At 49.2% G+C, this 66,475-nt stretch overlaps 5 protein-coding genes across 5 annotated transcripts; 3 read left to right on the forward strand and 2 right to left on the reverse strand.

Moving 5' to 3' along the window:
* The first annotated feature begins 2,421 nt into the window (after nt 1-2,421).
* LOC128727404 (uncharacterized) lies at nt 2,422-25,477 on the forward strand. Its single transcript, XM_053821313.1, has 2 exons — nt 2,422-2,459; nt 23,814-25,477. The coding sequence occupies exon 2, from the start codon at nt 23,865-23,867 to the stop codon at nt 25,299-25,301; it is 1,437 nt and encodes a 478-aa protein (XP_053677288.1). The 5' UTR covers nt 2,422-2,459; nt 23,814-23,864; the 3' UTR covers nt 25,302-25,477.
* A 2,651-nt stretch (nt 25,478-28,128) lies between these two features.
* On the reverse strand, nt 28,129-30,548 carry LOC128727405 (uncharacterized). The gene is made up of 4 exons (XM_053821314.1): nt 29,664-30,548; nt 28,412-28,483; nt 28,264-28,359; nt 28,129-28,194 (listed from the first exon to the last, which is right to left on the reverse strand). The coding sequence occupies exons 1-4, from the start codon at nt 30,546-30,548 to the stop codon at nt 28,129-28,131; spliced, it is 1,119 nt and encodes a 372-aa protein (XP_053677289.1).
* Nucleotides 30,549-34,128: 3,580 nt separating this feature from the next.
* Nucleotides 34,129-35,352, forward strand: LOC128726918 (hatching enzyme 1.2-like). The gene is made up of 3 exons (XM_053820764.1): nt 34,129-34,465; nt 34,649-35,085; nt 35,266-35,352. The coding sequence occupies exons 1-3, from the start codon at nt 34,129-34,131 to the stop codon at nt 35,350-35,352; spliced, it is 861 nt and encodes a 286-aa protein (XP_053676739.1).
* Nucleotides 35,353-40,615: 5,263 nt separating this feature from the next.
* Nucleotides 40,616-41,534, forward strand: LOC128725536 (cuticle protein-like). Its single transcript, XM_053819289.1, has 2 exons — nt 40,616-40,695; nt 40,805-41,534. The coding sequence occupies exons 1-2, from the start codon at nt 40,684-40,686 to the stop codon at nt 41,396-41,398; spliced, it is 606 nt and encodes a 201-aa protein (XP_053675264.1). The 5' UTR covers nt 40,616-40,683; the 3' UTR covers nt 41,399-41,534.
* Nucleotides 41,535-45,399: 3,865 nt separating this feature from the next.
* LOC128725537 (uncharacterized) lies at nt 45,400-46,290 on the reverse strand. Its single transcript, XM_053819290.1, has 2 exons — nt 46,207-46,290; nt 45,400-46,114 (listed from the first exon to the last, which is right to left on the reverse strand). The coding sequence occupies exons 1-2, from the start codon at nt 46,216-46,218 to the stop codon at nt 45,743-45,745; spliced, it is 384 nt and encodes a 127-aa protein (XP_053675265.1). The 5' UTR covers nt 46,219-46,290; the 3' UTR covers nt 45,400-45,742.
* Nucleotides 46,291-66,475: the final 20,185 nt, after the last annotated feature.

The following is a 66,475-nucleotide window of genomic DNA, read 5'->3' on the forward strand; positions in this document are numbered from 1 at the left end:
CAGCGCAGCCTCCGGAGCCGGCAGGAAAAGAGCGCATCTTAGCTTTGCGGTTCGATTCGGGCGTTCGTTGTTTGCAGTTCGTGATAGTTATTTCTAGTGATAGTTTCTAACTACAAAACCAATTCGCTTATCAAAAATCAAAGGATAATGCTGCTCGTGTTGCATGCTGGGTGCCATAGCGGTTATTCCCCGGACCTGGCTACCTGCTACAGTAGATAAAAAAGATAAGGGTAAAAGTGCGAGAGATATAGAGGGAGAGAGAAAGAGAGAGAGAGAGCGCGCTTTAACGCTGGAATGAGTTTGGAATAGTGTTTTGAAGTGCGGTTTTTCTGTGAATTTCTGTGTGCTTGCGCCCGTGGCGATTTGAAAAGCTTTAAAAGAAAGCAAGAAGAAAACGCGCGTTTGCTACACACTACACCGAATGCAGCAGTAATGTGCAAAGAAAGCAGCAATGAAGAAACCCCGTGCACAACAGTGTCTGATACTTTCTCACCCGTCTTTTGATGGTGGCTCAATTTCTGTCGGTCACACTTTGGCCCGGGGTATCCACAGATACGCACGCCGCAAGGAATGGCCGAAGATGGTGTTGGTGGTGGGCCGAATGGCGAATAACGGCAAAAAAACAACTACGTTGAAATGATTTCAATGCAAAAGGGATAAATATTAACACAAGTTAGAGAAGAGCGTTCGCTACTCTACGATGGAGGCTGCAGGGAAAACGACAAAACATCTTCGAATTAAAGCTGTGCTAATCCTAACTGTTAACATTTCACAATGTTACGTTGGAGTGGCCCCTTGATTTCTTGCCATATACACATGCCATAAGATCATCGAGCGAGTTCATCATTTAAGGTCTCTCAGCATGGTTGTTTTCCCCTGCAGGAGGCATGACCTTTCACCAAAAAGCGTAGACGAAGCGGCTCCGAAGGGGAAAAACATACTTTGAGTGAAGTGCATGTTGTAGATTTTTCTTCCTATGCCCGCTGGGAGTCTTAGAGCAGGATATTTTTATAATGCATAGCCATACGACGACCCAATGTCTCGACACTCTCGGGAGTTAGTTGCGCACAGTCGCTTTTAGGATAATTAAGGCCTTATCACTCTTATCAGCCAACCAAACTCATCCATCAAGTTGGCTGTTGTTCAATACCCGCCTCAATGCGACAGATAGAAGAGTGATGGACGAGAATGAGTTTTCGTTCGTATCGAGCGATGTTTTGGGCTGGAAACGGTACACATCATACTCTTTTTAAGTACATCCTTTGACAGCACCAGTCATGTGCATCCCGGGATGGGGTTTCTTAGCAATTAACATAAAATGGCCCTAGAAATAACATTGCGTCAGAGAATGGAATGGGGGAGCCCTTTAGGGAAAGGATTATGCTACCGTGGAAACGGGGTCATGGGTTGAGCAGAAGGAAACCTCCGTTTTCTGGACGTGCTTAGAATCTCCTTCCGGCTGCCGTGCTGCGGAAGAAAGAGAAAAAGAATGAGCGAGACTGAGACAGTGAGAGAGAGAGAGAGAGAGAGAGCAGGGACAAACGGCAAAGAGATTATCTAACAACAAGACTCTTTAAGTGGTGTAGCCCATCTTCCGCGGAAAGCATGCTAAATGGAAATTGGCATGTTGGCACAGCTGTTGGGCGCCGTTACAACCCGACTAATGGGCTCGCTGCCCTTCATTCCCTTTTTGCAGGATCTGCCCCCCATCCCTTCATCCCTTCATCCCCCGTCATCCAGCGAAAGCTCAGAGTGAAAGTGTTGAATTTTTAATGTAGTGCTTTACAGCGGAAGCACCCGCGCTCTCTATTGCTAAACTTCGAATTTTGTGCGTGTCCCGGCGCGTGTGTTTGTGTGCTCTGCTTTTCACAGTTCGGTTTGGCAAACAACAAACAGCCTCGTCACACCACCGCAACCCCGTTAGCTACCATTATCCTTCATCCGTTCAGCATCGCGGGAATGTTTGTTTGTTTACTGTCCATTACGGGAGAAGTGCGATATCCTGGAATCCGGTGAATTCCTGCTTTCCTTCGAGCGTGACTACGTGGGTTGGGGATTTGCGAAACCACCCCGTCTGTGTGCGTCAGAATTCCGGCCAGCGTTCCGGTCTGACCGAGTGACCGATAAACGCTAGGAAGTCATTATCGACGCCAAACCGCGTGGCGTGGAAGACTATTGCGAGACCATTGCGTGGAAAACTGCTGCTGCTGCTGCTGCTGCCGCTTCATTAAGTGTTTTCGGGGTCTTGGGGCACCGCACACCGTAATCATCATCGGCAAGAGCGTCATCATCGTCATCGTTATCTCACCTGCCGCGATAGCGAGCGGCCAATTACGGGGTGGAAAAGTAACGCAACAAACTAAACTTCAGTATCGAGCGAGTGGAACGAGCGGATGGATGAGTAAACCGTGCTGCCGGTCACCTTATCGGGCGCCAGCGGAACATTATCGATACAATTGGTAAGTCTTTCATATGTTGTACGACTAATCATAGATAAATCATAAATTTCGGGAATGGAAACTCGTTTCGTTCGGTTTCGGCAATAAGCCTTTGGTTGGGTGCGTTGCTCATAGGGGCAACTTTTAGTTTATTCTTTAGTAATATTAGCTCTAACTGTTAGTAATATTAACCATCTAGGCAGGCCTTGACCGTAAATAGGTAGTTAAATCATTTTAGAAGAAGAAACATATGAATATTTGCTTTAACTCTTAGTAATTTTAATCACTTATTTGTAATACTTAACCAATATGTATTATAGAACACGACGTGATATTTTTCTGTGAAATTCATAAACATTGATTTTCATAGTACCAATTTAGCAGTACCTACGGGGAGGTGGAAACGATTGCCGCCAAATCGAAACCGGTCGGTTTCTTTCCTCCCGACACATCCAAAGCAAGGCACATTGCGCGATGTAACAGCTGCAATGCAACAGGTTACTTCTGCCGCTTGCTGGAGAAAGAAAAAAAAAACACCTAAAACCCCATTTGCTCCCCGCCTTGACCACCATTCCATGGCTCAATCTCGGTGTTTTACGGGGGTGGAGGAGCGAGTCGGGGCCATTACGTTCTCTCCACTATTACATCCAATCGGCGAAGAACCCGCGGCACAGATAGGTGCTGGCGTTTTTTTTTTGCTCAAGCGAATCACCGGCGACAACCGGTTTTGGGGTTGCAACGACAACAAAAATGTCTCCATGTTCTCCTTGGGGTTATTACCGACGGTTTAAGGCCGACGCTTATCGTCTCCCACCTCATCGAACCTTAGAAAACTGGCGCACGTTACTCGCCTGGCTCTTTCGGCGGGTAGCATCCACGTGTTTGCTTAGGTGTTTGGTTGGAGAAACGTCTCTGTTGGCTCGATCATAGGATGCCTTGGTGATCTGCTGTCAGGGTTGGAGCGAAAGCTTCAGCGAATGTTTGCTGCACAATCAACCACACCGCAGCTTTCGCCACTCGTTTCGACGTAAACTAGGTGAAAGTGAAAGCGAACGAATCAATTAAATGAATGGTTCATGGTGTATTATTATTATTATTATTTGCTTCACAACCGGCGCTCATGAGTTGACTGTACTTTGAACCTTATTTGCTGCTTTAGGTGATAAGGTTTAGTTTGATATTTATGGTGTATATGTACAGATGATTTCGCGATCCGTATTTTATGGTGATTGATTTTCATGATTTAGTCCGTATTTTATGGTGTATTGTACACATGATTCCGCGATTTTAATCCTGGAATCATGGCGTAAAATCACACCCCTTTGCGTTTGATGGTGTGAACCATGAAACTAATCTTCTAGTCTCATAAAAATCGGTACAATAACCAAAGTGTCGTTTGCTGGCGCCCAATGCATTAATGTTGCGATAGATACTTTGTTAAAGTATATTTCTATTATGTGTCCGCACAAACTGGCAGTGTTCCGCGATGTGGGCAGTATAAAATGAGACGTAATGAGGGGCACTAGAATGGACAGCAGGGAATTTTTATCGGCTCGCTCGGACAGCGATTTTTTGTCATTAAGCGTGAAGCTTTTATGGCCCCAATGAAACGCCACCATGCGTTCTGCCTCCAACGCTCGATTCTGATGTGTACTATCGTTATCGTACTATTATCGATTGAACGCGGCTAGGTGGTTTCCTAACGCTTAGGTGCTTAACGGAAATAACGCGAACAATGCGCATATTGACGCAACTTGGTGGAATTTATATTTATAGCGCATTGACACATTCGATCGATTGTATCAGAAAATTCCATTCTTCCTGCCTGCGTGCACTATCTTGCTTCTTAGCAGTTTTACACCGCCATAAAACTATTGAAAATTAAACCGATTAGTGTTAGCAATGAGATGCTAGCCTCTTACTTCCCTACGGCGAGCAAACACTAATTAGCGGTTGATTATTAAACAGTCGTTCTTTATCGTGTGAAACGTGCGCTCATGCATGTCTGTTTTATATGACTCCATTTATTTTTGTCTCTGGTAGAATACCCTTTTTACAACAAGCGCTAGTTACGACAACGTTACCAGACGCGTTCACAAGGGATTGTAAAACGTTCGGCTAAGGGCTAGTTCCTCCTCCCTAGACACCTGATATGTGATAACCAGACACCTGATGTGTAAATATCCGAGAGAAACAGCACGTTTTCGTTGCCGTTATCGTTCAGAATCTCACCGCGCGAGTATGGGAATCTTCGCTTTATCATTTTATTGCCTTTGTTCACTCTGAGCTCGTACTCGTCCCTATAGAATGACACATCATCAATGAACAACGGCCAGAGGGAGGTTCAGCTCGATTACGAACTCTCACCCTGTGCTGGCGTCACGTGAAGGAGCGATATTAAGAGATAATGTGGCACTATTTCCATATAGTAATGATTGATTGCTGGCCGACCCCTGTTCTAGATCTCGGAGAGCCAAAAATCAACGTCTGGCTGTTGGCCCCATGAATGAGCGAGTCAATTACAACGAATTACAATGAACCATACCATACCCCGAAGGGGGCAACTCCTGTATGGTTGCAATCCCAACAGAGGGTTGGTATGATTCGTAGCCCTTTTCTCGGTGACGTGATAAGCATCCCGGGGGTGAATCAGGGACCGATCATTTTCAGAACCATGCTGGTTGGGGTAGTACTCACGTTACCGTGACGTGAATTCCGTGGCCATTACAACATGCCGCTTCTCGTAAGTGTCTGGGCCCGTGCTCGGAGGGTTGATTATGAATATTATCTTTTAATTTGTTTTTCGTGTTTTTTTTCCCCCCATTTTCCCACAATCAGCACGGGTTCTAAATGAGCCGAAAAGTTGTGTGATAATGCCCGAACGCTTTGTAACGGGTGGGCAAGATTAGGTCGATGTTCGATTATGTCACAGCAAGCATGCTTTAATTATCAAGAACAAAATCATTAGGTCATTATTTCGAACGCGAGCGTGAGTCGCCCGATTGAAGTCCACAGTCCGGTGGAATGATGGCTCACCATAAACCGCCACGAGCTGTAATTGTCTCTACGAAACTCATCAATGTTTTGTCCGTTATCATCCGCGCGCCGATTGTGCTGCGGAATTGGATTTTTATTCGGGAAGCTGGTGCAGGGCAAAAACTGACCCCACGGTAACCGGCGGCGGCCATATGCTCTTTTTTTCTGCTTTCATTTTTTGAATACATGCCCAGCTTTGTGGCGATGGTCAAATGAATTTCATTCTCAATCCACCCACAACGACATGCATGCGACCGGTGGTGCATCCGTGCACATCCGGTTGCGTCATGCATCCGGCCAAGGTGGGGATGGCATCCAACCTGTGAAGCCCTTTCCATGGCACCCGGTGACGTTGGTTGCCCGGAATTGACCTTTTCGCTATCGACCTTTGCGCTATCCGACGTAACTGGACGTTTGCTGGTCAGCTGGGTTGTGCTCTCGATTTTTGTTCCATCCATTTTTTCTTTTTCCTGTGGGAAGGTGCCTTCACTCGCAGTACATAATAAAGCATAACGCCGGCAGAACGAGACACCGTCCGCTATGTGCGTGCTAGCAACAAACCACTCCAGTGGGAGAGAAAGAGCTCAATTGAAAGACCGTCCCCAAATTGCAGCCCACGGACGGTTCAGCATAAGAATCCGGTCTATGTTTGCATCATTGGGCGCATTGGAGTGGATTGGGTCGTTGGAGGGTTATTTATAGCTGGCCTTTGGCCGGGTTGAGGTGTGTTTGCTTCCGGTGTTTTTCCGTGGTGCCCGTGGAAAAGTAAGGGTCCTTCTATGGGCAGCATTGGCTAGTATCCTTCACTCCGGCACACCGAAACACACAGGTACACTCGTCGTTGTTGACGTAGAGTAAAAAGCTTCGAATGTAACAACGCCCGGTTGTGTGCTTCAGGTGCATTCGGTAAATGCCACCGTCGGGAAATGGGGTCTCTAACGTGACGTTATCAGTCGAAAGCGATATGCCTGGTGCAGGTGAACCATTTGGGTCGGCAAACAGAGCCCTCTCAGCTTTACACCGGCACCCTTGGCTTTCGGTCGATGGGGTATTGATTTTGAAGCCAGCTCGCTGTTGGAGAAAGTCAGCTTTTGTGCTTCAGTTACACGCCGGCACGCTGGTAGACAGCTATCAGATAGCGACGCGGAAGATAACGAGGACAATTAATCCACCCCACCGCGGGAGCTGGCGTTTCGAAATGTCCACGATATGTGCGGTTCTACATTGCGAAATGTCGAGGACTAACGCGCCAACAAGTTTCCAAACCTTTTTCCGTAGGTGCATGGTTTTTTTTTCTCTATTTTGCCGGTCACCAATGATGGGGCGCTTTTGGTCACAGTTGTCTGCACATTGGGCAATCAGTGAGCCGTGGTGGCGTGTTTGTGATCGCGAACGCCACGACGGCGTGACGATAGGCATCGCTTTCGGTGACGATATAATTTATTCCGTAAACCCACCATTCGCACGTGTTACCCGTCATAACATCTCCACGAGCGGGCGACTTTACGATAATTGAACTTCCACGAACTTGCGCAAAATGGGACGAGAGGCGCTCACTGACCAAAAAAAAAATAAAGGCGCCCTGTTGATCGTGACTGTTGTTGTTGAGGTTTTTGTTGTTGAGTGTGTCAATTTTCGTTTGACCCCTGCAAAATGCCGTGAAAGAAGGGGGCAACCCTAAAAAAAGATGCAGGCTTTTGGAACAGGTAAACCGCGATACACAATGGTGGTTTGTCCGTTTTCCGACCTGAGCGGCTAAATTTTGGAGGATTTTTCTTTTATTGCAGACCTCCCAAAACCGGCCATGGACGCCGCCGTGCCGCAAAAGACGCACAAAGTTTGTTCTTTCTTCCCGCAACCATCCCAGATTATTCGCCTCACAGTTCGCGCGCAAAAAAAAAAACATTCCATAAAACGAGCGTGTGCTGCATTCGCGCGTTGAAGAAATCCCACCGAGGACGACGCTTTCTGCTGGCGGAGGAGGTCTCGTTAATGTCGCGCATTCCTGCGACTCGCTTGGTTGGATCGTTTCTGTTCCCTTTTTTTTGTTTTGGTTCGGTTTGGGTACCTTCTCACATCACGCGCGCCTTGTTGGGGCCAACAGTTTCGCGCCGTTCTCGTCAGCATTCCGTTTGGGCTGGTCCAAGAACGACAAGCACTCGAAGCAAGGAGCACAACGTTTGTTGAACGTGGCTGTGATTGGGTTAATGCCCCCTCATGGTAGGAGCGCAAAATTTCAACCGCTCGCGGATGGTTCCAAAAATCTCTCGCCAGTGTTAAGGAATCCATCGCGGATGGAACCGGTGGAACCACTTTACATATGAGGGAAGGGGATGAATTATTGTTCCGGCTATGCATTCGGGTTGGTGGTGCGTTTTTTGGTGTTGATGGACAAGATGGTGATCTTTTTATTTGCTCTCGAACGCCACCGGCGGGCCTCTGGCCAGTGTCAATTGCTTGTGTACACAGATCGTCGTGACAGCGTGCGAAGGGTTTGGGGGATGTTTTTTTTTTCGAACGGATTCGCTTTTTTGTTTGTAACGGCCGGCGAGAAACCGACGGATACGTTTGCTAACGCCCTGTTTGCGCGATATTTCTTGCGCCGGCACGCTTTTTCTTTGCTGTAAATCGTACGACGCGATTCCATAGCTGCTGGGCGCGCGTTCCTTTTGGCAGCTTGATTGATAACGATTTATCATTGCAACACACGGCCGGTGTGGATATTTATTGAAGCTTATCACGAAAGATAAGCAGGATTTTTGATTTCCTTTCCGATGTTCGTGCTGAACGGCGTATTATTCTGCGCAATACCGCCAAGCTTGGTTTTAAATGGTTCATGAATCAATTTTTACACAATGACTCTTATTTATGATGTTATCAGTAAACTTTAACAAATGTTTAAAATGAGGAAAACTTCAATGTTTGCCGAAGGTTCGTGTTAAGATCGTTAAGGCTACCCAGTTTCGAAACTTAGAATCACCTCGGTTTGCGGTCAATTACTCGCATATAACTAACGTCAGCCGTGGCGTGGAGGTTGTTGGCTTTTTACTGGCTTTAGTGCTTTTTTTTTGCATCCTGGTTTCACTTACCCAGATTGCAATCGCCGGGTCGGGCACTAACTAACTACCTCCCCACCGTTGAAGTGTCGCCTCTAAAGACATGCCACACGCACCGGTCGCATTAATAATAAAGGGGGCCAAACGCAACAACAGCAAACAAACAAAAAAAAACCACAGAAAATGTTTCTGTGCTGGCTTGGCTGGTGGCTGGTGGTTTCTGTCGCGGTTACCGTCTACAGCGGCAGAAGAAAAAAAAATAAAATAAAATGAAAGCCGGCGGCGGTTCCTGATGCGAATTTTTATGCGATTTTTCAACTCATCGTCGAAAAAACGTATGCGCCTTCGGTACGCGAGTGCTGTAGGCGCCATCGCCTCATTGCAATCCCAGGCTGGTTGCGCGACCAAAATGTGGAGCAAATGGGAAAAATGTGGCGCTTCCAAAAACGGGGGCCCTTCGACGAAAACCCCAGCACGAATGTTCGTTGTCATTTTCGTCTCGCGCGTGTGTGCCTTTTTTTTTGTTCGCCTTTGTTTGCATAAAATTTTATTATCCATCTGTGGTGGGTTAATTCCTTTCCGAGTGCGCCTCGGGTGACGCGTTGGAACGTTCCCATTTTTTTTGGTATGACAAGCGCCGCCAAAGGGTGTGCAAAAAAAAGTAGAAGAAGAAGCACAACTGGGACGAAAAAATGATTTCTAGAAGCGATATATTTTAGGGGTACGTTATGCAGCCAGCGCACGCCACGATGATTCACGAGATGAGCCCTCCAGGAGCTGTTTCGGGTGGGTCTATCTATAAAGTAACAGTCACACACAGAGACGTAATGGAGTTTGTGCGCGTGCTTTTGCAACTGGCAGTAGAAGTAGTCGACTGGCATGGGTGTGTGTGTGTGTATTGAAAATGCAATATTTGCCTCTCTCCCCAAAGGTATGTTTAAACTTAATTTACCACCGAACGGGTGGAAAATTATTCCATTTCAACGTCTGCCAGCCCTCACCACTGGTCGGTTTTAATCACTTCCCAGCCCCCCCCCAATCATCGCCTAATGAAGTGCAAATGCCCTCACTCGCCCCACCAAACGGGGGCCCGTTTTGTTTGACACTTTTTGTGTCCCGTCAAAACAAAAAAAAGAGAAAAAGAAACCGCAACATGCAATCCGCTAATGCGCCGCTCGGCGCGCAATAATGCCGCAAAAAGGTCCGCCGCTGCAGCTGGTGCATTATATTGCCCTTGTGCGGGCATTTTGCCGTGCTATACACGGTGGCGGTCCCGAAAACCGCCCAACCCCACACTCCATGGCCAATAGTCACTAATTATAGATTTCGCCTCTCCGTCGGCTGTCGCCTCCGTTCGCGTCCGTCTGTCTCCTCTGGGGCGGAGGGTTTGTTTTCCATCCTCTCTATTCCCGCTCTGCCAACCAGTGACGGTTTATTTTCATTTGTTTCGTTTGTTTCGATTGCATTTCGTTCGTGGGCTGCATCACAGACGGTGGGTGGGTGGTCGTCCCCCATTATGCGACGTTTTTGGTGAAGGGGTGTCCCGTCAAGACGTGGGGTCACAACCTTGATCGTGTGACGACCTTTTTTTTTAAATTTTTTTTTGAGTAATCGTATGCGCTTGGTGAGCATGAGAGAGTTTTGTCGTAGCGTTGAGGCCTACGTGCGATTAATATTCCGCTGCATTAGGTGCGTTTGAATCCAACATGCACTTGCCGTGGGCTCTCGATGTGCACAATAAATCATCATGCAAAATAAAATCCCACAATGAATGCCCCCCTCTCGTTTAAGTGTTGCTAAAATGGTGAAGTGGGAATTTTCCTCCCCCACATGATTACGTTACGACCGGGTGGTGTGTTGGTTGGTTGGTTTGCAACAACAACAACAACAACAACAACAACAGCAAAACCACCCGCTCGTCGATGAACACCATCAACCTTGGCTCTGGCAGGCGTTGCAAGCGCGCACGGTACCGTTTTGGCACCTTTTTTCACCACGACACGATAGTGTGGCCGCCGCCGCTGATGTGTTGTCGGCATGTAGTTTTTCGCGGTCGGGTCGGGTTTGATTTGAATTCAAGGTTAAAAATAAAACATCCCCCCTCCCACTCTGCCCTAACGAGCACCCAACCGAGGTGGAAGGATGGTCTACCGACGTCACAAGTAGCAAATAAAAATCACGATCACGACGTGGCGAGAGGCGCACGATCTCGCGCCCGTTCCGTTTGGAAACGACGCCACTCATGGAGAAGGAAAACGCGCGCGCGTCTTCTTCTTCCCCGCCGTGCGATGCGCTCTCGGGTGGAAAAATGCGCTAAAACTGGCGCAAAAAAAAAGCGAAAAGAAAAATAAAATGATGCCGTCTCTAATTAACTGCCGTCGGCGGCTGCTGGGTTGGTGGCCGGTTGTGCTGCGCCGTTCGGGTGCGGCCGATGTAAAATGGTTTGCCTTTTTCGAGGCGTGCGTTCGATTCGCGAGCCGGAAAATGCGGGCGTTCCGAGAAAATGGAGCATAAATCATACACAACACCACACCATCGGGCGTTAGCTGAAGCGATTATTTGTTTCTAGTGAATGCGCCGCAATATGCGAAGGCTCGAGTGTGCTATCATTGCAAATTTATTTGTTTGAAGCGTAACGCAAATTTATTTATTTAACGCCATTCACCACCTTTAGAAGTGGTTTGTTTTTTTTTCTCTCCACTGATTGTTGGATAATGAAACGCACCCGTTGTCATTACTCTCGGAATGGCAAGAAAACCATTTTTTTGCTGCCAACGAGGTGTCTTACATGCTTGGGGGGTGGGGTTTTTCTTTCCCTTTCTTCACCTCCCATCGCATAGCGCGTGCCCTGGAGCGAGGGTAAACTATTTTGAGATTTTCCCGGAGCATCGCCGTTTTCAGGGCCAGATAATTTCGGCCCCGAGCCAACCCTTAAGCAGCGTGTAACGAAGTACCAGCACGGAGAGCGAAGCTGTATCGATAATGGCGCCCAACACCATCGAGAGTGGATCGTTATTTGCAGCCCGTCGGCTTCCGCCCGATCAATTCCGCCGGGTGCGATGGGATGTTGCGGAAAAATTCCACGCCCCCCACGGGTCGGAGACGAAAATCGGTGGATTTTTCTGGCGAATTTCACCTGCGCTTCTCTCCGAAATACGTCCGTGTCCCCCGCCCGGCCCCAGTGTGTGGGTGCTTTTACTGGCCCCAAACGCTAACATAATCAAATACATTGTTTCGTGCGAAACGAAAACGACGCCGGACGGGTTTGCTCGAGCGTGTGTTGCTGTGGTTGCTGGGGCCGGCGATTTTCCACACCATTTTCCCATCCCATCCAGCCAGATTGCGGTCAGCCGGCTGGGGGAGTTGTTTTTTTTTTGCTGGTGGAAAAGAAATATGTGTTTATTGGTTTCGCCCGGTCCTGGATGGGCCGGAACAGGGCCAGACGGACCGTTAATTTTGGCGCGTTATCTTGTTGGCCTTCCAAGCGCTGCGCGTGCTAACCGGGCCAACCTGGGAGTGTTCACTTCGATCGAAGTAGCCATCACAGTTTCAGCTGCTGCGTATCGGTTCGATTTGTAAACAAACCTTACCCGACGGGTGTTATTTTTCTTTCCGTTCGCTTCGCGTGGGTTGCTTTGATGCTGCCCCGTGAAGGATGTGGTGCGAAGGATTAATTTGTAGCGATTTTATGAGCACTTGCTGCGTGCTCGTGCGATTGCGGAAACAATTTGCGCTGTTTGAACGGTTGCAAAATTGTTGCTTAAGTTTTATAGTTTCGTTTGCTTTACGGCCCTTTACGAGCCTTGTACGTGGGGTCATTGCTTTGGTGCTTTTGCGACGATTTAATGAACCTAAAACTTTACCAATAACATTGACGAACCACTCGAAGGCATTCATTCTTTGGGAAATAGCTCCAAAAATAGAAACGATTCACAAAAGCATCGTGAGATGGAAATTTCCCTCCCCCCTTTCCAGTGACGCCATTACCGTTGGTGTGAACTAAATCGGCACGCTTTGTGACGGCAACCGGCACCGGCAAGATTGATTAGTAACGAAATGTGCCACTTCGCTAAAACGCGTAAGGCCCGCGCTAAATATTCGCGCCAGCTCCCCGGCGATCACGCGCAGGCAAACTAGTTTGATGCGAGTTTATTTTTTGCTTTATTTCACCCCAGTTTTACCGTTTGCTGGCGCCCCTTTGCTGGCACTCTGTTCATAAAACATATCAACAAGCTTGCGTTTAATTAAATTGTAGCGCGCGATCCAACGGGAGCCGCAGATTATGGGCCACTTTTCTCTCTCTCTCTCTCTGTGTCTCTTGCGCCAGTGGCATTTGATATTGATGAGTCGTCACACTCCCACTCTGTGCTCCTTCGTGGTTCGTGTGCTTCTGGAGACATGACTGCCACAATTGCGGTTCGATTCAGGCTGCCGGTTTCCGATCTCGAGCCGCCGGATTTTCCGGAACGAAGACAACCACCCGGGGCGCAGGACGAAACCATGCGGATGGCGCTTTCATTGTGTTTTCGGTGACAACGCGCGCGCCTAAAAGCCCCGTGCCGTGGCTGCCAAATGGGGTTTCTCTCTTACGTCATTGTCTAAAATTTAGGGCTTTTCCTTGCCCACCCCATGGGTTTCGGGGGGCGTTCTTCTCGCTTTTCCCGAGCCACCCCGAGTGGGGTCGGTGTTCTGGCGCCATCATTTCAGCACCACCATTTCGCCACATTATTCTGGTGCGCGTCTGCTCTCGCAAATCTACGCTGCCCCTAATTGGGGGACGCCGCCTCCGTGTGTGGTTGTTTCTTGTGTTTTTGGGAAACCTGGGGGTTGGTTTGTCGCCAGCCAGCATGAAGGGGGGGTTTGTTTCGGTCATCGTTTGGTCGTTTGCTTTATGTGTGTTTGCCACCCTTGCCGCACTTTGCAACTTGTTGTTGCGAAGGCCAACTGACCGACTGGATTTCGCAGTTCCATTCGTTACCGTTTTGACGCCTCCTCGCGGGATAGCAACATGAGAAAAGAGCAAAGTGTTGTGGAGTGCTGCCACAGTCAAAGAACGGCACGTTCCACTTCAACTGCCGGTTCGTTGGGGTGGACATTTCGATTGGCTAAATGGTAGAAGAATTTGCGTTACGTCAGAACAACCGGAACTCGGTTAAATAGCACGATTGAAAAATAATCCTTTCTCGAAATGGGTGATGCGCTTGTGTGCACAGGAAATCCATAATCCACGTTGCGTGGGAGCATTCACCACTCGTCCTAGAATTCGGTCAAACGGTGTGTGGGGGTGGAGTCGATTCGATTGATCCTTCCCCGAGCCGGAACCGTCCTTCAGGAGGGAGGGCAACCAATTTAATTCGCACGTGCCTTTGGGGAGTTTATGCCTGTCAATCTGTGATGCGCGAAATACACCGTCGCTCCAATTCATGTTTGATGAGACACACTCCCCCGATGATGACGATGACGAGGTTGGTTATGAAACCCCCTGGAATGCTGACTGATTAATGACGAGATTCGATTGGCCGGGCCCGGTTGGGTTGGGTTGGGTTTAGGTGCAGAGGCGTTGGCGGGTAGGTTCATGCATAATTGCACCATCCGGTGTGTGCCGATGGCCGTTCGAGTGCAGTCGATTCTCATTTCCGTCGCATCCATATTGCAGTGAGCAAAAAGGTAGGCTTCGGGAAGCAATGGGATCCATCGTTTGGGATTTGGACTTTATTCAAGCCGTCCCGGGGCGGTTGGGAAGCGATGGGACATTCTGTCGAGATTACACAGATAATTACTGTTTTCGTCAGCGGGACGAGCAGCACAGGAGCGCACTGGAAGAAGGCATACTGCAGCACACCGTCACACCGTCGTCATCTGCTATTGAAGAAATGATTTCCCCTGCATGCGGTAAGATCCGTACACGTACACGACAGACGCGGTGGCTTGTCGCAGTAATACCACTTTCGGAGCTCTTGTTCGTCTATTGCTTATCATTATTCACCATATGCTTGTTTTAGAAAGCAAAACGTTGGCTTTGTTGTGTATAATCCGGCCCAGTTATCAGTGTGGAATGCTAACAAGCCCCTGAATCATTCGCTCATCTGCACGCTAGCTACACATGCTCTGCAGAGAACGCATCAGTAGACTCACATAATGCGGCAAATGTAACGCATCGCTTCCTAATCCATCGGCAGGAGGTTGGATCCTTTTTCTTATGTTTTTATTTTCCAAAAAGATTTAATCCAAAGATCCTATTCTTCGAACGGTTTCTGATGTGATGAAAGTGGTTTAATGAACTGACCACACCGACGTCACTTTCACAGACACTTTTCCGATATTCGGGACTCGTCCGTTATCTTAAGGAAAAATCATCCCTAATGTTGCTGCCCGTATTTTTAGCCGGTTCTCTAGTGCCGGTTCCCGCATGGAGCTGTCGGTGGTGTCCCTTTTGATTGATCGTTGTTATCGTTGGCACACCGCCCATACGCCTTTCGCCTCACCGAGAATGGGGTAGCCACTCGCACGAAAGGACGACGATAAATCTGTGTGCCGGTATTTTGTTTTTCGCATAAAATTAGCATAAAATTATCCAAATCCGATGCCCCTGCTAGGGAGGGCAGGATTCGGTTGTTTGTCCTGCGAAATGGGATGGGTTTTGTTGCGAACATTCGCTAGCTAGCAGGCAACCATGAAAACCCACCCCTGGTGTTGAATTATACTATCTGCGAACCGAAAACATGATGGCTTGTGACTGCTTGACCCCAAACCTTAACCTGTTGTGTTGAGCCTGGGATTTTCAATTTCAAACCGTGCCTACATCGAACCCCCTCCCGCCGGTAGGTTCGCATCCGAGCGAGGAGCATTTTGAGGGGAGATTAGTTTTGCATAAATTAAAACCACCCGATCCACACATATCGCACGCGCGCTAGGGCAGTACATGATGGCTGCGGCATGTTGCAATTTAATTGCGAAATGTCATTGAAAGCCAAATCATGGTGAATGCAGTAGCCGCGCTTCTGTTGGTGTACGAACTTTTGCCCACCGCGACACGATTGAGCTAAATTGGCTCTGAAACAAACATAATTCACTCATATGGACCGCAGCAGAGAGCCACAATTGTGCTCTATCGAATGGCGATTGCTCCGTAACTGTAACTGGTTCGTTCCGCTGGGTTGAACAATTACGTATTACAACCGGAAAAGCCAAAAAAAAATCGTTCTAACTAATTTGTGCCAAATGTGCGCCATAACGCCGCGCCCGTCGTCCTTGGGCCTGTTGAAATGGGAAACGATATTTTAACTTTCGCTTTTGCCTCTTCTTTTTCGATGGTTTCCTCTATAATTCCCTTCCCATCGATAAGCGTGCTGGCCCCTCAGATTCATACGTGCGCCAGGCGGCGGGAGTGGGCCGTTTGTTTCTATTGGCAGCTCTCGCTTCTCAGCATCTCCGGCTGAGCTGGTTGCCCTAGCAAAAAAAGAAAAAATCCAGAACTAGCTCGAAGGGCACCCTAAGCCTCTCGGAACGGCTGGGGACAGAATGTCTGCGAACGGCGGAACGAATGCCAAAATATTCGCCCGTTCTCTGGCAGCAAGCCGACGTGTCCGTAGAGCGCCCCGATCCTAGTGCCTGCCGGAACTCACTCTCGCCATCGCCTTTTCCAGGACCACATAACGAGCAACTTTGCTTTCCGCTTCTCGCACAAACGGGCAATAAACCTCACACACACACACGCACACACACGTGCACAAACGCAAACGGGCTGAAGGAAGAGGGCAGCCTTCTTTTCCTTCGCTATTTGACCTTAGCTTAAGGTTGACTCTCTCGCAAGGCTCGTCGTTGGTTTTAGTGGCGCGATTAAGTTCGATCGACCCCCCTTTCGGTCCCGGCGACGACGGTTCGCCCTGCGTTCGTCCTTGTGCCGCCCCCTTTTTCCGCCACCACGCGGTTTTTCCAGTCGTAGGCCGTGTTTCGGGTTGGGTGGGGAGGAAAATCGTTAAATACCCTCCGTGTGGTTGATGGGGGAGAGGGGAGGCGGCCACCATGGACGCGGATGGAGGTCAAACACGGCCCCGAAGGTCGAGTGCGGAGGGCTAGATTTAACGGGTGATAAATGGAAATTTTTCTCGCGTGGGGTGGCACACCTTCCCCTTCCAGCGAAAGTTCACGATTTTTCGTATTAATATTTTTTTTTCGCCCTCACTCTCTCTCTCGCTCTTTTGCTATCAAATGTGCGTGTGAGCCGTTGGCATATGTTGCGCGTGGGTTATATTTGCGCAATTGAATATCGATTCCCGGGGAACGGGGCGGGGCGGTGGATGAAGAGGCAACTAATGACCACGTGTGGGGGTGGTGCAAAATGGCGAAGAGCACAGAGAAGGACAAACAGAAGAAAAAAAAAACACAGCACGACGGTAATAAAATCACCAACAACCAGCGACCGGTGTTCGACACGACGGTGGGTTTAAAGGGCGAAAAAAATTGTTAAAAAAAATCGCAATAAATAAAGAAAGATAAACCCGATAGCAAAATCGAACTCGGTCGCTTGCCAGCTGCACATTTGGGTTGGGAAAAGACGCGTTGAACGGGGAGGGGGGAGAGTGTGGAAAAGCGAAGCGAACATGTGATTCGAGCGGCAAAGTTTTCCCGCGTGGCATGTTTCATAATTCAACCGGAAGGTGGAAAGTTCATCGTTTGGGTTTCCTCCTCGACGGGTCGTGTCTCGAGTGTCTTGGGGCCAGGCAGTGCCAAGGGACGCGTATGACTGACTTGTTCGAGTGTTCCGCTCGTAAAAAAGCACTGAACAAACACCGGTCCCGCTGGATAGTTCCAGCGACGATAACGCGGATGGAGCATTTTCAATATGATTAAAGTTTATCAATTTTGTTCGCGAACGCAACCGTCGTTCCCGTGGTGGTTTGTTTGTGTTTTTAGTCATTAGTGGTACAAGTAACACTGATATCGTGCTTCAATCATTAGGCAGCCCTAGTGAAGGATTTTCTTATCAACAGGAAAACAAGTTTATCAAGCAACGTACGACGGTTAAGTAAACCTGCGGTAGACACGATGAAGCACTTTTGCAAGAACAAAACCACACCCCAATAACCGTTACAAAATCAACATTCTGTCTGCGAGCAATATCGACACTGGGAATAGAACCCCAGCCGTGTGTGTCAGGTCGTTTTTATCCATAAATTGCAGTTTAATTAGGGGAAAAGTGGCACCAGCAAAGTGGATGCCACATAACCAAACCCCACCGAGCCTTAATTGCGCCCGTGTGCTGCGGCACACATGTGACTCACTTGCAGACGGTGACAGCAAACGACCGCAGGGAATGAAAAGGCCTCCCTTAAGGGGTAGCCCAGCCTGTGGGGGAGTAGCTTGCGCTGTCCTTTCTGATGCATCAGCCGTTTTTCCGAGGCCACGATGCAGCCTGTCGTGGAGTTTCCCTTCGAGGACTTCGGAACCGAATCGTGTAAACAATGTTGTGCCGTGGTTCGTTTTATTATGCATAAACCGTGCCCTCGTTTTTCCAGTAATCAATGCAAATTTTATGCCACCCAAGATCATGATCGCCATCATCATCATTGGTTGCGTTGGGAGCTGTGTGTGTGTTTTTTTCACCCTTTTCACCACTACGGCTCGCAAGAATTGTGGATTCGTTTTTATTTGCATATACTTTTACTCTTAGAAATCATTGCCACTTCAACCCCCCGGGGGGGAGAGTTTTCCCGGAGCGCGGTTTTCGCGTAAAAAACGCGATGTTTGTGCGAAACCACCCTGCTGCGTGATGCGCAGTGTATAGTCGTCAATTAATGCATTAGCGCAACGCGAACACGCGGTTTCCGCAACTGCATTGGCGCGGGATGCGCGGTGATTGTTCGCTTGAATTTTCCCACGTCCCCACGGTTCGCAAGGTTTATGCTTTATCATTCACCCGGTCCCGGTTGGGCGTTATATTGTGATAGCTCGCAACGTTCATTCAGTGTTTGTGCCGCAGAATGGACTTGCAATTAGATTATTAGGTATGTTTTCTTCGCATTCTATTGTGTGTGGATGTGGCCGAGCCAACCTCGAAGAGCCGCCAATCTGTGCAATGTGCTTTTAAACCGTTTGTGCACCGTTTTCCGGTTACCCCGTAATTGCAATTAATTTATCGAAATCACAACCACTCTGGTGGCTGGCGTATCTCGCCAGGGACAACTCGCAGCACCAAGGTAATGGAATTGGCAACGGAAAAGCGAACAAAACGCGCTGGGGAAAAAAAGAAATATCGAAGAGACGCACCCGACGGGGAGTGATGTCACTGGGTTGGCGTTGTGCACGACGACGGCGGTGCTTGGTGAAAGTTTGCGCTCGCAAATAATTGAAGGGAAATGCAATTTTGCATTCCATTTGGTGACGCATCCTGTCTGACCGGGCAGTTCAGCTCGTCTGAAGTGAAGTTGATCGCTTTTCGCAACGATGCTCTCAAACGGATGCTCTCAATGGTGGCTCTATTGAGATGCGGTTCTTTTAAAAGCATGTCAGTTTAACATCACATCAACACAATATCTGTGAAGTTCAACAATAACTAAGCCCATTCACCCATGAAAGGCCACCCATTATCGTGTGGCTAAGCAGATAACCTCACCAGCTGATACTATGCATGGCATTGTTAAAATGCTAATTAATTTCACAGCAGAAACACCCCTTCGCTGGAACAAGATGAGTGTTTTGCTCTGCCGCACATTAGCATTCTTGGTGGCAAAAGTATGCCGGCGGCGGGTGGCCATTGAGCAGTTGCATTGTCGTGTGGCTCCAAAAGCATGCACACGGACGAAAGCCAATCCCATCGGCGGAAGATTAATGGCTTTTTTTTTTGCACTGGACACTCGTTCCGTGCCGTGCGTACGAATGGTCGCGTGAAACGGCATTGCATCATCGATAAGGCGCGGCGACGTCGTGGTGTCCTCTCGTGTCTCGCATTGGATGGGTTTCTTTGACGGTCAAAATTAATGGTGGCGTTGAACGTTTAGATCTCAACTTTCGACGGTTAAACTAACTAATCTATCAAAAAACTTATGAGCGCAAAAAGAGCAGTAAAAAAAAGGAGTGTTTCGCCCTCAAGGGCATGGAGAATCCTCGCCAAGTCCTATCGTTATAAGATCGCTTAATATCTGCTTTCATTGCGACCGCAGTAGATTGCTCATATCGCTCAGTCGAGAGCGCTCAACGGTTCATGGTTGAGTTTTTCGCATCTGCTGATCGCACCGGTAATGGCGCTGTGGAAAATGCGGTTGCCTTGGCGTCCGTCCTGCCCCCGCCTAGCATTGTGTCGCGTGCTCATTATTTATGTTTGTTTTTTCGTCTCTTCCGCGGCTCCATTGGCACCATTCGAATCGACTGTCGGGTGTTTGTTTTTCCAATGCCCCTCCCCGAAAAGCGATGACAGACGACGTGCCATTTCGCTCGCCGGGCGGATGGAACCGTACGACAATGCAAAATCGAGAAAAGCCAACGCGCTCCTAACGCCAGACGACCGGAAGTGCCACCGATTGTGCGAGACGACTTGGTCGCCAGCCGTGCGCCACTCTCTCCCATGCTGGTAGCCGCCGCTTATCCGTTTTTGTCAACTTCCGGTTTGTTTTGTCACTGTTTGGATTTTTATTCCATTCTTTTTCACTTCGATGCCCTGCCTGGTGGACGCAAGTGAACTAGCATGTATTTATGGTTAATCACTTATGGCGTGCTTTATGATGTTTTCGGCTTACTGCAATGATATTTCTTCCAACGATACGTTATTACGTCACCTTCGCATCGAAGGATGTCATGGGTTATTTATAGTTGCTTTTTTTTTCTTCATCTTCAAGTAGAAACTTCCGCCATCATTCGTTACGTTCGTTCGTACGTTAAGGAGCGTTCCAAATACTGCCTATCCATGCACCATTGTAGCGTAGCGTAGCCGTTGGTGGTATAAAATATAGATTCAATTGCATAGGCTGGCAAGTGGTCTTGGCGCCGGAAAAACCCCAACCCAACCGGCGACCACTCGACACAATGATCGTCATCATCAGGCGTGTGGAGGTCGCAACGACGATACACCGGGAAGCGGTCGGCGAGACATCGGAAAGTGGAAAGCAAACAGAGAATGGTGGGGTTTGGTGGCCTTTTTTTTTCTTCTGTCACCGGGAACCACACGTCGTAGACGTGCCAGAGGGGAGATGCCTCACACGGCGCGTCATATGCTCTTTTGCGGATAGGAAAACCTGTAATTATAGGCTCATAATTGACCGGTTGTTTTGCGTGTTTTCGAGGTGCACACTTTGGCGATAGCGACTACTGGTTCACCACGTGTGTGCGGTATGTTATTTGTGCACGTGCTTTTGAAGCAAATATGTGATCAGTGACGCATTATGCTGCGCCGCTAAAATTGTACATAATTTTTCCCTCGATCGTATCTTGACGTGCTGTAAAACATAACGGCCTAATAATGGTATAGGTTTCCGCGATTGAGTTATATCTCGCGATTAGGATGGTTAGGAAAATAAATTAATGCTTTTTCAAAAGGAGCATGCGCTCGCATGTTGCCCTGCTGAATGTATGCTAATGTGAGTGCAATTATTTCCACTTCCAACACAATCATTGCCCGCTAACACGTCACGTTATCGTATGAGGGGGGAAAAAACTATACATTTTCACGAAGCATAAGTCGATTGATTTTGCAATAGATGGGGGATGCAAAAGAAAAAACTACCCTAACCTGTGGTGTGGGTATTCATGCATGCACGCAAAAACAAGCAATGCATACTAGCGCGAATGTGCATCGTATGTGCATTTTCCTAGAATGCAACCACCCACGGGTAGAATGCAACCACAAACGCACACTAGCGACCACCTCGGTGCTTCATTTAAATACGCATGAACCCATCCCGCCCGGGACGTTCCTGTGTGCAACAAAACGCGGTCGGTTGGCATCCTTTTCGAGCACATTCCCTGAGGCCGGGTCTTCCCCTCGTGGTGTAATTGCTGCGGGTTCAATTAAGTAATTGCGGAGGGGTTGTTCGTTCTTCGGTGGCCAAATCATTTCTCTCTCTCTCTCGCGCTCCCTCGCACTTCCTTCGACAGTTCTCCACTCCCACATTTCGCGTGCAGATACTCGTGTAGCTATTGCACGTAGTAAAACCGCACGGACTGAAGCAAACCCCCCCCTGGCCGTGTCGAGTTGTAGCGACAATGAACGGTGTGCAGGTGCAGGTCGCCTCAGTAACGGCAACCACATCTCCACATCTCGTCCTTTATGCGCCATTGTTCTCGCCACTTTCAATGGACCTGCAGCGCGTGGGAAGCAGTTGCCGGCGGCTGGCAGTCGCGTGAAATACATATCCTGTCAGCGGCAGTACACCGCCGTTTCGGTGTGTGCCTCGAAGGCAAGGTATGAAAGCTTCGGTTCTTCGTTTCTTCGTACTGCAGTGTCGTTGTTGCAGGGTGCGCATAAGGGTGTAGATCCTGGTGGGACAATCGATGGGGCGCATGTATGATTGATTGTCTTTAAACTGTGTCATCGATGTCGTGCGGTATCGTTGGTCTCGACTCATGCTAGATGAACCACATGCCGTGGCTTTTGCCGTGTCAACGAGTACTATTTTTACAACATCTCTCATTATAAAGCTAACACTAATTGGTGCTTGTTCGTTCAAGAACATTGTTTCTTACACGCTATCGATATTAGGTGCTACGATCACGATTCGGTTGATAGGACACCTTCCGGGCCTAATAAAGAGTGTGTTGAACTTCTTGCCTCAAAAGCAAATTTACTTTTCTGCCGAACCGTTTGTTTCGGAGTATATTTTCTATTTGTAAGAGCACATAAATAGGTAACCTGTTGATATTCCGAGTCGTTGTATGTCCCCTCGGTGCAAGACACCTTCTAAAAAGATATCTTTGTTGGCAACAAATGCCAAAGAAAGGGTTTTGAAACGTTTCGGATTCTGCTGCTAACCTGCTTTCTGCTGAAGCTTTCTGCTGAAGCGATGCCACTCAATGTATATAGGCAGAACTTGAAGTGCGAGTAGCTACCTTTATTTTATTGTTATTTTTTTTTTTGAGAGTGAAAAGTGATAATGAAATTATTTGCGTAGACTTGATCAATTCGTTGTGTTCGGTCAATTTAGTCATGTGGTAGTACAGATAAACATTTTTTCTCATATAACAAGATTTCTAACGTCTTCGCTGAGATTTCTAACGCCGATATCGAAGGCTTGATCTATCGAGGTATCTCGAATTGATCTACCCGTATCCTAGTTTAATTTTTAGGATAAAGGGATTGTATGCTTCGCTTCGCCTCAGCTTATGTATATTTTTCGATAAGGAAGATTCAACCTCTTTTTCCTTTTCTTTTCAAATGGCTCAACAACTGGTGTACGGTTAAGGCCTGTCTTGCTGAGCTAAGCTAAGGCTATCTATGACTTGGAATTTTCACGTAGCCAGATAGTCAGTCTTGCTTACGAGAGAGGCTCAGTCGAGTTTCGAACTCGATACTATCGTATATTTTTGCAAAGAAAATGTAACAGTGTAGTTTTTTTTGGCAGCAAATTCTCACTAATTCTGTTAAATTTGTTCCACGTTTCAATATTTAAAATGCGGTAGGGTCGTTATCGTTCGGGAGGGGCATATATTATCTATTTTGCGTTTGACACAAAGATACACTATTTGTCTCTGCTTGCTATTTTGCATAAGTTTATTCACGACATTCGATCCTGTGGGATATACTCGTTGCGCTGTACTATTGTTGGTTCGGGCTTATCAGGGCTGTCTCAGAGGCGTGAGTCACCGGCTTATCAGTGAAAGGTGCTTGGTGTTTGCTCTTCACCCATCTTGACGAATTGTTCCCTTCATGTATACCGTTCGAAGAGTTGGGTCCTACTTTCGCTTTAAATTAAGATTACCGATAGGATTAGATTTCTTGATTTCTCCTTCTCCCAAATATTAACACCTTCGCATGGGATTGGTGCGTTTGGTGCTGCTTTATCAAGTATTTCTGCTTAGGTAATGAGGTAGTTTTTTTTCACGTCCCTTCACTTCCCTTCCACCAATGTTGCTGCATAGACTATCGTTGCGTGCCCCGCGAATTGAGCAGCTTTGTAGAAAAAAAGCTTTGCAACAAATAAAAAAAAGGATTATCAAAGGTGCCAAAACCTTTGAGAATTCTTCCTTCGCCCGGGGTCAGCAATGAGAGTCCGCGCAGCATCCCAATCTTCTAGGCGAAAAGAAAAGGATAAAACCATAACTCACGCAGCGCCTTCTTGCGTTCTTCTTTTAGGGTTTTGCATAATGCGATCACACGCAAGGCGGCTTCGCTGATCACCCGATCATGTTCGAGCGCCGCCCGGTGTTGGGCGTGCTGATTTGTCTGACTCTGGTGCTGACGATATGGCAAATCTCACCGCGGGATGTAACCGTCTACCGGGAAGCCACGTCTCCGTATCTGTCGTCCGCGTTGCCTTCCCTTGCCTCAAAGTCCCCGGCGAGAACCGCCAACGATCAGCTAAAGCTTCCCTTCGATAGCGATGAGGGGAACGACATCGATGGTGATCGTCAGGATGCGTACGCCATCGATCACAGAAGAAACAGCAATAGCGGCGGAACTAGTGCCACGTATCTCAATATCACGTCACCGGTCTGGCTCGCAGAGGCCTTGGCCGCCGCCGCCGCGGCCGCGACGGGATCTCTTGCTGACAACCGGGCTGGCAGCAGGAACCGATGGGACGTTTTAGCGGAACAGGATACCGCGACCCGTAGCAGCATTAGCCGTAGTAGAAATAGTACACAGTCGACAGCATCGTTAACATTAGCTAGCGCGTGGGAAGATTCGTTGCCAAATGACGACTACACTAGTCTTATCGATCTAAAGGATTTTGAATTCACCATCAACCGCGATTACTGCGGAGCGGGCACCGGTAGGAGCAAAAGGAAACGAAGGAGAAGAGCGAGCCTGTTCGAGGATAGCCTTCCGCGTGCAGCAGATGCCTTACCAGGCACGCGGTCACCTGCGTCGCCACCGCTAGTGTTAGTGTTGATCCACTCGGCCCCGGACAATCTGGCCAAGCGGAACACGATCCGTTCGTCCTGGGGCCTGTCGGATGCCCGGGCCCGACTGATCTTCTTGATGGGTGCGGTCAACTCGACCACGAGCCAGCGTGCCATCGAGCACGAATCGCGCACCTACGATGACATCGTGCAGGGTAACTTTGTCGATGCGTACCGCAACATGACGTACAAGCACGTGATGGCACTGAAATGGTTCGTGTACCACTGCCCAGGAGCACGCTACGTGCTCAAGACGGACGACGACGTCTTCATTAACACGCCCGTCCTGTACGACGTGCTGGAGCAGGTCGCGACTTTGCGCAATCTGCTGCTCTGCCAGCTGGTGACGAATCAGAACGTCAAGCGAACGCACCGGTCGAAGTGGTTCGTGAGCTGGCGCGAGTATCCGTCGAGGTCCTATCCTCCTTATTGTCCCGGGTATACGATCCTGTATTCGGCCGACGTGGCCTGGCTGCTGTACCGTGAGGCGCAGCGTCAGCCATTCTTTTGGATCGATGACGTCCACATCACGGGCACGGTGGCGCAGAGAGTTAACGTCACCGTTACGCCCATGGACGGTCTTTACCTAGACAGTGATGCGAAAAGGGACCTTCTGGATCACCGAATTGACGGCGGTCGGAAGGTATTTTTCTTTACCGACCCGAATTTACCGATGGACGAGATTCGGCGGCTTTGGGAGAGTGTTCGGCCACAGCGATAGTGCGCCCCCTGGGTGCAGAAGAGGCGACTGACTGCGTAACGCTTGTGATAAGGAGCTTGGAGCGCCTATTTTTTTCTCTCCCCGCCCTCTTTCGGCCAAGTCCTGCTTTTGGTGTTATTGCTTTTTGGCAGGTGTATCTGGTGATCCTTTATTTTTTAAACTCTACGCTAGAGTTTTTTTTTTGGTTTCCGATAACATCCTCTCCTTTTGGGGTTTGGGTGGTACACATTGAATTAAGTGGTACAGTTTAGTTCTTTTCATGTGCTCATATCTATGATTTTTTACTAACCTTTCTTGTTAGTTATTATTTGTTATTATGCAAATTTCGAATGTTAAGTCAAAAATATTCGTTGATCATGAATTTGGTTTCATTTGCTTCTTGAGTTCGGTAACCGCGTATTATAGAGCGAAATGTCTATAGCAGCGTTCGTTATTGCTCCCATTCGCTGATACCCATTGAAGGATGAAACATCGCGAAAGAATCGTGCACAGTAGTGAATAGTGACAACAGCATTCATACCAAAATCCTTTAGACATAATGAATACACAGAAAATGATTTGAATTCGGTGATAAAAGCAACTTTGAGCTAGTTATTGTAATCGAACGCTCAAAAACGGATCTATGCTGGTGGATTGATAGCAAGAAATCGCGTGTACTGTATTTACGATAAAAGAAAGCCATAAATATTTATATACTATAGAACCATAGGTCAAACGAGCTAGCGAGACGTGACGACGAACTGTGTGAATATCTGTAAGAACAAAATCGTGTGCACAATTAGAATCGTAATACTTCTAAAAAAAAACTGGTCGACTGTTTTACTAGATAATATGTAGCACAAAACAAAAGGCACGTCGTAAAAGCGATTGCTCCTAAATACCATTGGGAGAGCACATTGTTCCATGAAGAAAAAAAACTATTGTGTTCTCCAAAAAACAAAATCCTAAATCAATAAAAAATTAACGGTTGTTAAAGTTGAATGGAATTACAAACAGAAACAAAAGTTAAAAGAATAAATGCAAAAAAATAAATAACACAAAGAAACGGTAAAGAATGTTAACATAAATCGACCATCGCATAGGAAAAACTATATTCACTCACTCTTTTACAATATCGCAAAACCAGCTGAGGCGCGTATGTAGCGGAGTTTTGTATTGTAAATTAAAGAATACAACCTAAGAGCTTCAACTCGATGCAATTACATTCTGTTAAATTTGTGATTTTGTGATAAACGTACTAAATGTATTTTTGCTGAGCGCGCCTGAGCAGGGATTTATGAATATTACTTTTATGGTTTAGATCGCTCCTTTTATGACTTTGTGCGTGCTGTTGAGGATTATTGAGGATGGCCTAATCAAACCTCACCTGTCGCTTTGTTTTTTTTGTGTATAAAGTTTAATTGCAATGTTAGTTATTGATTTGAGCATCGCTTCTGCAGCATGGTATGTTTTTGTCGTGGAACAACGTAGCGAAATTGTTTGTCGGTATTCGAATTCAACAAAAGTAATTATACGGAAAGAGTATTCGAACTCCAGTTATCTTCACAAGTCTCTTCATAGTTCGTGCTACAGCACCGAGCACGGTTACTGCTGCTTGTTACTAAAATAAAATGAAAATCTAAAAGCACCCTAATGGAGCAACAACATATATGTAGATAAGCCACATAGGTTTCCAGTTTTTTCTATTCCATTTCCTTCTTTCCAGCGAGAACTGAGTACAATCTAAATTCTACAAATGAGTGCGAATTGAATCGTCTAGAGCAGAAACGAAAAACATAACGGAGTACGGTTCTCCGAGAACAGACCTTTGAAATGTTGGTGCCGTAGTTGAAAAACTTCCACGATTTATAGTATTGCGATTGCTAACGGATAGGAACTACAATCTTTCTTCGCTGTTGCTCATTATCTGTCAGATGGCAGGGATGGAACTTGGTGAAAAGGAAGATTAACTGTACCGAGCCTACAAAAAATGTCAGGGTAATCGAGAACTTTATTCAGTACTTTTCCACCAACTAACTAGAGAGAGGCACGAAAGTTACTCGAATTGGAGATGCGTTTTACCAAGTAGTACTATTTGTAGTATTCGGTAGCAACAGTAGCACACGGGAGTGCCACCCAGTCAATCCGTGTGAATATAGTAACCGTTTCGGGAGCAAGATATTAGTCATGAGCGATGATTTAGGAAATAACAGTATGAGGAAATAAGACGAGCTAGTGTTTAAAGCAAGATCAAACTTAACTATAGAAAGAACTTTAACTAACCGTTAATGTAGCTAGAAAAAAAACCTCTATTTCTTGTTAGTGTAGCAAGGAGAGAATGAGAGAAAGCAAGACAATGGAGTGGTTTTCGGATTTGCAAACAAAATGGTAGTGTAATGGATGATCAAAAGTGGATGTTTTGCAATGGAGCGCGTACTGTTGACGAATTTTAAAATGTTTATTGAAGGAAACGGACTGAGAACGGTTGGTTGGTGTTCCGTTTGGGTGAATGTCGTATGTATCGAAGAAAGGGACTGTGCAAGAGCGTATTACGATGCTGGGAGGGTGAGCGAAATGAAACCGAAAAATGTAGATTTTGGCAAGGCAACGATCGAAGGCAACGTAAACTGTATTACGACAAATGAACAAACGGTGAAAGTACACGTGAGTAAAGGTACATATTGTGTCTGTGGGGTTTCAATGATTATAGTGGTATTATGATAAATAGTGATGTATCACAATTATTTATTGGTATCTTGTTCAAGCTGAAGTGAAGCTATATAGCTGATAGCGATAACGCACTGTCGAATGTTACGGGAATAATCCACCCCGCCAAGCATGTGCCTCGCTATGATTTTTCAAACCCTCGAAATTGGAACAAAATCACAATGTACGTTATGATGGCAGCAAATACCTGTGTTGTGAGAAAAAAGGAAAGCTTCTGGAATAACTTTGCCGATACTTTCACGAGACGCTGCCGTACGTTATAGAATATTTGAAGATTAATCTCGAAAAGCCCGCAAGCAGTTATTTTGGGAGACTCCATCATCAGCTTTATGTTCACCAAGTCATAAAAATCCTGCAAATAGAATACTTTTGAAACCAACTGCTTGCTTTGGCTGATCGTTTACCTTTTGATCTCTCGATTGTTGCTTGAGATTTGCATATTGCATTGATTTCAGGGTGCTTTTGAGCTCTGCTTCCTGCAATGAAATCAAATGCAGATTAATCGTTTTGCCAATTCCTGCGTTTTTTTTTTCGAAAAGAATAGTGGGTTTCTGTGAGTGGTTCGGTGAATCTGTGGAGTACATTCCTTTACCTTATTCTCAACTGAATCGTAAAAATATGCTAATACATAAAACAAGAAAAAATGCCAAAGAAGCTGCCCTGTATTGGCAAGCAATTGGAGCAGCTGAACATTCTCGATGTAATACACAACAAGGTAAGCATGGCCTGCGCAAGCTATAAATGTTTCAAATATGACTGTAAGTTGAAGCAATCCGAAGGTATACGAGAGGTGCTTTTTGAATGCAAGCAATCTCTCGAACAGCTCTTTAACCGTCATTGCAACAGTCGAATTTCTGTGGCAAACCACTTGTCGTAACGTTTTGAAACGATTTACCAAATACATAGCAAAGAATAGCAGAAACAGCTTGTCCAGATCCATCAGGAACTCAACCAGCACGTTTCCGTATATTACTATCATCAAATCATACGGCTGTCTGGACTTTATGTGAAGGGTGATCTGGAATGCAGCATATGATGCTCGTAGCACGATCACTAGCATAAGGAGAGCTTTCAGCAGAATTTGACGTGTTTTGGCAGGATGGCCTATTTCGCTCAAACTACGCACGCTATTGTCTATTGCGATTGCATCGTTGCACAGCCGTTGCAGGCTTCCTCTGTATCGATACATCCACACCAGTATAACTAAAATGATATGGGAGTTGATAGTGTACTTCAGCATAAGCACTACTACCATTATCGATGTGAACTGTTGGTTAAAGTTACTAAACATTCGAGTGTAGCCGAAGTAGTAGCAAATCAGCACTACCGTGCTAATGAGAACGATATTTCGGAGCACGAATTTCAGCTGTGCAACCGCCCCATTCGGCGACAGGCCCACATAAACGACAGAGGCGCCCAGATGATTGAACACGTTGAGTATTTCCAGCTGGCTCATGGGGCTTTGGGAATAGCGCCTTTTCGCTACGCTCGTGCCGTACTGGTGCGTAACTGAGTGGAAACTTTATTCTTAATTGCGATTGAACGACTGCATGTAACGATCGATTTGAGGCGCTTGTTATGGTGTGCCGAAGCGCTGCATGCATAATAGATAATGCCCAAATTGATTCGATGCGTTCGCTCACTTTGAACACTTACCTTCACCCCCACGAGGTCGTGAGCTTTGGCGAACACGTAGAAGAATGTGGAGTATAAAAACAATGTGGGGACATTTAAGCTCCCGCCGGTAAGCCCAAAATGCACATCAAATATGTAGAATATTGCATATGTGACCGCGGAACACGTCACAAATACGTCCAGCACAAGCAGCACATTCAACACTCCGAAGGTGGATATGATTCGTTGTTTCAGGGCTTCCAGGCTTTCAGTGAATACGAGCAGTGGTAGTAATTTTTCGCAACCGTAACTATTTTTTGCCAACCAAACGAGGACACCATAATGGTGGCTAAGAAACATAACCCAACATTGCGCATGCATCAGATGGAGCATGGTGACGAATTCTTGAAATGCAAAAACGGCCAAGTTAATCACAAAACGAGTCCTTCGCAAGTCGAAAATCTGCCACATTGCGTAACTCTGCAGTGAAACTCCAACAAGCAGCACTAGAACGATTATGCTGAGTTCTGCCAACAACCAAAGTGTTGCGGTCCTTCGAAACGTTGTTTTACCGACTGTTTGACTGTTCATAGCGCCGACAATGGTCAGCGCATGTTGGCAAATTTGCTTTAGTTCTTCGTTGTACACCAACGTCCACAGCACAAGCGGCACCGAGAAAAGCAGCTGCATCGTGTAGAGAATGAACGTTGTCGCCGCGATAACGCTTGCTGTACGATGGGAGAAGACCTCCAGCACGAGTTTCATCGATGAAACGGCACTGACGACAATGAATGTCATCAGGATAATTGCATTTAGGTAGAGATTTCTGACCCGGATATCATATCGGTTGGTTTTTGCGTCCAAATGTAGGTGAATCGGTGAAATAAAGCAGTGGTTAAATATGTTGAAGAGCTTAAGTTCTTCCATACTGGGAAGGTGATCAACTAAACCATGCCGCGAATCTGTCGTGTCGTAATATGCGGGGCACTGACGCTAACAACCATGTTTACATGCGCTGTTTTGTATTATTGAATAATTGACGAACGAATCTTGTTTGAGGCGCTTTGTCGCCGATGTAATCAACGAAATTGTCTGCTCGATGTTTGATTACACCCTGATGTTGGATTATTGTAATCTCACACCTCCTATCACAGGGCAGAGGGCTTGCTTGCATGGTGTAGATACTCACCCTATGGAAAACCAGATGGTACACTTGCGCGTAAATAAAAAACGATACTCCATAGATTACCACGGTGCAGAGGTTCATCGCCATTCCCAAAATTTGATTCTGATTAATTATATACATGAAGCAAACGATGTACGCTTCGACCGAACACGTGACGAATATGTTGAGCACGTGCAGTACGTGCATCACTCCGAAAAGTGACTCGATCCGTTGCTTGAAACTCTCCATGCTCTCCCTGAGTGCGATGATAGTGCGTAGCAACTGTTGATCCTTGCAGGTGACGATCCTTATCAATTTACCATAGCTTTCACCTATGAACTCTGCCCAAAACTGCATGTACGCGTGGTGCATTAAAACGATCAGTTCCAGAGCTTGAAAACCGAACACGAACATTACGTAACTGAGGTCGTATATGTCGGGGATTAGCGACAAGAAGTAGATTTGTAAAGACATACTAATGCCAAAACGCACCGACGCAATGGCAAGCTGCAGTTTCGTCAGCTGTGATCCGTTTTGTTTCAAACGACGGGGCAGTTTGTGCAATTGCCGTTCGATGTCGAGGGCACAGTTTGACACCTCGACTAGTGTTTGGCTTGTTGCAAGAGTGCCCATTACAAGCGGTACCATAACGAATATGCGAACCGCGTAGAGAATTAACGTGACTATTCCCATTACGGTGGATACCAACGCGGTCGTATCTTTCAGCACAAGAGCTATCGACGACCCGCTGCAAATCAAAACCAATCCCATCAGGATGGTGGCGTTTCGGTACCGGTATCTAATGCGGAAGACGGGCCGGTCCGTTTGTAAATCGGTGTGCAAAAAAATGGGCGAAACCAGAAGATGGTTGAACACGTTCACTAGCTTCCAATCGTTCATACCGCGCGCACGAGAAAACCAATGGCAACTGCGATGGGAAATTCACGGCGCAGGGCAGTTGTTACTCAACTGTCAGCAAGCCAAAGGGTTGGCGTAAATAAACAAACGAGCTTAGATCAACAAGCGGTACAAATCCGGGTTGCGCTTACATTTGTATAATCGATCGGGCGTTCTCATGAATGGGCGTCGAACGGTCATGGATCTGCCCACAATTATTGATGAAAATGACGCGTTGAGGGGTACCACATCGCCTCCAAAAAATGCTTACCTTTTGCTCTAGATAGTTGAAGTAAAAGCACAAACCATACAACATGACCGCTTCTTGGGTGGCGATGATCGCCAGCCGCATGATGTCTTCCAGATGATCTTGATTTAACCATTTCTGCAGGATGTCGTACGTGCAGAAGGACACATTGAGCAGCAGGTGTAACACCACTAGCACCAGTTTGCGACTGATCACGTGCGATAGTTGCTCTCTGCAGCGTTCCAGCACCTCTAAGGTGCTAATAACGCTCCAACATGGCCGCATTGGGAGCTGAATTCGCAAGGTATCGTACTCCCGGGCGATACATTCGGCTAGTAACTGGCAAAGCAGCGAGTTTAGCAAAATGTAGTGCTCGATCGTCATGCCGGTAATCACGCCCGGTATGTAGATAAGCGAACGCGTCCGCAAGAAAGTAACCGACAGCTCGACAAGCGAGAGCACATTGCACAGGAAAAGCGCCGCTAGCTGGAGGTGTCTGACGGAAAACCTGCCGAATTTTCTCGCGGCAGGTTTAGGAAGCGTCTGTAACAGTGCGAGCAGTCGATGGCGCTGTCGGAAGTTATCCAAAATCAGCAACCCCACGATGGCCAACGTCACTAACAACCGGCTCACGATGGTGAACCAGTTAAGGTTGTTGTAGAGTCGCCGGCTACCGCTAACCCACGGGTTGAAAAGGCCAAGCGCCAGAACCACAACCAGCGGCAAACACAACTGCAACCGAGCCCTGGCCACTTGGTAGCGTACGGTGCGATCCTTGCACCGCACCGTACGCACGTTACAGATGAGCAAGGTGTGAAATACGTTCAGCCCTTGCATGCCTTCGGCCCTGCGTGCAACTAACCGGGCGGCAACCTTGCCGAAGGTGCGCGCTAATGGGCGCGATAAGAGCGCGTTTAATCAATTAACAAATTAATTATTAACAAGCGTCGAGGGTAGGCCTTCATGGGGACGAAAGCTTTAGGCGTGCTCCAGATTCGACAGGCGGTGTGGGATATCATTTGTATGATTACGATTCTCCTTTTCCTGCGAGGTGGCTCCATTTTGTGAGGCGGAGGACACCATCTCCACCATTACCCGGCGGAGTGGTTCTACAATCCCACAATCCCAAAACCCGGCCAGATGGTTCACGCAGCCAACAGAGGAAGCCACGGAATGCCACCGGTTTGGTGGCAGCGATTTGTAAAAGGATTTTGATTACAAACCCAGTTGCCGGGAAAGGTGCGGCGTAATGGAGCGCACGCAAAAAAGCCCTTTTTGCCGCCGGTGCAATGAGGGTCGAAGTGCTCCGAAATAATGACCCACCCCCCAAACCCAACGGAGGTTGTTACATGATGGCTCTTACGAGCGCACGAGCCATGGCCACCCGTTTGCCAAAAAGCTAGCCGGGCGCAGGATAGTTTGCACACGCTCACAATGGCTTAGAAGTGGTCGCGGCGCTGGTTGGCCAGACCGAAAACGCGTTGCTGCTGCTGCTGATGTTGGGGTCTATTACATCGGTGTGCCCGCGGTCCCACCATCACCAGCACCACCACGTGTTGCCCATGTTTGGGCAGTTGGCCAGGGGGTCGACTGTTTTTTTTTTTCCCACCCTTTCGGGGAGTGGGTTGCTTTCTTCGGAACGCGATGAGATGCGCGGAGCAGCACTGAACGCATTTCGTGTACCTGCGTGTGTGTGTGTGCAAGCACCAAGAAGAAGCCAAAGAAACCAAAGAAGATGTTGCCGTAATCACAAAATACCTTTCGTCCGGCTTGCCCCCCCCCACGCTTCAGCACCACCAGCAGTATGGAGATCTTCCAAACCCCACCGAGCCACGAAAACCACCAGCAGACAGTGAGCGTTAGAGTGGGGATAGGATTGATTATCTGCGAGCGCGCGCGTACGCGATGCTATCAGAAACCACCCCATCACTGGGGCGTATCTCGCACCGAACCAACAACGAACGAACGAAAAAAAAAAATAGAAGCCCACAGAGCAATAGAGGCACCCCCGGAGTTGGCCTAGTGTGCCAGCGGGATCCGCTTAAAAGCTGGCGTTTGCGCGAGGCCACGGTTCAGTCACGATCGGGGCAACGGTGCGGGCGTTTGTGTGGGTTTGTGTTTTGTTCCTTTTCTTGTTCAGTCCGCTGCAGGTGTCGAAAGGACATTGTCATTGTGAGAGATCCTTCCCGGCAGCTAGCATGGGCATGGGTGTGCTAGCTTGGAGCTTGATGCTCCTGGCGATCCTTGCACCGGCGATCGACGGTCGAGTCCTGAGTGCTCGCCGCTATCGGGATTACGATTTTGACTTCTCGCACCTGGGTGAAGCGCTGTACGGGAACCACGATACGGCGGCGATCGGGGAACTGGTGCGGGCGTGGGCTCGCTCACACAACGCCACCAGCGTCAACCCGGAGGAACTGGGCACGTACGCCGAGGGTGACATCCACCAGCCACTGATCGAGCGGAACGCGCTCAAGTTCACCAGCAGCAAATGGAAGAAGGGTGTTGTGCCATACGAGTTCAGTGAGGAGTTTTGTGAGTAGTCAAACCTTGCCCCAAAAAAAAACGCGGGTTAATCCTTGGTCCGTTGATCCTTGCGAACGGCCACAGCCCCTGCCATCGCTGATGCTGATCCGATTCCGTGTGTTTCCTTATCGTTGGATGGGTGTGTGTGTGTGTGTGGTTGCGTGCGTGCATCCGTGCGTGTGTGTCTTTCAGCGATCGGCGATCTGACGAAGCTGTTCTCGGCGTTCGAGCAGTTCCACCAGAAGACGTGCATCCGGTTTGTGCCACGCTCGAAGGAGCGCGACTACGTGGCAATCGAAGGCCGCAGCAGCGGATGCTGGTCGGCAGTGGGCCGGATGGGTGGCCGGCAGGTCCTGAACCTGCAGCGAAACGGGTGCCTCCAGATGGAGGGTACGATCGTGCACGAGCTGATGCACGCGCTGGGTTTCCTGCACGAGCACACGCGCTACGATCGCGATCGGTACGTTAACATCTTCTTCCGCAACGTGCGCCCGAATCTGCTGAGCAACTTTGGGCGCGAAAGCGAATCGCAAACCACCACGCTCGGTATGCCGTACGATTACGGGAGCGTTATGCACTACTCCAGAACGGCGTTCAGCAAAAACGGCAAACCCACGGTCGAGCCAAAGGTACGCAGCTGTGTGTGTGTGTGTGTGTGTCGGGTCGGGAAAATTGGCCGCCCGTACCCGAGTGATTGCTTTACCTTTTCGCTTCCTACCGGAGCCAGCCGCTGATGAGCAGCCCGGTGGCCTCCGGGGCTCGTAACGTTGCGTAATGCTGCGCTAACGCATTTCGCTTCCCTCCCACAGATCAACTACGGCGGCCAGCTCGGGCAGCGCGTCGGCTTTTCGGTGAAGGATGTACAGAAAATCAATAAGCTCTACTGTCATCGGTGATTGCCGGCACCGCCAGCCTCCCCGGTCGAGGCAGGGTTGCACAATCCCCGGGTCTTACCTAAGAATGCACGAACCAAAAAAAAAAATAACGATACGCTTACGTCTGGATGTCTTCTGGAAGGCCGCCTTGCGACGTGTGACTTAGCGTTAGCTGCCCTAGTGATATGATTACGATAGAAGCGAAAACAAAACCCCCACTCTGTTTTATCTGCCACACACATGTGCGCACATACACACACTACTTTGTGAGTGAATGCGGAACGAAAGAAATGTTACGAGTGCTGCAAAGACCGGGTCATTACGATGATTAACCATTAATTAGCCCATTCAAGATTCGACCGTTAAAGTACGATGCTTGCGAGCGTGTGCTGCGGGTTGCATACTTTAGGCGTTTAGCGAACGGGTTGCTCGCGCGACCGCAAAACGATAAGTTTTCTGCTCCTGGACGGGTTTTTGAACCGCGACCGTTGAATCTCGTTGATCGCGTCCGAGTACCGAGGTTTGTTACATAACGCACGGAATGGGGTACGTTCATTGTGCAGCTATGACTAATGGAAATGCAAACCGTGCTAATGCAAGCGCTTGTAGTTGTAGCCATTCCGCTAATGGTACGACGTAATCGTACCAAATTTCAGCAACAACGATTTTACATGTTTCACAGGATTGTAGGCTAAGTATCGTTATTGCTCGCTGGTTTCCTAAACACAAAACTCTTAAAAAGCACAAGCCACCGTTTCAAGGCGTGCAAGATGTACCGTTACGTCAATGTCATATCCTGGTTAAGCCGTTCCAGCTTTGTCGGTTTCGGTAGCTCCCGATGAAATAATGGCCCACACAAAGTAGCAACCGGCTGCTGTGTTAACCCCACTCGGTGCACTTTTACTTTTGGACGTTAAACTTGCACTTGAACTTTAAAGCAAGACGTGACCATTATGGCCAGCAAGGTTTGGCCAGTTGTCAAGCGAACGTTGCCAGGTTGCATCTACGAAGCCTTATTCGCAGCGCGTTGCCAGGGGTGATCGTGTGCTGGCTTGGGCCATTCCTTCATCGCCTTGTTGGTGATTTTGTTTTAATTATTTTGGCTAGCCACGCAGCGAATGGAGGAAAACGAGCAGCGTGAACGTGCGTACGTTATAGCGCCAACGCGCTCCACGATGGGAAGGAATTCCGGCTCAGGTTTACCAGTGCATGGCGAAGTGTGTTTTCGCAGTGATCTGCGAATTCTGCCATCATCGCTCAGGGTTGGGAGTGCTGCCTGAGGGTTGGCCGATGAGTTACTGATGGGGTAAACAATTTAATAAAAAAGCAACTAGATAAAATCGCCCATGTCCTTGACACTGTAGGAAGGCGCTCAATTTCTGTCGCATAATTCTGTGCGATAGTTTTTCAACATTTTCCTGAAATGATCCCCAACTGCGCACTTTTCATCACTTCCCCTGCAGTACAGCTGATTGATCACCGAAGCTCCTGGTGGGGGCTATCGTACGATCAAACTAATCGATCGTCAGCGAAAAAGTGGTGTGGCTTAGCTGTTTAGCGTTAAAATCAATTTGACAACTGATCGATGCCATTTGTTACCTTTCGATGATCGGCAAAAGAAAAGATCTTGCTTAAGAAGCCGTCTTACGTTTTCTTCTTCTTTTCCCTGCCGGAAGGGGTCTCAAGCTGATCAATAGGCCGGGTTGTACAGTTCGGGAAGCATCCGTAGGTGTTGGTGAACCATTCAGCCCATTCAGATGGGTATTGGCAGCGTCCCACCCATGTTTTTCTTTGTTTTTTCTACCATTGACCAAACCGGGACGTTTAAAATTCGACAACCCAAAAAAAAAGGCAAAACGGCACATTAGTCCACGAGCGAAGGGTTCTCGCGTTCTAGCCCACTAACGGCCCAGGAATGAGGAAGTAATTTCAAATGGAGTGTATAACGTTAACATACGAATTAATTGCCGAAGCCAGGGCTTTTTTTTCTCGATCCTCGGTCTCCCCCTCGGGGCGTATCCGCGAGGCTCGCCATTTTACGATCTTCGTGGGCCTTTTGACCGAAAACGAAAGCGAATCCGCCCCTGGCAAAGGCCCGGCTAGGGTCACGGATTATGTTTTGCCGGAAGTGCGCGGTGCTGTGTAAGGGGCCTGTTTTTGTTGTTATTAATTCAATTTTAATTTTGACAGTCAACGTCAATTTCTCAAGGCCATCCATGTGGCCGGGTCCTATAGCTATAGCTGGTGGTTTGAGAAATTTGATACACCCTCAAAAGGCAACACCGAGGGGACACATTTTTGGGACCCAAACCCCGACGCAAAAAGAGACACCCAGCAAATACGGTTTGTGTTTGTTGATTTAAAAATTTAATTTATTTTCCTCATCTTTCAATAAAACAATCCGAAAACGTTGAACAAGAGAAAAATAAGCTTCTCGCTTGCCGAACGCGATGTTGAGGGTGCCGGAGGACAGTCAGGTTTCGTTTAGTACTGGTGCGCGTAGACGGCCGGAGCAGCGGCGTACACCGACGGGTAGCTGCTGACGTACGACGTCTTCAGAGGAGCAGCAACGTACGACACCGGGGCAGACTCGTAGCTGACGGCAGCTGGGGCCGACACGTAGGTCTTGGCAACTGGGGCAGCATAAGCGACGGCCGGGGCAGCAGCATACACGGTCTTGGCGACTGGGGCAGCATAAGCGACAGCTGGAGCCTCAGCGTAGACGGTCTTAGCCACAGGAGCAGCATAGACAACCGGAGCTGGGGCCTGCACGTAGGTCGTCTTCTCAACCGGGGTCGACACGACGGTCTTCTTTACGGCCGGGGCAAACACGGGCTCAGCAACCTGCTTGTTGTGGTACTGCGTGAAGCTCTGGTGCGAGTAGCCAGTCGGGACGGACTTCTCGATCGTACCGACATGCGCCACCGTGGGTTCCTCAACAATGCTCTTCTCATACGAGATCTCCTTCTGGGCAACCAGCGCCGGAGCTGCAGCAACCACCGACGTGTAGGCCAACGGGCTCGAGTGGAAGTATCCTGGAGCAGCAGCGGCGACGGCAAGGACAGCGGACAACACCACCAATCGGAACATATTGGAATTGTTTTTTGCGGGGTTTCTTCGTGTTACGATTACAAGAAAGACACGCGAAAGGTCTGTGTTTGACGCTGTGCTGTGAGTTGAACGAATGAACGCTGACTGTGCTTTTCGGACCGCCCGGTTCAATCTTATATACTGACCACAAAAATTCGCGTCCGGTGGTGTGTGGCTTTTCGCGTGCGCTTCACTCTCACATCGTACGCCATCTCGTTCGCTCGCCAGTGGGCAGAAGCTTTTTTTTTTTTTGCTTTACCTTCACTAGCGTCCGCGTTTCACACACTCGTACCGCTCCTTTCGTGAGGTGTTGACTCCTCCACGGGTGGCCTTCTCACGTCCTACCATCGTCGCGGTGCAACCCGCGCGAGATCGATGGAAATATCGATCTTCCGCCCAAACGCCCGGCGTACGCCCGGGGTGTCCTTGATTTTCGTGAAGGGAGTCACCGGCGTACTCCGGCTCTGGCAGGAAGCTGGACCGCAATCTCTTTGTTCGCTTTAGGACGCCGAGCATCCCGACCAGCCGTGAAGGGCTCGTTTGACGTAAAGGTCCAGAACGGGTGATCGGGTTCGGCTTCGGGATTCGCCTTCTTTCGTGATTGCGTTTCTGTGGTTTCATGATCATTGCCCGGTGCTGGTGATTAACTTTTCGATCTCGCTAATGGGGATAAAAGGTAGACCCCAAGCGTTTTTTTAAGGAACTGGTAGCGGTACTTGCCGGTTTGCATGTCCTACAACTAGCGCATGAGTTGAGCTGAGCAGAAGCAAAGCAAAAAAAAAAAAACGCTTCACAAATGTCATGTACGCGTTTTGGGGTTTATTTTTTGGCGCAGTTCCAGTGCTTCCGCGATCAAACCGTGCGGCATTTACTTTCATTGGTTGGGTTGAATGAAAACACCCGGGTTTGCAGCGCTTTCGAAGGATACGACAAGCTTTCGGCGGTGGCAACAAATGCTACCTTTGTTATTGTCGCTGAATTGTTGATATCTTTATGGGCTTAAAGGTGGAAAGGTTTTCAAACCGATCAACCGCCATCAGATCGCACCGTTTTTTGGGTGGAAAAATCGTCCACTTGCGGCTTTCGTTGGCGCTTTTGTGAGAATGTAGGGATCCGTGCGTTGTCTTGTCTCGCGCCGTCGCTTATCATGAATTTTTAATTTAGTGTAACACATTGTCCATACATTCCGGCCGCTGCACGGAAGATACATATATTAACGCCACCGTCATCCTTCGCTTGGCAGCAAACACACTTCGAGATGCCGCCTTTCCCCCCGAAAAACAGTCCCTAACTGGCCTTCCGCTCCCCTTTTCCGTTCCTGCGTTGGGGCGTTGGTTGACATTTTGCGATGAGATAATTCCCGCAGCAGCCAAATTCAACCCCGCAGACGGTGACATTTCTCTCGATCGGCCCACCCGATTCGTCCATTATTCGGCAACCGTTCTTGGCCTTTCGCCCTGCTCCGGTTCTGGCCCGTTCTGGGTTGGTTTGGTTTTGCATTTACGTTTATCTGTGTGGCTCTCTCGCTCGCCTGCAAAAGGAAGCTTGACTTGACCGGCCGGGATCCGGGACTTAAGCCTGGAGTGTTCAGGACGCTGACATCGGAGCAACGTACGCGCATGTCCTTCTAGGGCGTGGAACGACGACAAATGGCCGTACACGTAGCCTGAGAATAATGTCCAAGTGTCCAACGAATTCCGGTTCGGATGGGACGCGCCCTTGGTGGTGGGGTTTCGGTCTCAAAATCCCAAACCCGGCGTAATTCCGTGTCGTTCGTTCGCTTACACGGGAAGACAACCGGACAAATGTTTAATGTCGATTACTTGGGTGAAGCTACACTTTTTTTTTGTTTTCGCCAACCCAACGTTTCGGTTGGAGCAATAAACGCACGGCACGGAAACGCCACCCTTGTGCCGGCTTTGTTCGGTGGTGGTGGTGTGTGTGTGTGTGTGTGGGTATGCCTCCCGCTTGAGCCCAGCGTTCGTCGATCGTACTCCGTCCATGAGTAGATCCTCGAAAGCTCGCGCACACCAAACAGCAACAAAAAAAAAGCACAACCGAAGCGAGAACAACGCCGCCGAACACCGATCCGAATGTCCGTCCATCGGTGGCTCGTTTGGTGGAGGAGATCTTGACGACGGAGGTCGGCATATAAAAGGCGTTGCCGGCGTTTGAGCCGGTACAGTCAAAGCACAGCCTCATTCCAGTGATCAACACAGACCTCTCGTTCGAAAACAATCTCCCACAAAACAATCAATCATCATGTTCCGATTGGTAAATATCGACCCACCCTAGGGCGTTTTGGTATCGGGTTTTTGAAGGTGTGAAGATCGGTGTTTTATTTGGCATGGTTTGCCTTTCTTTCCCGCGGTATTTTTGGTAGGTGGTGTTGTCCGCTCTTCTCGCTGTCGCCGCTGCTGCCCCGGGATACGTTCACTCGAGCCCGTTGGCCTACACGTCGGTGGTTGCTGCAGCTCCGGCTCTGGTTGCCCAGAAGGAGATCTCGTATGAGAAGAGCATCGTCGAGGAGCCCACGGTGGCGCACGTTGGAACCGTCCTTAAGAACGTTCCGACCGGTGTGACCCACACCAGCTCGGCCGTTGTTCATGACACCAAGGTGCGCGAGCATGTGTACGCCCCGGCTGTGAAGAAGACCGTCGTGTCGACTCCGGTTGAGAAGACGACCTACGTGCAGGCCCCAGCTCCGGTTGTCTATGCTGCTCCAGTTGCCAAGACTGTCTACGCTGAGGCTCCAGCTGTCGCTTATGCTGCCCCAGTTGCCAAGACCGTTTATGCTGCTGCCCCGGCCGTCGCTTATGCTGCCCCAGTTGCCAAGACCTACGTGTCGGCCCCAGCTGCCGTCAGCTACGAGTCTGCCCCGGTGTCGTACGTTGCTGCTCCTCTGAAGACGTCGTACGTCAGCAGCTACCCGTCGGTGTACGCCGCTGCTCCGGCCGTCTACGCGCACGAGTACTAAACGAAACCCTAGACTGTCCACCCTTGATTCCCTAGCGCCGTGCGGCGACGGTCGCTGTTCTCTTGTTCACTTTTGATTGTTTCTGTGAAAGATGAGACCAGCCGGCTCCGTGCGAGAAGAATAAATGAATGAGTTTCGAAGGTTTAAAAAAAAAAAACAAAAATTCGCGCATCATTATTACTCTATTTTATGCTCCACGCTTCCCTAACTCTCGCCCGACGGAAATGAAGTTATGAATGGGTGATGGACGAGCTGCGCCCGATAAAAAAAAAAATAGGTGCCCATTTTGTTGATTCCGCCTTCGAAAATATCATTTATGATGAGACGCGTTTTTCTCTGCGTAATAAACGCCGGCTGGTGCTAGATCGCGTTCCGGTTCGATGGCGCGTCATGACAAAATATGACGAGGTTGGGTTCTTAAAATGTTAATCCGTTCCGCTGGCTTGGTTCGCTCGGTTCGCAAAGCTTGTTCTGATTTTACGTTTCAACGATTTTTGAATTGGGGTGGCCATCGTCACAAACACGGATATGTTTTAATCACAGATTGGAGAAGTCTCAAAACGCAATGGGATTTAGTTGGTTTTGTTAGATTTATTTAAACAAAAAAAAACGGCAAAACTTTACAGCAAATCGAAGCAAACATGTCATTAAATACGAACAAAAAAAGAAAGGTAGATTTGAAAAACCAATAACCGGTACGTTAATGTACAAATGTTCCGCCACAGCGCCGCTCATCAGCTCGTGTTCATCCTTGTTAGTTGTAGTTGATCACGAGAGGTGTCCTGTAGGCGCCCACGTACGAGCCTGCAAAATGCGGCAATTGGGGAACATGCGCCACATGTGCCACTGAGGGTTGCGTGTAGTAGAAGCTACCAGCCGGATGGAACACACGACGTACAGGGACGTGCGTTGGATGCACGGCATGCACCTGATACGTGGCTGGTGGGTTCCGAATAGTGCCACCATGCGACACACCCTGATGTCCGTGGATGACGGCTGAAGTTTGGAAGGACACAGCATTCGGGGTGTATTGATGTCCATCTGCACGAATGACGGCAGCACCATTCGGTGACCACTGTGCCAGCAAGCGATCGGTCAGCTGCTGGGACGTGAGCAGTTGTTCGCGAAGCCACTGCTGTAGATCCAGGGGCGCATTCTGAACAGGTCCGGCAGGTACTGTTGGAGCGTGAGTTGGTGCAACCGTTGGTGGGTCTGGGGTCGTAATTGGAGAGAACTCCTCCACGGCCGGCCGGAAGGTAGTCATGGGAATCCGGTTTCGAACCGTGGTGAGCCGAGTGACGAGTCCCGCTCCTGAGAAGTGATCCCCCGCCAAGGTCGTTTGCGGAATGAATGTCACCTCCTGCACGCGGTTCATCTGACGTTCGAGCCACTGAGCGAAGTCTTCGCCGGCCGGTTTGAACTGCTCACCGAGCACGTCCGGGCGTGGGGTGGGTTCGGTTTCTTCCTCGAACCAAGATTTGCCCTCCGTCGTTGCTACGGATGGTCGGGAGGTGGTCGTCGTGAAGAACTGCTGCTGCTCGGTGTTGCTGGGTGTTGCCGTCGTGGACGTTGTGGTCCGGAACACGGACATTGGCCGAGGTGGTCGAGTGGCCACGGTGGTCTGGATCGGAGGTTCCGTGGTGGTGGTGATGGTGGATTCCGCACTAGAATCTGAGGATCCTGATTGCCATGCTTTCGGTTCGCGTCCGGACAACCACAGCCTAAAGTCGTCCTCCGAGAGATCGAAGATAGCTTGGGGAGACACTGTGCTGGGAGCGTTCTGGCCCAACGCGATCGATGCGATCACCACCAGAACAAGCTAGAACGCAGGGAGGAATTCAAAGAAGTAAAACAAAAGTACACCGAGCAAGAATTGCGGAAACAAGAACCTGCTCTATTTAAACCCGTTTCTGACATTTGACGCACAACGTACCACTTGTCCGATTCGCGGCATCTCACTAAACACGCGTAGAAGTCGCCAGGAACGCTTCTGATGGGCAAAACTTTAGCGCACCTCCTTGGGATCGAGTCACCTTTATAGCGCTTTTGCAATAAAGCAACAGGTCTTGCCTCTTCCGGCGGTCGTCGAGCACTGGTCGTTGCAACTGACGCTCCTGACGGCGAAGATCTCGGAGGATACACTCTGGAGGATTCGGTGCCCGCCACCGGTTAAAAGACTGCAACGCAACGAAAATAAAACGACGAAAAAAAAAGGGCTAGCAAAATTGGTTCACTGACTCGATACACCTCACGGTCTTCGGCTTCGGGCGCCTGGGGACGATCTTCCTCCTTTTTCCTACCGGGTACGGTTTCCGTGTCCTTGGGCTTCAGATCCCCGTCGGCCCCGGCCGTGACGCGTGAAAGTAGTTCTGCGCGCGCGCGCGCCTGAGGGATGGCATTTAGCGAGGAAGTACACACACACACACACACAACGCTCGATCTGGGTCCGTGTAGTTTTGGGACGGAAACGGGGCAAGTTCCTCGAAGGAAGCTGTTGCTTTTCTTTTCGTCCTCCGGTCCTCCTTTCGTGCGATTCCGGTGGGTAGTTGAAGGAACACGAGCGCGAACCGGACCCGACCTACATTACTTCTGCGGAGGAAGGAGATTTTACCTACCGGTTTTTTTTTTGTTGTTGTTGCTCAGCTGCGATCACCGGCGTGCGTCTTAAAGTTCATGGTTTTCTCGAAATCGCTACGACATTTCGTGGTGTGGACCCTTGTCAACCTGGCTCCGTATGGCCAGAATGCGAAGGACTCGGGCGGAGGATTCTGCCGTCGGTGGGGACGCTTTCGCGAAGGGCTGGTTTTTGAACTACGAAAACTAATTAATACCCTCGCCAAAGGGTTGTTCCAAATCGGGACAGTCTCGAACTCCGTTACACGTCCTTGACTCAAATCGTGCCGGGGATGGATTGGCGGGCAACTCACTGAGGAACTTCACTTTAAACGAACTTCTGCTGCACAATCTGAGTCCGTCCTGGTGCGGAGTTGTCGCTGAAGTGCCACCAAACCGAGGTATCCTGCAGACGAACCAGCTTCACTGTGGCCACTGGGGCAAGTTGGGGTGTAAATCTGGTTTAATAGTCAACTCTCGTTGACATTTTGATGTGTTGCAAATGTTACCGCCTTGGGGAATGCCGGTTGAGGAAGAATGGGCTGAAATTTAAATACCGATTAGGTGCGTCGACCACTCAGCGCTGGTCAAGGGAGAAACCGCTACATGTACCAAGAACCTGCTTAGTCGACGCACTTGTGCTTTGCTCGCGGAACGTGTAGCAGGTTGTGCATATGCATCGCATGCATCGATCGCATGCAAGAAGGAAGTGGAGAAAGAACGATGATTGAGTCACAAACGTCCGCTTTGGGATTTGATTTATTTCTTGCTGTGGCATTGACTTAGAATATGATTTATGGAAAAGCATGCTCTATAAATAAACTGTACAGTATGCAATTTTATTTGACCTTTTGATTGACTACAATCGCTGGAATGGTCTGAGACTCATCAAAGGATCTCTCCTTAGAAGGATGATCCTTTCTCGAGAAACAAGAACAAAAATACTTCCTACTAGAAGGATCCTTTTGATCCGAAACTACACAAATAATCGCATGTAGTGATGTATGCATCTTTTCTCTACAGTAAGCGATTTTTATTTAGCGACAATTATGCAGAGAATTCCCATTAACAATGGACAATGCCACAATGATAGGACAGTTTAGCTTGTTCATGAATGTTCAGAAGAGCATGTTCAGAAGAAATTTAAATTCCTAAAATTTGTTGAATTAAAACATAAAATAAACAATAAGACAAAGTAAAAGAAAATGCCCTTTGGGGCTCAAAATATTACTTCTGTCCGTTTGCAGGACACTCTAACTGGTTTAACAAATCGCAAAAGGGTAAAAACCAATGATTACCATGTACCACCTTGGTGCCTTTTCTCAATCTTGAAAGCTAAGCGCTAATCCTTTTCCCAACCATAGAAATGACAACTAAAAACGTGACGATTAGATTTTGTGAGACACTTGCTTTATTCCACGTCGAGCGGCGGCAGGCCAGCTTCCAATCTTTCACCAACAATCAAAATGAACAATGAAAGGCTGCCCGGTTGATGCTTCACGTGACTCGCCCGCAGAACGAAACAGAGCTGTCTCTTTGCCGCTTCCATTCATGGCCACTGCAGTATCACTCCCCGTGCCATCCGGGTGCACGACTCTTCCACGACTCTTCCAATCACTGTCTCTGACGCTCTCTCACTCTCTCTCTCTCTCTCTGCTTCTCTTTGTTGGTCCGGTTCATTCGATAACCCTTAAAGCTCCGTTCGGTTGCATTGTACGCTAGGCGCGCATCCTAGAAGTGATACGCGTACGCATCATGGTAGGCCAGAGCCGGTGCAGAGTAAGCATAGGCCGCTGGGGCTGCGATGTAGGTCGTCTTGGCAACCGGAGTCGAGACGAGCGTTTGCTTCACGGCCGGTGCGTAGATCGGCTCGGTGATCTTAGCAGAGTTATGGACGACAGTCGAGCTCTGGTGCGAAACGGCCGTTGGGATCGTCTTGACCAGGCTGCCGACATGCGCCACGGTCGGTTCCTCAATGATGCTCTTCTGGTAATAGATCTCCGGCTTGGCGATGAATGTGGCCGGTGCGTACGCCAGCGGGGCGGAGTACGTCAGGGCACCAGGACGAGCGGCAACGACGGCCAGGACTGCGGACAGCACCACCTACAGGAGAGAGAGAGAGAGAGAGATAGAGGGTCATCGAACCGGTCATCAACCGTCCATTTCCCACTAGCCCTCGAGCACACCAAACTTACCAACTTCAGCATTTTGTCTCGAAACTGGGAGGATTGTTGTGCGTTGAAGGCGAAGAAGGTCTGTGCTGCTGATCAGCTGTGTTCTGACTATGCTTTTCCCACCGACCGGTGGTAGCTTATATAGTACCGTCGATCTGTTCACCTCCTCAAACACCCATGTACAGTTCTCGATCGGGCCAGCCTGACCAGGAAAAACGGCACCCGGCCTCTGGGGGGAAAAAGTGCACAAAAAAAACTCATAACTTCTACGCCGCGGCAAGAGACGAACCCGCGAGAAAACCGGCCTCCCCGGCGGTTGCATGCCGACAAGTTTCCCGGTAGACTTGTGCGCGTGTGTGCGTGTGTGTGTGTGCGTGTGTATCTAAATAATGTCCATCATGATCACGGCTCAGGTCTCCACGGTCTCCAGCCCCATCTTGGAATGGGCGAACGAACCTTTCCTAGGTGGGTGCCATAAGGGTTTGCATAGGGTGAGGCGTAGGCCCCAGCGAAAAAGGGGTGCAATCTCGATCGATCTATATGTTGAGCGCGTACATTATCCGCGATCGTGGCACTTATATGCAGCACACCGGTACATAGAACTCATTTACATTAGCAGGCCCGATTGGTCGGTCGGTTCTGTCGGGGGGCTCGGTAGAAAAATAGTAGCCACCCAGGAAACGGACCAACCACGGTGGCTCAGGTGAGCGTTTTTCGGGGGGACCTTCTCGTGTAACGCAAACCACCCACACTCGGGTGATGCTGGTGAGAGTGTGAGAGAGAGAGAGAGAGAGAACAAAAACACGGTAACATTAACACACAAAAATCTCCCTCGCATCTGCAGCGTGCATTGCAGCGGGTCAGTTTGGTCGAGAAAATGGCACTTGGCTGCAGATCGCTGCTACTGCTGCTATTGCTGCTGCTGACAATGCACCGAAACCGCAAGCTTTCGTCACCCGAACCGGTCACGACGTCGAGAAGAGCCTTGCGATGGGGGAGGCTTTTTATTTTTAGTGTCAATTTTTCGTTTTATAATTATGCTACCGGTTACCGGCCGGTGGCCAGCTGGACCCAAGCTACCAGGATCGAGCTGCGAGAGGGTCTTTTGAATACGTTTATCTAGTTTCACAATACGATCGCGGACGATCGCTGATTCATTTGGAGGAAGGGGCAGCTGCCTGTGTGCCATTATGTTTTGGTGAGCTTTTGCGTGTTTCATAAGCACGAGGAGGTTTGCGTGATTGCCCGCAAGGAATCGCATCAAGCTGCCTTTGTCGTGCAAGTTTCGAAGTTTAAAAGTTTCGAGAATTTTCTCATCACCACGGTACAATGTGTTGCCATTTTCATTCTCATTTCTTTATTCTATAAAGCCCTATTTATGTGTGTTGGAGAGCATTTTCCCAACTCGGTAATCGGAAGGACACGAATCGCATCGATTCTTGAACCAAACAACCCGATTTGGCTTTCCGTTTTCCTCTCCCGCCGAAAGGAATCAATTTCGCTTTTTTTTTCGCTTGAGCCACCCAAGAGAAGGAGAAGAAGACCGATGCTCTCGCGTACGCTTCTCACGAGTTGCCGGAGTACATAAATCCAGTTTAACCGGATCCTTCGGGATCGGGATGGGAGAGCTATTTTTTTTTATGTTGTGCCGACTTCCAGGTTTATAGACACGCTGCCTTTCCCATGAACTCTCGGCATCCAGCGCCCGCTCGAGACAAAGAACAAAGAAGTCGAAACCGATCGCTTGCGGTTGCGGATCGGTGGAGATAATATGACGCTCGTTTTTACGCAACATTCTTGCCACACCGGACCAACGCTTCCACTTATGCTTGTTTATTGGGTAGTACCGATAAAGCAGAGCAGAACGCACAAGCACAAGCCAACGGTGGGGTTAGAAATGTCAGTTTATTTGTAGAAAATTCACCCAACCCGTACGGTTGGGCTAACGACACATTCCGAAAGATCAACGTCACACGGTTGGGACGTTTTTCTTTGAACTTGAACTTTGCGTGTAGCCGGCGACCCCGGCAACAGGAAACAGCGCCAAGTGTGGAATTCACTAATGCTGTCGTTAGGAAGACAACAACAAAAAAAATCTGCGCCCCTGGAACTGATCCCAAGTCCAAGATTTGCTGGCAAATCGCAAAACCACCAAAACGTCGCCATGGTGTCGCGTGCTGAAATCGTTATCTTTATGCCCAACGCCACGCGTTCACTTTCGTGCGGTTCCTTCGGTTCCTTTTGGCTCTCACTCTGTTACTCTGGCATCACGCCCCCTGGGGCAGGGACGAATTAGGTTGTGAATGAAGCGGATTTGGCACGGCACACGCGATTGCACAAGTTGAATGAATCCAAGAACGGACACGTACCCCCCCCTACCACTCGAAGGTCGTGTCTCGCACGGGGCCACGACGAATTGGTTCGCAAATGTGTTGCTAATGGATTTTCGCTCCTCCGGGGCGGTTTCGGAAGCGCGTTATGCGCGTTTGTCACGGCACTCGGGCTTCGGTAGTTCGCCCACAAAGCCGACCTAAAAGCTGAAGGGCCATTCTTTACCAAAATTGCAGATGTGGGGAGAAAAACAAAAAATACATAAGGGACGTCCGAGCCAACGGATATGCATTGCATTGTCCGCAGTCTGGTGTAACGGTGCATGACAGATGTCACGCGTCCGCTAGGAGTTTTTGGAGTGCAGAATCCGAATTACTCAATGGCGAGTGGGAGCAATCTTTTCTACTTCTTCTTTTTCTACTTCTTGTTTGCATCACGCGACCAATGCGCTGCAGTTGCTCAATTTCCCACCCCAGAGGGCAAGATGCATATGATCGTGATCGTGATGGTGGTGCCATTCTCGTTAAGACTGGCCCATCTAGTGTTTGCTTTGGCGAAACCATGGAAAATGCATTATGAGCCGGTGACAAAAGGCAACTTCACAGGTTTGCGAGTGATATTGCGCACAAGTAGATCGCGCTATGGGAGAGCGTTTTATTGCACTCGCAAGCGAAGCGAAACATGTGTTCGCTAATGAAGGATGAAGGTGTAAATGATATTACACTTTGGGGTGATTTACAGGTCAGGCACGGGTGATTTATTTATCGTTCGCTAGCTCATTATATCTTCTCGAAAGCAGTTTTTCGAAAGCAATTCGAAGACCAGAGGGCTTCATCTCGAAAAGGAATGGAAAAAAGAGCGATCGTCAACAACACACGGATGTGAAATTTTCCTCGACACTAGCATTGGTAGAGGAAACGAATTCTATCTTAAAGCCTCGCTCCACGCATCATCGGTCGGATTCCACCGGTTTCCGGTTGGCATTTTGAAACGCTACAACCGAAACCGTTGCGTTCTGACTCGAACGTTTTTCACGGTGAAGGAAATGAAGTTGGTTTCAAAATTGTGGTGCAAAATAAGCGCTGCAAGCAAATAAATTAAACCGCAAACGAGCGCTCAAGCCTGCCCGCGACCGTACGGGGGACGCTTAGAATCGAGTCCCCCCGTTCCTGTTTGCCACCAGCGCCACCCGCGTGCCCCATAATTAATGCCCATCGATCCGACGGCTAAAGAGCTTGACGATTAAGTTAATTTATATTACCATCGGGTTGGATCGCGCACGCACCAGCAAACCAGCGGCTCCTTCCTACGTTCTACGGGATGTTTGATTATATATGGCAAAACGAGTACGATGGCTTTTTTTTGTTATATTTTTTCCCCCACCCATCGGTAAGCCATTGCAAAAGAGCTCAGTCACACGCCTGCGCTCGCACAGCAGCGCCTGCCTGAGATTGAAGTATGCGTCCGGTAGGCTTTGTGATCGGAGGCTCGATCGCTCGCTAGGTTAAACTTCTTGTCGCACGCTGATCGCGGCGGCTTTTGCGGCAGCAATTACACGATGCTGGCCGGCCATGCGTGGATTATGCAGCCAAGTACCCGGTCGCCGTAAATATACGGTTTCGCTCTCGCATGAGACACACCGAAACCGACCGATCGATCGCTTCTGGGCCGTGTCAAAGACGTCCTCCGAGATGACAGCGAAATTACGCTCCTACCGCTAGCATAAATCATAATCAATTTCGGGCCCAAGCTGACCCCGTACTGCGCTTTGCTGTTGTCGCGCTGTTCGAGGTGGTTATTATTTTTCCATCCTCTCACGCCGGATGGCCAATGTTCGTCCTGGTGCGGTTGGCCACCAGCTGACCTATGGTGGGTTTGAACCGATTTTACCGAGTTCTTTCGCGCACCATAAACAAAGCCCCCGCCTGGGGGGGGGGCGAAAACATGAGTATGATCTCAAAACCCTTCGTAACGGTTCCAAGATCAGGTTACATAATGCCGGACCGGCGGGTACGAGATCGTTCTCGCCGGGGTGAGCGCAAACCAAACTCACCGAAAACACCCTTTGGCGTGCAAGTGGCCGATCCTGGGAGGCGTTTTAGAAAGGACCCCGGTGTTCGTATTGTTGTACCCGCCTACACAACCTTTCTGGCGTGGTCACACGTCTTCGCGCGCTGTTTAGCCGCCTGCTAGAAAGCGCAATTGAAGATAAATCGAAAATTATTTACTTTTTATTGCGCGCGCCCCGGAGCGCGCGTTTGGGCAGCGATTTATGCTTCACTGTTTCCTGCTTCTACGTATTTTTTTTTTGTTCGGGGCAATGTTTTTCCAATTAAACCGATGGTGACGGTGCATGGGCCAAGGGTTGTTGCAATCGGAGGGGGTTCAATTATCAAAATACTGGCCGGTTGATTAAGCGAGGCTGTACATGAACCGTGAAGACGAACGAAAGGGACGTATAAATCGTCCACCTTGTCAGGGTGAAGGGTTGTGCAACGCGATCGTCGAGTAATGCGAGCGTATTAAGGATCGCATTTTCTGTTTTTGTTGTTGTGTTAATCGTATCACCAAAAGGGTATGAAACGTGTCATGTTGGATTTGTCCCGTGCCGATGTGACAGAGATCCTTTCGAATGATTGTCCAATTAAAAGCAGCATTTCTAGCCCGGAACGGGTAAATGGTATTAATAACACCACGAATCAGTCTGCTCGGGTTGAGCTAACAAAAAAATGTATAAATAATGTTGCTGCTTGCTGCCTGCGTGCATGCGTTTTATGAAACGTCTTTATTCTGCTGAGTTCATAGAACCTCGTCGCAAACGCTTCGCAATAAAGCTCTTTTCGCGCTATTGCTAACCAGCCAAGCCACTTCAAGCCCTTTTGCATGTTTATAGATCTTTAACGCACACCCATCAAGGCAACGCATGTCATAAAATTAAGCTGTTTATACTCGACCAGCTAGCCAAGAATAAATTGCTGCCAGACGGTTCCAGCGCGTCGGTTTCCTTATCGAAACATGTCATTTTCATCTAGACGCCAGCGCCCTGGAATCGGCACGCCATCGACCTGGGTGGAGTGTGTGTGTGTGTGTGTGTGTGTGTGTGTGTGTGTGTGTTTCGAACATTCCGGCGTGCGACCGCTTAGCCATAATCAACGACCCCCGGCTAAAGCAGGGGAAATGTTTTTCCTGCGCTACAATGTCAACGTCAGCCGGTCAACATCGATACCGGCGTGAAAATCACCTCTTCATTGGCAACTGCACGCCTCGTTGGGGTCGGTACGGAAAATCACGCCAGCCCAAAAATAACACCCCCTAATGCCGGGGCGGGGGACAATTAGCGTCATGGTCTACACGCCATAAACGACACCGCCACCGCTTCGGCGTCATCGGCGATGGAAGCTCATAAAATTCAGCTCGACGAAACGGAAAGTCACGACGGTCGGTCAATCCAAACCCGTAATTCAATCTCCGTCTCCGGTTGGAGCTCACCGGCACAAGCTTGCAAGAGAGAAGTAGTCGAGAGAGAGAGAGTGAAAAAGATGCTGGAGGACAGTTCAAGTCGCCAGGGTCAAGTTCAATACTGAAACGCGCGGTGCACAAGGGCTTGTAGGCTTGCGTTTCGCTGCAGCTCTCGTTGGTTGAGTCACAACGAGAGGGAAACGATCCGGTTGATTGAATTATGCACGTATATCAAACCGGATTGTATCACACACCTTGCCGAGGTGGAACGCACTCGGTGGCGATGACGAAGTGAACCAGTTTACATATGGCGTCGCGTTTCTGCCGCAAACCGTGGTAAAAGTGGGTGCAAGCGCGGAGCGAGTTGTACAGGGCTTTCAAACTGTAGCAAACATAATACATTTTCTAAAGGAAAACTGTGCAATTTAGCCGAAGCAAAATAATCACCTTGAAATGAACTTCAAGATCCCTTTCTATGCTGATGAATATACATAGCTTTACTCAATCCATCTGGATCAGAGACGATCTGAATGCTCTCAATCCAAGGTGGAAAAACGCTTAATTAAAGTTGGCGCCTAAATGTATGCAATGGGAAATGTGCATAGCAACTGCATACTTCGCGGTGCATTAATGCATCTACTAAGCGTGTGTTGGTTATCAGCAACAAAAGTATCAAAACTGCATTTGAAAAAAAAAAACATATAAAACATCTGTATCTAAACATCTAATAACATCTGTTGGATAATCAATCAATCTTGAATGAATTATTAGCTTATCAAACCTTCCAAATGTTGCTAATCAAGCGGTTTTGCTAATTTAGGGGTTTACCGAAACAGTTGTTATGTGATTCCCTATTGCAATAGAACATAGGTCATAGATAATGCATCTGAAATCAGATATCGTTTGTCATCACCCGGGGGCTCGTTTCGGGTGGACTAGTTTTTCAGCCAGGGTCCCTTAGATTAGTAGGGCTCTCGCGGCGATCCGAATGAAAAGGGCTTTGCCACCGGGGGACAGCTGACAGGTCGTTAGAGGCTTAGAGCGGTCGACGATGGGCAACATTGGAGTAGCCTACAACCTTGTAACATCACGGTTAGCGCCAGTAATCGATTAAGTTGGACAAGCTAATCAAAATTTTGACAGCTCAAGTTGTGTTGGAAATTAAAACAGGACGTCACCCAACAATTTCGAGCACATTTGATTGTTACTCGCCTGCCCGAGTAACTCGTTTTCTTCTGAATGCTATTATGAAAGCATGTTCTGTTACGCATCATTATGTAATATCACTTTATAGACGCGGTATTTGTGATATTGCATTCAGATTAATCCATTACCTTCACCCACCCACACACACACACACAGTCCCTTGGTTAGCTATCGTTCGCCGTGTGTATCGTTTGATATTTAAAGTGCAATCAATGGCCACATTCAATCGGTACCGGAAAGCACGGAACGGATATCCATTAACCGCGGAATGACGATATTTTCCCGCGCGTACATTTCTAACGAGAAGTGTTCATGTTCATTGCTCGCGGGGGGTTCTTCTACGGCGGTGTTGGCAAAGCCGCGGCATTAATTTGTTTCCTTGCGCGTTTGATGGTCGGTCTCTATCGTGGTTTAACGATCGGAGCCGGTTGCCGCCGGTTGGGTTGATTATTTTATTATAGATTTTTCTGCCACGTCACACTCGCTCGCCGATCGCTTGATTGCATTCCGGTGCGAAGGACTAAGCCGCGTTGCATACGTGAACGTGAACAAAGGGAAACATACGCTCTAAAGGGAGTCTCAGGAACACAACGCCACAAAACTACAATAAAACGCGAAAACAACTAGGCTGAGCATGAATAATTCAACGGTGTGCTGGCTATCTAAAAATCTACCCAAAAGTATCTTATCCCACGGCCTGCTGCGTGGTGCCAAAAAATCATCCCTTCTTAATCACTCGTTAACGCGGTACGTGACTAGATGCAGAAGTGTTGATAGCCACAAGCGTGCCATGCAAATGCATGCGTTAAGGAGTGATTAATCCGCAAATTGTTTCGTTTGCCGTTGTTTGCCGCTCAGCGGCATTCAGCGTGTGGTGGGCCATTTTTCTCATGTTGAGTTTCGCACGCCAGTCGCCAGGTGATACTGATCGCTTATGATCACCTTTTTCGCAATGCGGCAGCCCCATGCGCCATAGGCGCGACAGCCACCGACAGTGTGGTGTCTCCAAGCTTGGGGAAACACAATGTTTGAGCCTCCCCTGGGTGCCATTCGGTCAACTCGCTTCATTTGCCAGAGGGTTTCTCCCACATGCTGCAGGTCTTAAAATTGACCACCATTTCAAGGACGCGTCGTCGTCGCGGGGGTGCGACATTGTTTTTCCGCAGCGTTCGCGGTGCTTGCTGTTGCGAGCTGGCGTTATGAAGTTGCCACCGCTGATAGAGCCATTCCAAACGACGGTAGCTAGCTGATGAATGAAGCTTGTTTTTTTTTTGCTTCCTACCGGTACACAAAACAGCCGTGTTCGGTCGCGAATAGGAGATGATCCAACGGCAGGGAAAAGGGGCTCGTTAGTTAAGGAAAACAGTGCAATGGGTATCGGGTTTGAATGGTTGGATGGTAGCTGAATATTTATAACACCTCGCTCGGGGCTCTCAGCGCTTGAAAGCGACAAACCCGAAAGCGAGTGGGAGGATTCGCGACATCGCCATTCACGGCACGTTTGCAAGTAGTGCATTTTTAATCACCTGCATGCTGAATTAGTTTGCACCGAATGGTCTCTTCATCGATCGGGCGCACACAAAACGCGCGTGAATCAATCGGGCGGAAAAATAAACTAAACTGTCGCCTCACTTTCGCTTTCGCGTCCGCGTAATGTCGACCGTAATCGTGTCACGCAGCCGTGCTACCGATGGGGTGGCAAACCTCCGCGAATATCCTCCAAATGGGGGTGCCTCACGAGCAGACCGATACTTGGATACGAACGAAACAAACAGAAGAAAAAGGTGTCCACCAGCGGTAAAGAAAGAAAAAAACCGGCCATACTCGTGACCGATAGGGGGCCGATTTATTTATGCGTTTCGAAACGCTTCGGAAAAGTTACGCGACCGATTTTTCGTCCCGATTGACGCATCGGGGAGAGAGAGGTTGAGATGGTGTTCGGAGGACTGGAAAGCTCCGTCCTATTTCGTGCATTTCCGACGAACCGATATTGGCATTCCGGTTCGCCGAATGCCGGCTCATGCGTACGTGCTTGCGTATGCGTTTCGACGAACCGCGTGCAACTGCACGTCCGTTGCAACGTGGCATTGCAGGCATCTAACGCATGGCTTTGAGTGGGAAAATTTACTAGGAGTTTGTTGGGAATGTTTCCCCCCTTTGGGGGTTGTGAAAATCGTGGATTTATGTCCAGTATTTTTGGGGTTCTTATGCATAAATTCAAATGAAACGATCTCAACTTTGGAATCACTCATATTCCTTTCGAAAATGGTTCTTGGAGTCTTTTATCAACAAGAACCATTGGAAGGGATTAACATCTCAAATCATGTCTAGGGCCACGTGTATGGTTCCACTGTTCGTGAGGACTGGAAATTATGAAAATTGAATCAACACGTGAGCCGACTCGCCAGATTGATCTGAATTGACTCCGTTCAATTACGAGCCGTCCACAATGTTACCCAGGACGTCGTACCCAACGGGCAACCACGTGCACCAACTTCGTCACTGCGCACCGGCAGGTTTCTTAGTACGGGCGCAGGGCAGTTCCTACTAATGAGCAAAATTTAGATGCCAGCCCAAATAAAGCACCTTCACTATCGGGTAGGCTCTGGCGGTTCAAGAGTGTCGTTTATTACATTCCATTCCGCAAACCACGAGCGTGTAGTGAAGGAGATGCAGGAGCTGGTTTGGGGGTTTTTCCTGCCTGACCCAAAAACCGCATTTCAGCAGTTGTAGATCTCCATGATCACTAATAGCCCGATGCAATAAGCAGCTTGGACCATCTGACCATCCACACGGCAGAGAACCAGCTCCAGAGCTCCTGTCCTGCTTGGAATTTGTAACTTTAGACGAGAAATCCCACTTAACTTTGGTGTACTCACCGTAACATAACCTGCAACGCGATCGATGGTCGTGAAATCCGAGAACCAAAGCTTCGGTGGCATCGGAACGGCATCTTCGCAGCCGCTCGCATCTCAGCATGACTGCGCCAAAATCACCTTGCGTTAAAACATAATCACTCCATCAGCCGCGTGTTGCAGCAATCCATCTGCCTCCAACGCCCGTGATTGATTCTTGCGTACCTTGCGTACACGCGTAAGCGCTTGCGAAGAAGTTGTCAAGCGCACCACGCCAAGCCACCGTATGTATTAGGAAACGCGCCGCACCGTGCGTAACCCCAGCCGGTTGTTGGCTGTTGCGAACCGCAGGGTCGATCAATTAAATTAGAGCCACCGGTACGGTGTTTGTGCCCTAATGCCAGAGGAGATGCCGACCTGTGGGTTTGTGTGTACGGCTCGCCGGATGCACCCCCCTGCAAGTGGGCTGCCAGCAATGGTATGGTACCGGGGGGGGGAGAGGGGGACGATAATTAGACCCAACCGAAGCACGTAAAAGGGCTGGGTCTGTCGGTGGAGTCGAATAAAGGATGGAGCAAAATTGTAGAGGCGGCTTAGTGAGAAGCAAAAAAGAAGGAAAAAAAAAACAGCACACGCACGCCATCGTTGGCGATGGTTTCAATGATTTTCTTAGAATTTTTCTCAAGCCACTTCTCCGACACTTGGCCCGATCTGCCGGAGGGGCCCTTTTTGAGGGCAAAAATGTCGGTCACAAAATTTACACAACCCCCCGCACGGCTATGGTGCTAACGTGTCGTGCCGTGCCGTGCCGTGGCGGTGGTGGTTGCATAATGGATTCTTAAAATGTGCACCACGCGGCCGGAAAAGGGCGGTTTAGGGTTGATCTTGTCAGCAGGCCGCTGCAACGGATGGATGACATTTCGGACCTGGCTTATTTGGTGCAGGCGCAAAACCCTCCCGCCTCCTTCGGAAAGGTTACGGGAACGGCGCGACGTGTGGCGCAATGTGATGTAAGCGTGCATCGCATGCAGCAGGGGTCGTTTAGAGGGGTCCTAGGGCCACAGAAGGCTCCTAGAACCCTCCTCTTTCCCAGCGAGAACGATTGAGGGGTTTTTTTTTTGTTGTTTATTTTTTGTTGTCGTTTATTCCGTAATAAATACAGGTGAATTTACATCGTATGTACACGCGGTTTTTGCTCGACTCTGCATTCGTTCTGGGTTTGATGGATTGGTTTTTGCGTTTGTTTTTCGGGCCGTTTTTGCCGGGAGTAAAAGGGGATGAAATGTGGCAAGTCGCCAGCCAGCGCAAAAGGAGAAAAAAAAAAAGAAACACCCAAAACCCTCGGCACGCGAGCGTGGAGCGTTTGTTTTGTTTCGTTTTTTTGCGCTGACAGTCGGCTCAAAAATTTCGCCTATTGCTGGTAGGTTAAATGGCGCCGGTGTTCGTGGAACGGAATCTGTTCTATACCTAATGGCAAGCGCGAAGAGCCACAACCAGGGGGTGGCCACCAACCAACGCCCGATCGCTGCTGGATCAGCGTGTGGTTTGGTGCCCGGTTCCGGCTCACCGGTCCCTTCCCATCCACCCGGGAGAGCAGCGGTCCACCCGGACTTTAGTGGTAGTATCCGTGAGCGTAGGCCAGAGGGGCGTGGTGGGCGTAGGCCGGGGCGGCGTAGGCTGGGGCGGCGTAGGCCGGGGCGGCGTAAGCGACCGGGGCGTGCGACACGACGGCTGGGGCGGCGTAGGCAACCGGGGCCTTCACGGAGACCTGCGAAAAAGGGGAGCGTCCCGTTAGACGATGACGAACGAAAGACTTCAACGCGTTCCGAGCAAAAAAGCGACGAACCCCGTGGGAAAAGCTGCCCACAAATGGTCAAGGGTTTTTTGAGGATGCGCTTACCTTGTAGGTGTTAGCGTAGCTGGTGGCAACCGGGGCGACGGCCTTGACGAGCGGGGCATGGTAAGCTGGGGCGGCGTACGCAACCGGGGCAGCGACGGTCTTGACGACTGGCGAGTGGTAGGCGAGCGGGGCGTGGTAGGCGGCGGCCAGCGGAGCGTGGGCGTAAGCCGGGGCAGAGTAGGCCAACGGAGAGCCGAGGTATCCAGCCGAGACGGCGGCGAAGAACAGGGGCAGAGCAAGCTGGGAAGGATATTTTTTTTGTTCAAAAAAAAAAAAAAAGGACACGTTAGGTCAGAGGTCACTGGCAGCACTTGAGAAGGATCACGAAACTTCACTCCAAAAACCGAACACTTACGAGCTTGAACATCTTGAGATTGGTTGTTTGGGTTTTCGTGTTCGAGAACGAAGAAAAAGTTTGTAAGGCTTTTTGAGAAGCTTTGTTACACTGTGAGGTGTGGAACTGGAATGCTTTTCTGGTGACCGATCCTGCCTATTTATAGTTGGCAAAGTCCGCAGTCCCATTCACCGGGGGACCGTCTCGTGGTTGGTTTAAGGGGCCCCCAGAACCCGACGACGACGACGACGACGATCGAGACCGCTGGCCGCTTCGATCAACACCGCACACCTCGCAAGAATTGATATCTCTCACTCATCGCAACCATCTCGCTTACACGCGCACAATTCTCACCAACCCCCTGCTGGTGGTTCTGTTTCACGACAAACCCCAGTGAGGTTCGTTCGTGTGCATTTTTTTTCTTCTTTCGATTGTTTACTCGTGTTTTGCCTGTCCTCCCGCTTGGTCACAATTTCCCGCCATCGAAGGGATTGTCTCCGCGTGGTTTTTGCTTTAGGTGGGGGTGATTTTGATAGTGACCCGACCCGAAGCAGCCTCTTTGCGGTCCAGCAGAGACCCGCGCGGGGTGATAATCGGATCCGCGCACAGAACGACCGAACTACGGCCGACGAGCCGTTGATCCCCTCTCCAGCGTTCGCGATCGACCGTCGCGATCGTCGAGCAGACCGTTGTGCAGATTGCCATTGATTTAACCTCTTAGTGTCGCGCGGCCAGCGACACGGACGGTTTCGTGTGTCGCTTGCGGGCGCTTCGAAAGCCCCAACCCAGAGGCTAGGTTCATTCCCAGAGCCAAACGATCGTTCGGGAGGTGTCCACATGCCGGCTGCGGTGGTGATCTTCGGCAGGAACTTAGAACACTCGAAAAGGGGCACCACAAAGGACTCGGTGAAGATCGGCGTGTGTGTGCGGTGGACGCCTTGGAAAGTGTATCAGCAAACCGCAAAACCATCGGAGCTTGTAATGGCTTTGAGGAAGTCGTGATGTAGTTGACATTTTTGCGCCCGATCCCACGATCCGAGCAACTCTCGCGTCGCAATCAAGGCTGGGCTCGGTGCGAATGACTCACTAGGCGGTAGCGTTGTTGTCGGCGATGTTCGCAGTCCCATTCGCGCGGTAAACCATCATTAGATTCCAATAACCGGGTGCTCGAGCTGCACTAATTGTACCATCGATGGTGGTTAGTGGTATCGAGCGGTAATGGTCGGAGAAAGGGAGTCCAGACCGGGCTGGGGGTTTCATAATTTGATTGATACAATTAATTTGCTGCTATGGGTTTGCATTAGACCATACCCGGAGGTGGGTAATGTGATATGGGAATGATTCATTGAAGGAAAAACTGCTCTTAAAGCTTCTGTAAGCAAATATTGAAGATTTATGCAAAATTGAACAAATCCAATGTTGCCACAGTGGATGTCAGTAAATGATCCATTTAATCTACATTTTTTGCACTTAATATACACTCAAATTACTATGAGATCCTCGTTTTTATCTGCCGAACGCTGAATAGTTAATGCATAAAAGTCATCGTCTGTTAAATCGTCCTTTATCGTCCACCCTTAAAGGCATTGTTTTTGATCTTAAGAATTGCAAAAACTGTCTTCAGATTCGCATGGCATCAAAAACATGTTCAAATGGAGCAAACGATTAGCTTTCCAGTATATTATCATCGTTAACGTGTCTTCGGTACATCAGCACGTGCAAAGCACCTGCAAGCTTTACCGACTTCAACACGGTTGGGGTGGAATTTTGACCCAAGTCGATTAAAATAAATTTATAACACATGGCGCGACAAACGCGTACGCCAACTGCGTCCCAAGAATGCACGCACTCGATCAGCTGGGCGCACCGGAATGGTCACCAATTGCACCATCGCAGCATCCCCCGATGGATGGCTTTAAACGGATGCTTCACTCACCCTGCAGTGAAATAGAAAATTCCATAAACTGTCATCGTATCACCGGAGCCACAGTGCGTTTAGTCGCGGGCCGTTTTTTTTTTCTTTCCTTCTCAAGTTCTATTCCGCACCAGCGCTAGGGATGGGGAAAAAAAATCATCCACCGAGCCATGTGAACCAAGTCAGCTGGTCGGTTTTGAGCTTCAGCTCCGTATCCGGGCCACAAGCCCTGGCGGTGGCTCCGGCGGCTCCTTGTATGCGGCTGAAGTGGTTGGAAAAATTCGTGGAATGATTCTTGCTTGCGATTGAGCAGGCCCGATGGGGCCCACGGGGCCGGAGATTGTGTAATTTTGTTGTCGTCCTGCAGCTATGGAAGCGGGCAGCAGCAGCAACAGCAGCTGTTGCCCTCCGCCGAGGGCCACCTCGACATGTAGCTCAGCCCTTTGGAAGAACTCTAACCCAGCCACCAACACTCGAGCTGAGGCGATCGAGGCGATCAAGGAGCCGCCGGGTACCGCCAGGCTGCCTTGCCGAGTGTGTCAATAGTGGGTTTTTTCACACGAAGATCGAGCACGATTGAGCCTATCCGTCCGTCCGATCGAGCGATCGCGGTGTGAAGCTTGGGCAGGAGCAATGATTGTTGTGCGGTTGTAATTAATTCCCCCATCGAAACCGAAAGTGTCTCTGGGTGCGCGGTGGTTCGAGTGTGCAGCGGTTGAATTGATTCTAACCGATCGCGAGGAGTCCACCGCCAAGCGTTCGCTTGCGTCGGATTGACGGGAGGCGATTTCCAAGCAAAGCTGCAATTTGCATCAACAATTATGCACCAGTTGCACCGAATGGGAGTCACTGCACGATCGTCTCGCCGTGGAGGCATCCGGATCGAAATGCGATGGAGCAGAAATAAAAAAAAAACGGAATCAGATCGTATACCCAGACCCCACACGGGCGTATCCTTGGGCATGAAGGTGTAGAAGGCGCGTTGTTAAAATCCCCATAAAGCTCGGCGCACGGTCTGATTTATGATTTCAATGTCATCGAAGGTCACGCGCGCGCGCACGGTCGGACAATACGCGGAATCCATCCACACGGCGCTAGAGCAATCGTTACAGATTATTAGCTGCGGTGGCATTCTTCCGTGCAGGTCCGGGAGCGAAACCCGGATGGTGGTGAGCTAAGCGTGCCGTTAGTTCCTCATTGCCTTCGTCGGGTGCTTGTTATGGGGTCGTAAAAATTTTGCCAATCTCCAACCCTCGAAAGCTTCCAAAGATTGTTGGGCCAACATCGGTTAAGGTGGCTGGTGCCAACGAAATGTCGGACACTTTTATTACCATCCGGGTGTTTTAATCATTGCAACATAGCTGGAAATTGTTATTGCGACATAGCTGGAAGCTTGGAGCTCCCCAAAGTAGCTACATTGTGGTAATTCTATTCTCTGTCGATCACCAGGAATGTTCTCGGCCAGGCCAAGTAGCTCGTACCGTGCAATCACCGTGGTTTTGGATAGATCTGACCCCCCGAAGCAGAAACCTTCACAGCTCTATCGTGTGATCCGATCGGCTCGCAAAGCCCTGCACTCTAAGCAGCATCCGGTACAGCTGCGTGCGAGCAGAACGTTAGCAAGTAGAGCTCATTGTCGAAGCGATTTTATCCGGCTTTGGCGCTGGCTCGGGTATTTAGCGGCGAATTAATTGCATCCATTCTCCGCACGCCGTTAAACAGCGAGCGAATGACAAACCGTCGAATCAAAGTCAAGCCACTTTGGGGTGATTATGAGCTACGGCTGTACAGAACGTGTATGGCTAGAGGATATCAGGTGATCGATCGCATGGATAGTTGGCACGTGTCTTTGGAAAGGGCAAAAAGAGCACTTTGGGCTTGAGCTAGGGGCAAGAAACTTGAACACGCGTACGTGCGACATGCGTACCGTGTTGTGTCAATAGTTGAATTGGATGAAATTCTAGAACCGATTGCTAAACGACACCCAACACCTGCAGGGCTCAAATGTCCAGATGCACGTCGAGATCCAACGTTCGGGAGCCATTTCGAGGGTGCGACGTGTCATTAAGGTTAAGTTGCATTATCGAAATAGCTCATGCTAGTAATCACATCACCCTCGTTCAGTCGCGATTGGATAATGGCTGGTTGTCGGGTCGGCTTTTCTCTCATCTCATCGCTGCCCGGCTGGCGTTTGCCACCCTAAAAAGGGAATCCAACCGCAGCCTACCCTGAACCGATCAATGGGAACGTAATTAATGTGATAAAGTGAAAACTATTCACCACAACGCCAAGGGCTAATCAATTCGTTTTCATGCCAACACGATTTAGAGCAGCAGAGCCTGGTAGGCCTACTTCGATGGCTGGCCCTTCATTGACCCACCCAAATGCAATCGCACCCCCCCCAGGGGAAAGCAAAATGACGTGAAAAGCGTCGAGCGAGCGAGAGAGCGAGAAAGCAAACCCGCGTGGCCACAAACGTAGGTCGTGCAATGAAAGCAAAAGGGCCTCTGCCGCAATCGGTTGCAAACGGCGGACAGGTTCGTCTGTTGGTCAGTGGGACGGGGCTTTTGATTTGGCGTGGAAAATCGGGCACGCGACCGAGCGAGAAAGACCGCTGCTCGAAAAGTGCTCGAAAAAAACCCCAGGCAGTCCGCGTGCGTGAGATAAATCAACTCGCAGCAGGAGCGCCACACGCGCGAGCACGCGTGAGGTGTTGGGATTTGGGCTGCGCTCGGTTGCAGTAGGGAGCACAATTTTTCCACCGTTTTACTGGTCGCCCGGTACCGGCAAACGACGCGTTGTTTGAACATGATGTGTGATATCGGAGACGCCCATGTCGCAGAGCGCATGGTCTCACGCAGAATATCAACTAATGCGCGCAAATCTCGACCGAGCGGAAAGGTTGGCGATCACGTTAAGCCACCTGAACGGTTACCATTGCCAGGCCTACGGGGCTGGTTCGTGCTCTAGAATCGACGTGAGCCCCCTGTTAGGTAATCGAGCCCCAGCCCGTGGGTTTAGCAGTCGTTGAAACAGACGTTAGACGACTCGCGTGGCTCAGGTGAACCTCAAGGGAGCTGGCAGCAATTATGCAGGGACAATGTTGACCTAACCGGGCTGACAATGCGATAAATAAGCCGGCTTTAATTGATACAGATGCGAAGCGGGGTCCAGGCTAGGTCGAAGGCTCGAAGAAGGCAGTGGGAATCATGGGAAAATTTGGGTCAAGTTGATTTACGCTGCTCGCGCGAGCGTGTGCGATCCGATGGCGAGAGTACCGGGTTTTGCTTCTTTAGTACGCTCGATCCGACGAAAGACTCCTAGGGCCGATAAAGCGACAAATCGCACCGGGCGCAAAATGTCACCGCAAATCGAAATGGAGCAAATTCGACGCCAATAAATCAGCCACCGAATAAAGCCGTCGTCGGGACGTGACGGTGAACTTTTTAATTCTGCCAGCCGCAGAACGCGAAAGGCATGGAGTTGTTTTTTCATGGGGTGAAGGAAAGGAAAATGGTTAATGATCGCGTAGAACAACGGGATCGAGACGATGGGGGATGGGCTGCAGGAAAAAAAAAGAACCTTGTACTTTGTGGTAAAAATGTCAGTAGCAGTTCTGTCGGGTTTCGTGAATCGGTTCTTTTACAACGAGGTGAAATGAAAGCAGAGTGCTTCTTTTTATTCTCCACTCAACTCGCTACTTACATACGTCCCAAGGTAAACCTTGTCTTTACGGGGGGAGAAAACCTGTGCGCGTTAATCCGATAAAATGTAGGCGTAGAGTAATCCATAATGAAATGCTCCCTGTAATAAATGGCACTCGGTGCTCCGATCGCTGTCTGTAGTTTCTGTATCACGATAGCACCCGTAAGTCGGCTTCAAGAATACGAGAGCTGAAAAATGGCCACAATCAAATATCAGCAAAAGGAAATTGCCCTTTTGTGCATTGAAGCCGCCATGACGCGAATGATCACTCGCCGCTGCAATTTGTTGCAAACGAAAACGAAAGAGTAGAGCATCGATTGTTAAGGCGTCTTTGCGCGATTCCATCCATCGTTTTCATTGCCTCACACTCAAGGCAACACAACCGTGGTGTCGTGGTTTAGCACCGTGGATTGTGACTTTTCTTCGTGCACTTCGGCACGGTGACATCGGCCGCTTTTTTGACAATGAACCACCCCCAGGGGTTTTGTTCGTCCCCTGCTCGTGATCAATGCTAGTGCCACACTTCGTCAGCTCTCCAAAGGGGCTTGTTGCACGTAATAAACGCTTCTATGAGTTCACTTAAAATAATGACACATTGTGAAGCCATTTGCCTAAGCCAACCCGGTGTCGAAGCGAACTCCATCGCCTATCTCTTACCCGTGCCACATGCCAAGGTGTCTTCCCTCTGGCAAAACAATCGACCTGACCTGATGCAACTCCTGCGGCCGAACGTTGACATGGCACGGTTGGTACGGTTTTTTTCGACGCCACCTCGACCTTATGAGTAACGGTGGCTTGCGAGGATATGCTGGCCACGTGCACGCGTTTGCAAATGTCCACCAGCGAGATGGAGCGGGATTACGAAAACGCATCGAACGCTTTAGCACGTGGCGTTGCTCTCAACAGCCGGAACCAACTCCACATTATCGTCGGCGGTCGGTCGTTTTTTTTTCTGCTGCTTTCGAGCAACAATTCGAACACATCGCAACGCAAAACGCCCGCACCGTCGCGCCTCGATAATCGCCTCATTCACGCGTATCCACGTCCTTGAGACAATTTTATTTTCATTCCGCCCGGGCGAACCATTTCGGATTCCAAACGCGGTACGCGCCTCTCCATTGCTCCGCTCGGCCACGGTTGTCGTGTGTAAATCGTTCACGGAGGACGGAACGGTGATTCGCTTCCAACGCTTCCTTCGAAAGCGACCGTGCGCCTTTGCCTTCACCAGAAGCGACGGCCAACGGCGTCTCGAGCGTCGTCTCTTGAAGGTTTAGAAGCTAGATCGTGGCCTAACACGAACGCCAATGCCATCGGCTCGCCCGGGGAGCAGGAGGGTGGCAATTATCGACAATTTTCCTATTTTGATGCTGATTAAATAATTGCACGCTTTGGGAGGATTTCGAGTTGCAGCGCTCGAATTTTGGTGGCACCCGGGAATCCGTAACCACCCCGTTTGGCAGCTCGTGTGTGCTCGAAACCACGTGCAGTGGGCCCTACTTAACCTGCCCGTTCGAAAAAGGGCACCAGCGGGCGATGGTTTCAGTATTTTTTCCCTCGCGTGACCGATCGATCGGTTGACTCATACATGGGTTGCACCGGTTAATTGCAATCCCACCGCCAAATGGTGCCACCGTACCGGGGCTTCTATCACGGGGGTTGATCTATTGGTCTGGCACCACCCAAGTCAGGTTGGCCCCATTTCACACGTGGAGGGCCCAACCTGTTCGGAGGTTTATCAGCGCCGGCTCTAAGGAGCAGCAGATGAAGAAAAGTGCTCACACACAGCATGAGCATCCACGTATCCCTACAATGTTGGGGGTTGAAATAAATAAAAAAGCAGGCATAAGCTTGAGTGCTGCAAAATCACAAACACACACACACACACACACACACGCCGCGGCTTCCTGTCACCGCGCGGTGGCAAATAAATCCGATCGTGCGCGTCGCGTTAACGCATTTACGCACCTAATAAATTCGTGAAAGCTTGCATTCACATTCGAATCGTGCGCTCGACACGAGCGCTGTGGTCATTATTTTTACCACCAGCAGGTGATTCGTGCGAGTGTAAGCTCTGAACCTGTAGCTGCTGAACCTGCCGCAGGTGACATTATGCGTCGAAGGCAAACTGTTTGAGTAGACATTTTGGGGCATTTGGTGGTTCCAAGGAAACTTTTGTCGAATTAAGGAATTATCCTGGTACAGGAAGGTGAAATACGGCATGTTTTGGACTTCTATAAAATTGAATATAATTCCAAAAGCTCACTTTACATAGGTGAAAAAAACTATATTTATCGATCGGTACTAAATAAATTAAAACAAATGTTTATTAGCACCATGGCCTCTTTATTTTCAATGGCACTCCTATCGAAAGGATTATTTTGATGCACTAGGTCGAAAAGGTTAAAACCCCAATAAACATGATACGAATCTCGCACGATCAACCACACCGATCGCAAATCAATACACTATCGCTAGAACTAATTAGAACGAATGTTCGAGCCGCATTCACCTACCGCGCAATGCAAATCCACCCCAGTGTCACCTTTCTGCGGATCACCCACCGATCATGCGCGTACGGATTTGTA

Source organism: Anopheles nili, chromosome 3, assembly GCF_943737925.1.
Source record: "Anopheles nili chromosome 3, idAnoNiliSN_F5_01, whole genome shotgun sequence".
Taxonomy (NCBI): Eukaryota; Metazoa; Arthropoda; class Insecta; order Diptera; family Culicidae; genus Anopheles; species Anopheles nili.

What these genes read in the sequence shown, in the direction of transcription:
- LOC128727405 (XM_053821314.1), bottom strand. Translation starts at nt 30,548, where the DNA reads ATGGAAGAACTTAAGCTCTTCAACATATTTAACCACTGCTTTATTTCA. An exon ending in AACAATCGAGAGATCAAAAG is followed by an intron (nt 28,360 to 28,411) that starts GTAAACGATCAG and finishes TTCTATTTGCAG; the next exon opens with GATTTTTATGACTTGGTGAA. An exon ending in ATCTTCAAATATTCTATAAC is followed by an intron (nt 28,195 to 28,263) that starts GTACGGCAGCGT and finishes CTCACAACACAG; the next exon opens with GTATTTGCTGCCATCATAAC.
- LOC128727404 (XM_053821313.1), top strand. Translation starts at nt 23,865, where the DNA reads ATGTTCGAGCGCCGCCCGGTGTTGGGCGTGCTGATTTGTCTGACTCTG.
- LOC128726918 (XM_053820764.1), top strand. Translation starts at nt 34,129, where the DNA reads ATGGGCATGGGTGTGCTAGCTTGGAGCTTGATGCTCCTGGCGATCCTT. An exon ending in CGAGTTCAGTGAGGAGTTTT is followed by an intron (nt 34,466 to 34,648) that starts GTGAGTAGTCAA and finishes TGTGTCTTTCAG; the next exon opens with CGATCGGCGATCTGACGAAG. An exon ending in AACCCACGGTCGAGCCAAAG is followed by an intron (nt 35,086 to 35,265) that starts GTACGCAGCTGT and finishes TCCCTCCCACAG; the next exon opens with ATCAACTACGGCGGCCAGCT.